Source organism: Thermobia domestica, chromosome 14 (assembly GCF_964235325.1).
Source record: "Thermobia domestica chromosome 14, izTheDome1.hap1.1, whole genome shotgun sequence".
Taxonomy (NCBI): Eukaryota; Metazoa; Arthropoda; class Insecta; order Zygentoma; family Lepismatidae; genus Thermobia; species Thermobia domestica.
This window is the reverse complement of record NC_137467.1, coordinates 20,810,771-20,882,859: the sequence shown is the minus strand read 5'-3', so window position 1 is coordinate 20,882,859 and position 72,089 is coordinate 20,810,771. Positions and strand designations below refer to the sequence as shown.

Genomic DNA, 72,089 nt, shown 5'->3' with positions numbered 1-72,089 from the left:
GTTTCCGAATCTTGGTGCGGCTATAGGTAATCTTCACCTTATAAATAAAAGTCCAGCTTAGAAGAATTTTGGAAACGCAACCAATCCGAAAAAGGAAAAAAAATCCACCAAGGTAAGTGAAAGTTCTGTATGACATAGTAACCACTTTGAGGGTATCTGGAAATTCTTTTGAACATTTTGATTGGCTAATTGTTTGTTTATATAGGCATTCTTCACTGGCCTTGCAAATCTTGATTTATAAATCGTTTGGCTTTAGTCGTACAACTTCAATTTGCTTTATAAGAGTCGAGAGATGAACGCCTAAATTTTTAATGGTTAACCAGCCGAGTCCGCAACGTTAATTCTGAATTCAACATATCCTATGAGAAGTTACACTCTCAATTGTCATCTATCCAAATTCTCTGTTACACTGGATAAGTAGTAAATGCAGTGAACTTTACGTCTCGTCTCATCCATCAGTCTACAGAGACAAGTCGTTTCCACATTCACAAGAGGGAAGCCATCTACATCATCAACAGCAAATTAACGAGAAAGAAATATGTTCCTTGCATACACAAATTCACTACACTACATTAAACATTCTACAGTTCCTAAATATTCAATGAAAGACTATTAAACTCAGACATAAAACACCTACTTGATGCGCCTAATACCAAAACTCGCCAAATCCATTTTTAAACCGAAATTGAGTATATATTGCCTGTTATATGTTTGATCTAATGGAATTCCATGGAAACAGAATTTTGTTTAAAAGCTTAATATTTCAGACTAACAAAACTAGTTCAAATGTGAGACTTTGTACCTGTGTATATGGAACTTCACTGCACGTTTTGCGGGATTACTCGAAACTAAGCGAAACGCATGTGGCGCATTTTGATACTAGGTGTCTCATTTCTGTAGTTAATTTCTAGAAAAGACCGATACAATATTGGTAAAGTACTTGTGTCTTTATGGCACTGGATATTGTAGTATTTACGCTGAACTTTCATGCCTACAACAGTGCAATTAAGGCATGTCGTCAGTATTTAATTTTATTCGCTCCCTAGCAAACAGTTACATGATGTTGAGAATAATAGTAATAAATAACTCACCAATGAGTCCAATAGCTTGGGCGCTGGCAACAAAAGCCAGAACAGCGAAGAGAACGATCTGCAAAGGAGAAAATAAAGTTTTGTAAACCATAATTTCATTATTTGTTTCAAGTTGCATAAATATCTTTAATATTAACAAATTAAAGATCTCAAAGAAATAATTCAACGGATAGCACTTCCAAAAAGACCCATTAATCTGGACTCAGTCTAGTGTATTATATACTCAGTCTCTTTTAATTAGCACTCGATTCCTGGTAGAAGCTCACCAGCCTCACAGATAGTATGCACAACACTGGATATCATAAGCTACCTGGCTACCAATGTGGCTTAGCATAACAATTATGTGTTCGACCGTTTCCCAACCAACTCTACTGTAAAAATAACACTTACGAATGAAGTAGACTAAAAAAATTATGATTGCGAATGCGAGATCAAACTATTGAATAAGTAACGAGTTGGTCCACATACACCACATTGACGACGATGGGCCAGCGCACATTCTACAACTTTGCTTTTGTTACAAATATCATTTCCCGACTTTTAGTTTACTGTGCGCCAAACAAGTGAATTATTACGGAATGTGGTTTGGATCGCATGCTACGCTGTACTTACAAATCTCACTAACCTGGAAACTATAAAAGAATCACAAAACAACTAATATTAGACCTATTAAATGTAAACTGTTGTTTCTTGTTGGACCTATTCACATGGCATCAAAGAGCGAGTTTTAGGTCGCAGGTTGGAAACTGGAGAATGGGGAAAGGTATATTTGCGGACAAAAATACGGAAGTTGCACCTAAGTCCTTGAGTAATACGAATAACTGATGTTTAACGAATCTTTTGAACTTCAAGACAATATGGGACTACAATTTGCAACTTATCGTAATCCGTACCACATGAACTTGCTTCGGAAACTGAACCAACGCTTTATAAATTAATAGAAATGAACTATTTCAGCTTAACGTCCTACAATTAAGCCCTTTAGGCTAAGGGAGACCATGAATTAAGGTAAGTGAATGATGTTACAAGAATTGGTAGAATGAGAAAGTGGAAGGAAACGGGAGTACACCAAGAAAACCCAGGGACAGAATGTTATCCACTACAAATGTACTTCGTCTGGGAACGAACTAGGGACTCACGCAGCACAGGTAAGCGCTCTACAACTGAGCCCCCGTGCCCTCTTGCATCTCCAATCAAATATTAGTACAAGAACACTGGATTTACATTAAACCAATGAGTTTAGTTACTCTATTCTAATATTCATAAAACATTAGAAAAAATAGTAAATACAATACGAAATCTTGTTAAAATTATTCAGTTTTACTTACGGATTTTTGGAAAGCCATTTTGGTTTGTAGTCCAGTAAGAATTACTAACTGATACAAAAGCTACTCTGAAACGTCTTTATATATGCAAAGATTTCCCTCAATATCCTTCCGATATTTTATTAAAACAACATAGGAATGAGCAAAAACTGAACTTTCCTTTCCCAGTTTAATTACACTGTTTTCCCGGAAGGGTGAAATTTCTTTAAATCATTAATTTAAAAGAGTAGATGACATATACTTGTGAAATTTTACAAAGGCAATAAGACTTCCTGGATTTATTGTACGTATTTGTTATATTCAATTAAGTTATGATTCATTAATTGGTATATTCCATTATAGTTTATAAGTAATTGGTTAAAAACCAGTGTTACAGGTGGAAAGTAACGTAGATTATGGGTGTTCTGACCTTTGGTTCCTATGTCATTGGACTCAAATTTACATATGATTTGACTTTAACGTCCAGTTCAGCAGCGAGGCTATATGAGTACATATGGACTTATTGAAAGAATATTATCATAAAGTCTAACAGAATACATGTAACAATGGTTGGGAGATGACTCTACACATGAAAACGAAGACAAAAGTCTATATCACACATAGTGAAATTCAGCACCATGACAGAATTACAAGTTGTTCCAAATAACTCGTAATATCACATTGGGGATAAACAAAGTGTGTGCTAAGAAGTGATCCTAAACCCCTTTGAGAAAGTAATACCTGAGTGACTTAATGCTGTCAAGAGCAAAGATGGGTGGACACGGAGTAAAAAACCTCATAAAAGTAGGACACGGGTCTGAAGTTTGTGTGCCCTGATGTGTACAGACTGACATTACGAGAATTGGACAGAGAAAAGTCAATAAACGCGAATCATGCATGTGGAACACATAACGAAAATACGTGATGAGTGATGCTACTACGGAAGGCAAAAAACATTCCATGTCAATGCCATTTCCAATGAAAAATTATGTGTCTTAGAAATATCATCTCATGAACGCAATCTTCGCCATAAGCCAGGCTGTGTATCTCCGCCTTGTATAATCGTTGAAATTCTAGACTTTGACGCGACCTGTGCCAGGTTCCATTCCCGGTAGAGGCAATCGGCCGAAATTGTGACAGCTTTCTAAGCGCTGTTGTTCTGAGTGAGGTTCTCCCTGGGATTTTCTCATTCACACGAGATAAATGTCGGGATTGTATCTAACATAGAGGTCCCGTGCCGTTCTTTCTTCCTTCCTTCCTCATTGAGCGTGCTTGCGTGGGACGTCATTTCTCATACGTGGCGGGGTTAAGGCTGCAGATGTGGAAAGTCCACAAATATCTGTAAAAAAAAAAATAAATAAATAAACTACCTTTAGTTTCTGAGTTATTGTCTATCTAATTTGGATTCTTGTGTCTGTAAAGTCAAGAAATTCATAAAACTAATTTGATCTTGACAAAATCGACATAATTCTAGACATTTACTTGCTCAGTAAGTATGTACAACCTTAACTTTTAGAGGACGGAAAGTTATTTTAAAAAAATCTTAGACCTTTACGTTCGCAGCCCTAGTAGCTATGCTAATTGCACATGGACATGAATAATTCCTCGTTAGAAAGCTCATGAAACACATATTCCAATGAAGTAACTTTTGTGTCCTTATTTCAAACCCATAGAAGAAGATGAAGAAAATGAAAAAAAATGGAAAAAGTTTTTCTATTTTTATTTTTTGCTTTTCTGGGACTCTAGCAACCCTGTTCGCCCTCGGACACCGGTAAAAAAAATCTTCCATATATATCCCAGACATTGGGTGCAATCATATAAAAAAGGAAAGGGCATAGATCCAATAGCAAGGGAGAAAAAAATTAGGAACCTAGTTCCTCCTTTAGTCACCTTGTATACTTTTTGTTATTGCACTGCGGTCTAACCTCATGTTGGCAACCCTAGCGACGCCCCTAATTGTCACAGAGATATAAGTCATACCTCGTCGGAAATCTTATGGGACACAGATTTCAACGGGTTGACTTTTGTGCCCCCTGTGCCCAAGTCGTGTCCAACCCATGAAAGAAGATTCTTCCAAGTTTGGGGTCTATGGCAGCACTGTTACTTATGGTACGCAAGAATAAAAGTTCTCACATATACCCCAGACATTTGTGACCATTGTACAAAAGAATGAAGAACGTATAATAACGAAGCAAAAAATCGGAACATCGTACCTACGTGAACCTTTACGTATATTTTTCTATGGACTGTAGTCTACCTTGATGTTGGCACACCTGCAACGTCCCTAATTCTCACACAGATATGAGTCGTACCTCATTGGGAAGCACAAGGGACACAGATTCCAAGAAGGTTGCTTTTGTGTTCTCCTTGTGTAAGACAAATAACAGTGTTGCCATAGTCTCAGAAAGTTGGAAAATAATGTCTTCCCTTAAACTTCGAAAAAGTGTATTTTCCCGACTTTTTAAATTTTCTTCTTCTTGTTTATGGGGTTGGGCACGAGTGGTACAAAATTTGTGTCCCGTAAGCTTCCCAACGAGTTATGGCTTATATCTCTGTGAGAATTAGGGACAAGTTTCCACCCTAACCTGACGGGTAGGGGGAATTAGAAACATCCAAATTTTCCCCCATATCCTTCCGCTGTGAAACTCGCGATGTAGACAAAATGCAAAAATCGTTGAAAAATCTCATCCTTTCTGAACAGATTTATACCTAAATCATCTGTCTAGGTTAATTCGGAACTGAGCCACAGAGGTTTAAACTGCTGTCTCTATATAACAAAGCCGTCCTCTATCGAAAACCATTTAATGAATCAGGATATATGACATAAACAATGTAGGGAGACGATCTAAACGATAAAAAGGCTTATTGAACTAAAATGAACTTCCAATTTCTTATGGAGCTTGTCCACAAAACTACATCTGCAGCTAGAAAATAGTAGACTTTTACATGTATAGAAACTGCGTTATTTATGAGTCTTCTCTTGAAATGTTCGTTTAATATAGTTCTACGATAATACTCAATGACGTAATGCATTACTTTGTACTAATTTTTGTCACCATTAAGATTTCTTTTAATGAAAGCACAACACTTGCGGTACTGCGATATTTGCGGTATTTCCAGTATCGGCATTTGTGATACTGAGACGCTTGCCGTACGATTCTCCAAGTTAAAAGATGATATTTTTGTGTGTTCAGTTAGGGGATAAGCACGCAGTATCAACTGCTATACAAAGACCAAATTTTATAATATTGGTGTAGCCAGTAAGTTGTGCTAAGGGAGAATAAAATTCAGGGGACGTGGGGCTCCTTTACATAATAAAGCAGACTAAAATCTCCTTACAGAATATAAAAACGTTATTAACCCATCGTACATACGTACGTACACTCATGTCCAAAATGATTGCCGCATATCTATAACTGTCTTCTTGTAAGAATATAATTTGATAATGATTTTGCAGGGTACTTTTAATATTGATACTTTGTGTATAATCTGGAAATGTATATTTGTAGTAAATTTCATAGGAAAAGAATTATAAATACGAAAATTAGAATGAGTGAAACAAAATGTTGCTAAATGGACAAGAAAGTATTATTTGCGTTTTATTGTTCTTATTTAGTGTTCGCCACATACATGTCTTTGCCGATTGTACACATACTAACATTATAAGAAATACCGGGCGAATTCGTTATCAAATTATATTCCTACAACATGTTTATAGACATGCGACAATAATTTTGGACATGAGTGTACATACAAACTTCCTCAGAACGCCAAGAACATGTAAACTCAAATATAAGGATCAATTATACAGAAAAGTAAAAAAAAAAACATTTAATAGAATCTAGAATACATGGTAGACATATCCGAAAGATGTAAACAAATGTTTGTTGTTTGGCCAAAATTGAAAAAATATAAACAAATCCTTATATTTTATTTTTCAAATGCCTCTTCATGATATTTAAAGAGAACTTCTAGAAACATTTATATTTTTTTGTTTTCTTTTATACATTTCATTAACAGTTTCCCAATAACTATTTTCCAGTTGTTACTCAGAGTTGAAATATAATATTCTTTCTTTGTTTTCAACATATTGAGATATTTCTAATTACGAGAAAGTATTACGGAATTATTCAAAGAGCAACTCACTTAATGTACTGAACCTGTTTGATGCTTGATTTATAATTTCATGTTCGCATCGTATATGGAGTAAAAGGAAAAAAGTCTTAAAATGGGCACCCTCGAACGGCGGGAAGATGCTCCCTGCCCTCCCCCCCGAAAGTTACGGTTTAACAGTGTATATAGTATATGTTTGATTAAAGCGTGTCTGTGGGACACTAAGGCTTTGTTGTTGTTTCCAAGTGAATATATACACTTAAGTAAAATAGTGGCGTCGGTTGGATGGGGATATTGTACCTTCCTATAGATCTTGTTCCTTTTTAACCTAGTTTGTGAGCGTAGGGTCAAGAGGTTCTTGTCCCGTAACACGGAAACTCCAGAAGCTGTCAGATCCATGACCCACCATGATCACCAGATAGACTCATAACGCGAAGTGACCCGGACAGACCCATGAGCTGGAGTGACCTGATAAGACCTAGAGACGACACGTGGAGGAATATGACTCAAACTACTAAAACAATTCTAAGAAACATGATCCTTTCCTCTCTGGTTGCCTTTTAACTAAATGTGAGTTTCTTCTTCGGATATTGTTTGCGTTTGTGCTCGTCTCAAATATTGTACTGATAGATAACTACAAGTTTTATTAGAGTACAAACGCTTCAGAGTCACAGAACTCAAGCTACATGTTTCTCTCACGAGGGATTGTCAAAGTTTTATCGACCTGTAAAAGTTCTCGTTTAGAATATAAGTCTGATGAGCCGAAATAGTGTTTTGTTAATTCTTCTATTGTACAGGCTATGTTCGAAAACAACGTATCATTAGACGAATAAACACGAGATTGTATTTATGAAAACACGAAATATTCAAAATACGGTATCTTGATTGAGAAAAGTGACATCGAGAATGAAACAAATAAATGTTCGAGCTCAAGCACGGAATATCATTAATCAATGACACAATTCTGTAGTAATAACAACAGGTTCAGCGTTGAAATATCGATGCTGTGAGACAGTCTATTTTGCAGTCCCGACAACGTTCTGCAAGAAAGCAGCTATTGGGCTTTCTTGGAAAAGTTTAAGAACAAAAGAAAGCAGTTTCTAACTGTTTTCTATAGAATTTCATATTTTTTTAAATAAACAACTTTCTACCTGCTATACTTTTTGTTTATTCACCTTTCAAATGTGCAAGGTTGTTTTGGGTCATCCTGTAATATTATTATTAGTATTATTAACATTAATCAAACAAATGTGTCGTAATGTCGTAGATGTTCAGTAAAGTTTGGCGTTAATCTGAAAACGTTGGGAATCAATGGGTTATGCAAACATAGAATTACTTTGGAAACCGAGCATAATCTTAGAATACCATCCACAGAGGAAATTACTCACGTTCGGACGATCTCACCCGTGTTACTGAATCAAGATGTAAAATTCAAAGCTCTTGTATTCAAATTACTCACATATTTCACATAAAATAAAATAGATGGAACAGTAATATTTCAAGAATTTTATTATGGAGAGATCAAGAAGAGTACAGAAATTTACATTTTCAGTTTAAACTATGAATAGGCATGATAAATGTGACTTTTTAACCCAAATATCCATATCCAAGTCCGTATCCACCGAGTCCATAACCTCCAAGACCATATCCGCCAAGACCATAACCTCCAAGACCGTATCCGCCAAGACCATAACCACCGTATCCAAGACCATAACCAAGGACTGGGTAATGGACGTTGGTACGTTGAACTTGGCTCACTCCAGTGGTACCTCCTAAATTTAAATTTGTTAAAAGAAATAGTGTTAGCAATTTATAGTTTCCTTTTATACATTATAAGTAAACATAAGAATGTAATAACTAGAAACGAAAAGACTGTCATCAGTACGGTTTGAAGACGACTAGGTACTCAGCTCAGATTTTAATTTCCATATAGAAATCTGTTGCAAATACAGCTGCACCGAAAGTAATATGGTCTCTTGTACTGAATTCATTAATTTGTTTTTATTAAATAAAATCAAATTCATGACGTTCCTTTCATCGAACCTGAAAACGACCAAACAATGTTTAAAAGGTGCAGTTTTACTATTCGGATCTACAGATTGTAAAATTAACAGGAAAATTTCGAGGAATATTTAATTTGCTCATTTTATTTCGAGAGCAAAACCCAACAAACCCCAGCGCGACTTCTAACCCGTTCCTACTACTACTGCTACTTATACTATGGTTCCTTATACTAAACTTCACGGTTTAAAATAATCCACTGGGATACAGCAATGTCGATATCTATACAACTTTTGAAGGACCTGTTTACGTATATGTGTTTAATAATCATATAGATATCCAGATCCAAGAGACCCGAACTAACTCCCGTAGGGACCTAAGGTCTGAAGTGTAGGAGCACAAGAGCAAGTGAATGCAGATGATTTGTGTAGTTTGTTAAGGCGCCGTGAATCACCTGCCGTGAATCTGAATATCTTGGGCGATTTTTAAAAAAGATTTCTGACATAAAACACACGTACTTTAACGCTCCCTATTCCCATTTAAAAGTTCTACAGAATTGTCAATACTTCACGAGGGTTTTCGTATTCTTGGTTATTACCACCGTAAACTAAAGTTGGACATTTTAAAATAATAGAAAATATTGTACCGATACAATAAAACTAACTAACTAACATATGGCCCATGGAACCCGAAGGTTCAATACGAGATTCACAAAAGCTCTCCCTTGACTTCTGTCTTTAGCCAACTGGATCTACTTTTACTTTGTATTCCTATTTCTATCTATCTTCTTAATATTATTCTCTCTTCTGCGCCTAGGTCCGCCTTTCTTCAATTCTGGCTACATGACCGGCAAACCTAAGCCTCCTAGGCTTGACGACCGTAACAATATTTGGTAAATTGTATAAATTTGCAGTCCCTTGTTATGAAGTTTCTGCTATTTCCCATTCCCGTTCCTTTTCGGTCCGCATTTTCGTCTTACGATTCTGTTCTCAAATACTTCCAGTCATTCCCTCAAAGTAAGCGACCATGTTTCGCAAATCAACCAAAACAACGGGCATTATTATTGTTTTATATATTTTAAGCTTCAAATTCCTCGACAGCAAAAGATTCTGAACTGAAATAATGGCACATTCCCTGCTTGCAGTTGACATTTAATTTCTTCTGGCTTTTGTCTGTTAATATTTATCCTACATATTTGAAATTATCTACTTTGTCAAAAGCATTATTTGTTGTACAACAAGCTTGTGCTAAGTCATTGCCACTTAAAAGCAAATTAAACTACCAATAGGCTAACAGGCATAGTCATAGCAATGTTTATGCTCTCTATACTTTATCTATACTTAGTAAAATGAATGATAACTAAAAGACTACTAGTTTCTAAAATATCAGCGACTTTTATTTTTAGACAAGTTTGTATTGGCCTTACTTAATTTCACCTGTACCGGAACCAAAAGAATTTAATGTAATGCTGTCCAGTGAAAATCTTTAGCAAAAGGATATAGAGATAATTAATGAAAGAATTTTAACCTTTTTAAAATCATTTGTAATGGATTCAACCTCTAGCTTTAGAAATAATCTAAGTTTGCATTTAATTTTCTGATTTCAAACATTATTATAACTTTTAGTTCTGTTCCAGCAAGAATTTACTTTCTTCTGATACCTACTACTCAACTTTATCAGTAATATTTCCAAACATTGGAGCTCCTAGGCTTAATCTTCACCTTATAAATAAAAGCCTAACTTTGAAGAAATTTGGAAACCCAACCAATGCGAAAGGAGAAGAAACAAACCAGAGTAAACGGAACTTCTGTACGACATAGGAGCCATGCTAAGGGTATCTGGGAATTCTTTCAGACATCTTGGGTGGCTAATTGTCTGTTTCGGAACTCTTAATTGGTCATCCAAATCTCGATTACTAAATGGGTTGCCATTTAATCGTGTCATACTGAGCGCCAATAGTAATACAGTAATTGATAAAGCCATAGTACGGCGACTGTAGTTAATATTAACCTTATTATTTCTTAACATAACAAATGGGAAGTGTGGATATCTTCGGACAGATCCTAGTTTGTAGTCGTAATATATGATAATATTATTTATGTTTGTATAACTAGTAACTTTCGTGAAAAACTTAATAAAATTAGAGTACTCATCTTGTAGTCTGCATTTGATAGTCATACAATTTCAATTTAATTTGAAAGAGTCCTGCTATTAGTGCCCTACTGTTTACCTGCTTGCTTTTTTTTTTTATCTCTGATCATAATAATTAATTCACAAACCTTCGTAGCAAACTATTTAATACAGTTCCAAGTAGAGTATTTCCTGTAATTTTATTCACTCTCGAGCAAACAGTAATATATATATAGTCAAATTGTTCAGAGTAATAATAATAACTCACCAATGAGTCCAATAGCTTGGGCGCTGGCAACAAAAGCCAGAACAGCGAACAGAAAAATCTGGAAAGTACAAAATACAACTTTTGTGAACCATAATTTCATTTTTTTAAATTTAACCTCTATAAATATCTTACATATTAACAAATAAAACATCTGCAGGAAATTAGTTATGATTAATATTACTTCAGAAATATTCATGAAACGTGGTAAACGTAACACATGATTGTACTTCATATTAGTGTTAATCGTGTCGTACTGAGCGCCAATAGTGATATAGTCATTGATAAAGCCATAGTGCGGCGACCGTAGTTAGTATTATTCCCTTTATTTCTTAATATAACAGATGGGAATTGTGGATGATATCAGACAGATCCTACTTTGTAGTCGTAATATATGGTAATAGTATTTGTTTATATAAATAGTAACTTTTGTGGAAAAACATATTGGAATTAGAGTACTCATCTTGTAGTCTCTATTTGATAATGATTTTTGAAAGTGCAGTAGTGCACAAATCGGATAACGTTTAGATGTATTTAAGCCTAACGTCTATAGAAAGTCACTAGTTTAGGACCTACAGCAGTAAACTAATTTTTTTCCTCTTCGTCTGTATGAAAAGGAGTAAAGACGGTAGTATTTTGGTACTTCGCAGGAGGCTGTGGTGAAGAATGCTCAGGTTGTTTTGAAGATGTCAAAACATGGTTTCTAGCAAGTGCTCCAAAGCTGGCAGATAGATACATACAGCTGTACCTACGCGATGGCAAGTGGGGCAGTTGTCCCGGGCGCCGCTAGCAAGAGAATACCGAAAGAGAAAGAAGAAAGGAAAAGTGTTTGAAAAGAGTAAACGTCGCTTTGCCCCGTAAAAGTATTGGTGCCCTATTAAATCAATATTCTTGTCGGTTTGCAAAGAAATAGATACAGTAAAATACATTTTCGGGGGGGCGGCTATTTGCCATACCAAAAATGACATATTTATTACGTTTGACTTATTTTACATTACATTGTGTATTTCGTTGCTGTTTTTATGTTAGATCTATATGATTATAAATTAAACTTATTTCAAATAAAATTTGTAACTAACAAATAAGTAACGTCTGCACATGAAATATTTTTCAATGAAACTTTTGAAGCCTAAAACATAAATTGAATTACTTTCGCGTATGCTACAAGTAACACATTCGTCTATATGCTACGTATCTCTCGCTCTCTCCCTCTCTCTCTCTCTCCCTCTATATATATATATATAGTCAGAGAGAGAATTTACGAGGAGCTGCTGAAAATATCGTAGTGAAGGAGTGTAGGTACTAGGTAGAAAAATGAAACCGTAGTTTAGAAAAAACATATCTCTGTATGTACAAATATAAATTTTCATATTAATAATGAAATTATTATTTTTTCTCAGGCCTCTGAAGTGATTATGTGTGCCCAAACAGATAATTTCACAAACATCCAGATCCTTACTGTTATAACATTTTTGTTCCACCAAGGAAAGTCACCGAAGTAAAGTAATTAGGAAATCAGTGAAACACCACGGGACTCTCCTCCGTTATATATGGTGGTGAAGAAGTAAGTGGCTTAGTATAAACGTAACAATTTCTCAACAAATTATGCTTTACATCCAGGATGATTAAAAGCAATGACTCTTCCTGGAATCATGGATGCAATTTGTGACATTATTCTTGAAAATTGCAGCATTTCAGCCAGTGGTGGATATAGCCCGGGGCCGGAGGGCCTAGGCCACCCCAGTTTTTGTGTGACAAAAATAATTCAAGTTATTTATATTTATTATAGTCTGAGGTCTGCACCCCGCTTTCTCAGTTTTTACCTTCTCAGCGAAACTTGTGTCAGAGATTCTGGGCATTTCTTTGGAACTCGTCGGTAGCATAATTCAGAATGGCTTGGGTATGCGCAAGTTCTCAGCATAATGGGTTCCCAAAATATATGTCAGGAGAATAAAAGGGTAACGGCATTAAGAAAAGTCTTCTTCCAATTCGACCGTAATGCTGATCAATTTCGCTGACGAATAGTAACCATAGATGAAATATGGTTGTACCACTATGATCCTGAATCGGAACAACAGTCAATGGAGTAGCAGCACTCATTTCTCCATCGCCTCAAGAAGTTCAAGACACAGAAGTACGTTGAGAAACTGTTTGGAACATTCTTCTGGTATAAGTATAGAGTGGTAGACTACATCTTCAATGGTCAGATATTTAATCCAGAATCTCTACATTACTTACAAAACTGAAAGAAAAATTCAAAGTTCAAAGCTGCGGAAAAGGAAAAGAAAGGAATTCTGTTCCTTCAGGAGAATACACCTGTCCATCAAGCCCCTGCGAACATAACTGACATTGCATAATCTAGGGTTTTAAATGTCTAGATCATCATTCTTATTCCGCAGATTTAGCTCCGTCTAACTATTACGTGTACTTATTTCCCAAACTTAAATAACACTTGAAAGACGCCATTTTAGACCTGATAGGGGTAGTGCTACGAACAGTGGTGCGAGGAAATCTAGATTTTTTTTTTTTTAACTTTTCTGCAAAAGCTGGAGCACTGTACAAGGTAGTATATTGACTCTCGGGGGAAGAGAAGAAGAAGTAAAACTTCACCAATCCACGTGCACTCCTTCTGGGTTGGGCTACGAATTTTTCAGCAATTCCTAGTCAATATGGTAGACGTCACGTCAGTACTTTGAAACAAAATAAGTAAAGGAGCACTAGTATAAACCAATTACTAACTAAAGATCAGCACTCTGACAATACATTTTATTGGGAATCAATTTCATTCCATAATTTTATTATTATCATTTGCAGGAAGGGAAAATACAACTCTTTTTATCTTCTTCAAAAAATTAAGCTCTGGTAGTTGTAAACTAAGCTGTTATAAGCACATCCTCTGAATATTGGAAGCCGAGAATAATGTTTCAGAAAAAAGAAGTTTTAAATAAAACAAAATATGAAACTGAAAACTTCAAACCTGGATAAATACAAACAAGTTACGTAACTGGTTTTACCTTTCTTTTGTTTCCAATCGAAGTTGATCCAATGAGAAGAAAACAAGTCGACCAAATCTACTATTGTTCGCTAGGCACAATTATTAAAAATCATAAGAAAGAAGTATAACTAAAATTTACCTCAAGAGGGGCTAAATTAGAAAACAGAAATATGCGTGCATACCCAGACGTTCAAAGAAGAAAGCTTGAGGATTAATCTGCCCCATAGTAAATTCATGGAAAGTAGACTACAATTTGTCAATGAGATTGGTTATGATACTGATATAAAATACTACATGAAGAATGTTTAAAGATTGTACGAGTCTGGGGGGGCAGAAGTAGTTACTAGGGGGCGCTCGACCCCTTGCCCCCCTCTGGCGTCGTCACTGTATTGTTATATTTACTTTTTGAACTTAAGCACTTTCTGTACTTTTTGGTGGCATCTTTTACTTTACCTTTCTGTATATATGTACCTGTAAGGCGCACACAAATGATAGAAAAAAATTATTCGAACAAAGCACATCTCTTTACAATGAATTAAGTAGAAAGTTCATTAAATATGAGAGAAACTAGTTAAATATGAGAGAAAAAATCAATAAATAGATCAAGATATTTAGAACATTTAATGTATAATAAATATACATTATACACGATTAATGTAAAATAATAATTGAAATTAACAATAAAGCATAATTTAAAAAAAGCATAATTAAACAAGAAATAAAGCATAATGTGGGTTGCTCTAACAATTAAGTTGTATGAAGACGAGAAGAAAACCAAAGCTGATTCCTTAACGAATTTCGTTGATCTTCTTTGTGTCTACAAAAACGCATTCCTAGAAACCTACAAGCTAGGTATCATCTCTGTGATTATATCAGTTTCTAGTGCTACATGTGAAAGGCCATTCTCTTCTTTGAAAAGATTAAAGACTTGTATACGCAATTCAATGACTCATGATAGGTTGAAAAACTTAGTGTTACTTTATTTTGAGAAGAAAATTGCTAAATCGTTAGATCTTTAACAAGTTGTGGATATGTTTGCTGCTGCCCACACGAATAGAAAGATCCTCTTCAAGTAGAGGCATGAACCTATAAGTTATTTTCTTTATCTGTAAAAGTGTATTTGCTTCCACTTAAGTCAACCAGCTACACATATTTTAAACGCCATGATTAAATAACTATTTACTTATATTAGAAATCAATTGCATTAATGAATCCTAGTTGTTTGAGGTACTAAATTCTTATATTTTCACTGTTTTCCAAAGAGTAAAATCATGAACAACAAAGATGGAAACATTCACCTTGAATGGTGTCTTCCCGTTGTGCCTACTTCCCGTTATGCCTACAGGCCCTCCAGCACTTTGTAGAAAATATTTTTAATGATCTTATCTGTAGGCAGAACGGTAATTCCCGTTGTGCCTACTTCCCGTTCTGCCTACTCTTTCGAGACGGGGAATTCTGTGCAGGGAGGGATCTTTTCTAGGGATTTTTCTTTAGTAATTCTAATAGATTCTGTAAGAAGAATAACTATTCCTTTAAATTTCATCATATATTTTAAATGTTATCTTACTTGCTCTTCTCAGAAAAAATGACTAGGTACAGTTTTGTTATTAGCAGCGTTATTCACGTCTCCTTTAGTAGAGATGTGTTTTTTTAATACTTACAGAGAAATGGAAAATTAATTGATTCAGTTACAAGAAAATAAACTTATTTCGGTCAAATATCAAGTCATTTCACAACAAAATTTTATTCAGTTTTCCAGTAGTTCATCTCCAACATTCTAAGGCTCGCAGTACGTAATAGGTGCTACAGTTCACATCCTCAAAATATATTTGGCCATATATTAAACAAACAATGCAAGAAGATGCATAATTCGGTCTCTTTTCTTTTTCTAAAAAAAGCCTTTGTCTTCTACATCACAGATCTTTTTCCGGCATCACCTCTATATATGATCAGGTGCTTTGTCCTCTATACATGATTCTGTATTACACGCAATATGTCGTACTTATATTGTAAAAAAAGAAAAAAATGGGACCGCAATGGCTCAGGGGTAGAGCGTTCACCTCTGGTGCATGGGGTCCATGGTTCGATCCCAGCTCGAGCCAGGTGAGCTTTGTGGTGGACAAACACCGTATGCGTTGGTTTTCTCGGTGTTCTACCGTTTTCTCCTACTTTCCACTATTTCATTCATTTCTCATCATCACCGTCTCCTTTAGCCTAGCCAGCATTACCGTAGGACGTAAAACTTAAAAATTTCATTTCATTTCATTTATACTGTCAATGTAAATACTAAATACCACATATCGTCAATATACCCAATGTAATTTAAATAAAGATCTCATAATCGTTGTTCAAAATGTAAACAGTATGCAAGCACATCTATGTAAGCCATCAAGCCTATTACACGTGGTTCCAGCCTTCCTAATAATCGTAAATATCTGTGATTTTATTCTGTATGTGACCACACAAATAGCATTTTAATTTCGATTATTTTACGGTAAAAATATTCTGTGAAATGTAATGGAAATTCAGAAGGAGCCTTCTTTGCGAATTTCTCAGAGTTTTCATTCTCACCGTCGTGAGTAATCCGATTGGGTAGAGAAGCGTGATTATCTAAGCAAACTCATCATCAACAAAACGCCGAACACGTATTTCATACTTTGACCGTTTCTGATTTTGAAAACACTCCTGTGTAGACTATAAGTCATTACTAGGCACCTTGCTTATCACACTGACACTAACAAATCATATATAATAACTTTTTAACGTAATAAGTAAAAGCTTGTTGTGATTCTTATTGAAACGTTTATGTTGCGAGCGGAGCAAGCAAGAAAATTTTTATCATATCTATTTCTTTGCAAACTAACAATATTGATTTAATCGGACGCCAATACGTTTTCAGGGCGACGCGTCGTTTACTGACTTCCCATATTTTTTCTTTCTTCTTGCTTGTTCGGCGACCCCTACTATTAGCGCTCAGGGCAACAGCCCCGCTCGTTCCCCTCTAGCTACGCATCTGATTACTATAACAGTCTTATGTGTTTCGTTGGGTTTTCAGTATTTAGAAAATGTTATTTCAATAAAGTGAAGAATTATATATAACATTTTAGATGCATGGCCGCTGAAAAAAAAAATCTCTTTATTAAACTGCAACTATGATTCTGTTCCTTGAATTTTGTCAGTTTTATCAGAAATTTTCCATGGGTTTTGTCTTGCATTCGCAATAATCTGTTTCGTAATTCTAAGAAAGGCTCTTTTTTTTCAAAAGGGCCGCCTTATGCATCCTCTTGCATTGTTTGTTTAATGTATGGCCGAACATGTCTTGAGGATGTGAATTGTGGCACTTTTTAGTACTGCAAGCCTTAGTATGCTGGAGATAAACTACTGGAAAACCGATTAAAATTCGGTTGTGAAATGAATTGATATTAGCCCGAAGTAAGTCTGTTTCGTGTTCGTTTCAGATACAATGTCAAACGGGTTACTGGCAACTGAATCAATCAATTCGAGGAAAGAGATATGATGGAGACAAACACTCTTTTTAAAGGCCGCCTTATGCATCCTCTTGCGTTGTTTGTTTAATAGTTGGCCAGACATGTCTTGGGGATGTGAACTGTGGCATTTTTTAGTACTGCAAGTCTTAGCATGCTGGAGGTAAACTACTGGAAACCCAAATAAAATTTTGTTCTGAAATTGCTTGATATTAGATCTTTTTTTTTTTTTTTAATGTTTGTTTCACATACAATGTCTAACATTCTTGCAACTGAGTCAACCAATTTTCCATGTATGATGAAACTTGTAGAGGTGGTGGTTGTTTTTACAGAAGCTTTTAGAAATACTAAAGAAATATTCCCTACAAAAATTCCTCCCTGCACATAATTCCCCGTCTCGAAAGAGTAGGCACAACGGGAAGTAGGCACAACGGGAATTACCGTTCTGCCTAGAGATAAGATAATTAAAAATATTTTCTTTAAAGTGCTGGAGGGTCTGTAGGCAGAACGGGAAGTAGGCACAACGGGAATGAACCCCTTGAATACACACACACACACACACACACATATATATATATATATATATATATATATATATATATATATACAGGGTTTGTATGATAAGTAATGAGACCAGGTCTGGAAACATTGTTTTATTGATCTGATCTGTACAGGGACTTAAAAGCTTTCGAAGTACTCTCCTCTTGCGTCGATGCACTTCTGCAATCGATGTTTCCACGCTGCAAACGCCCCCTGGAAGTCAGCAGCCGGCATGTCCTTTAGAAATGTGGTCACGGCTGCTTGGATGGCTGTGACGTCTGCAAAACGGGTTCCTTTCAAGCGTGGCTTCAGCTTCGGGAAGAGGAAGAAGTCGGCCGGGCTCACATCTGGGCTGTAGGGTGGTTGTGGAAGGACTTCCACCCCAATCCGGGTCAAAAAGGAGGTCACTAAGAAGGCGGTGTGGGCAGGGGCATTGTCGTGATGCAACTTCCACCGGCTAGCGATCGCCGGTCTTTTCCGCTTGACGCTCCTGTGCAGTCTCTCAAGGACTTGTTTGTAGAAGGCGGCGTTGACGGCTTGTCCTTGGGGTACAAACTCCTTGTGGACCACCCCCACATTGTCAAAAAAAACAATCAACATTGTTTTCACCTTTGACTTCGACATTCTGGCCTTCTTGGGGCGCGGGGACGCAGGAGTGTGCCACTCCGCGCTTTGACGTTTCGTTTCAGGGTCGTACTGGAACACCCACGACTCGTCACCTGTTATGACGTCATCTTCAAAGTTAGGGTCACTGTTCATGAGGTTCAACAGTTCCTGACAACAATCAACACGTCGTTGCTTTTGTTCGTCAGTCAACACTCGCGGCACCAGTTTCGCACAGATTTTTCTCATTCCCAATTGTTCCGTCACAATCTTGTGCACTGTTGTGTGGTTCATATCGAGTTCATCAGCAATCAATCTCAACGATAATCGACGGTCTGAGTTCAGGAGATCCCTCACTTTTGCCACAGTTTCGTCCGTAGTCACTGTTGTCGGGCGTCCAGCCCTCTCCAGATCCTCAACGCTTTCCCGGCCGTTCCGGAACGCACTGTGCCAACGAAACACCTGGGCTTTGGATAGGGCTTCCTCTTTGTAGGCCTCCGTGATGAGAGAAAGCGTCTGAGTAGCCGTTTTCCCCAGGCGAACGCAAAATTTGATCGCATAACGCTGTTCGATGGAACCCTCCATGTTTGTTGATTTTCCGCCGTGACAAGAATGTTCACATGGGCTTTGTCCAAGGCTTGTCCGCGCTCCACTAAGGCTCGGAGCCAACTGACGCGCGGTGCGTTGCTTTGCTCGGACCCCCCCCTACATCCTCCATCACCGACAAACCCGCTCCAGCGACACGCGCGCCGCGGCGCGGCGAGTCTCATTACTTATCATACAGACCTTGTATATATATATATATATATATTGGAGATGTCCCCCTCAAAATCCTCTTGGGCCCTTCATTGGCCCCCTCTGAAAAAAACTAGCTACGCTACTGGACACTATGCACCAGAGATGAATTCTCTACCACTGAGCCACCGCGGCCCTGCTTGGGCTTGGTCGTCCATATCCAATATCTCTTTCGGTGTTGCTTAAACAACTTCTAGTTTTGTTCTAAATCCAGACTCCATATTGGCGCAGATATTAATATTACAGTCGATTGGTAAAATCAATCTTCCACATTTAAAAATTAAAGTACACACAAGTAGAAAAATAAGCATTTATCATAAAAACACTAGCTGCAAGTGTTCAAAATAGATTTATGGTTTCTATAAAATCAATTGAAAATTGCTATTTTTAATTAGGCAGCTAGTGAAAAACAGCAGCTTTCGACTCCAGCCGAGTTTAAACTCAACCTAAACTCAGTTGACCAAAGTGAACTGACCCGACAACCCGACCCGATAACCCGACCCGACCTGACCCGAGTGACCCGACCTGACCCGATTGACCCGACTCGACAACCCGACCCGAGCTGACCCGATTGACCCGACTCGACAACCCGACCCGACTGACCCGACCCGACAACCCGACCCGAGTAGCCTGCCCCGACAACCCGACCCGTTTGAGAGCACTAATGTATGGGGTATGAAGTTCTACTTCACATCGGAAGCCGAAATTTCTAGTTACGGTTCTGCAGATATATTGGGCAAAGTGAATTAAATTCAATAGAGACTACTTTCAAAGAGACGACTCTAATCTGGACTCAGGCTCATGCATTCCGTGAATAGAAACAAAATTCTTTTTTGATTAGCCCTCGATTCCTAGTAGAAGCTTATTGGCAGCATGGACAGTACATAATAATAATAAGATATCTGACTACCAATGTTCGCCTTACATGACATTTGTCTGTTCGACCGTTTCGCCACCAACTGCATTGCCAACATAACGCTTAAGAAAGAAGTAGACTAAAAGAATAGTGATTGTGAATGCGTTATCAAAACTGTTGAATAAATAACAAGTTGGCCAATATACACCTTACCGACATTGAGCCAACACATTTTTCAAATTTATTTTTGTTTCAATTACCATTTGCAGATGTTTACTCTACGTAACATCAAACCTGTGTTACTAGGAAATGTGGTTAGGATCGCCTGTCACTCTGTAGGTGAAAGTCTAATAATCGAGCGAACTGCAAAGATACTTCAACTCCAAATTAGCAATAATGCACCTACTAAATGTAACCTGTTTGTTGGAGTGTAACATGGTTCGCACTAGCGGGTTGTAGGCCACAGGTTCACTCATGTGAAAATAGTGCAGTCTAACAGAAACCAGTAAATTAGGGGAAGTAAGATACGTTTGGGGGCGAAAATAATGTATTGCGGGATTGTACCTAAGTCCTTGAAAGGTGGGTACCCCATGGTGTTTAACGACTCTTTTCAACCTCAAGACAGTATGAGATAACAATCTACAACTTAGCGAAAGCCGTAGTAAATGGACTTGCATCGGAAATTGAACCCGCATTTCTATAATCAAACACGATTACATGAACACTGGAGTTACATGAAACCAATTAGTTTAGTTATTCTTTTCGAATATTCATAAAACATTAAAAAAGATAGTAAATAAAATATGAATTTTTGTTAAAAGTATCCAGCTTTACTTACTGATTTTTGGAAAGCCATTGTAGTCCAGAAAGAATTACTAACTGATAGAGAAGCTACTCTGAATCGTCTTTATATACACAAAGATTTCGCTAAATATACTTCCGATATTTTATTGAAACAACATAGGAATGAGTGAAAATTGAACTTTCCTTTAACAGTTTAATTAGACTGTGTCATCGGAATGATGTTTCTATTTGTAATCATTAATTTAAAAGAGTAGCTGATATGTACTTGTGAAACTTTACAAAGGTGATATGATTTCTCGCATTTCTTGGACGTATTTATTACATTCAATTAAACTAATGTAAAAATAATGATCTAATACTTCATTGATTGGAAGGTTCTATTATAGTTTATAAGTAATTGATACCAAAAGCTTCTGCTGCAGGTCGAAAGTAACATAACTTATGGGTGTCCTGACCTTTGGTTCCTATGTTATTGAACTCAAATTTACATATGGAATTATTGAAAGGATATTATAATAATTAACAGAATACGTGTTACAATGGTTGGGAGAATATTGTACACATGAAAACAAAGACAAAAGTCCATGTCACACATAGTGAAATTCGACCTCATGCCCGAATTACAAGTTGTCTCAAGTGTTGGGAAATGACGTGTTACGTTGTATTGCGGATAAACGAAATATATGACAACAAGTGGTCCTAAACATCTTTAAGGAAGAACTATCCGAATAACTTAATATTTTCAGAACGAGAGCGATAGGGACGCGGCGAAAGACATTTCATAAAGCTAGGACACGGTTCCAAAGTTCGTGTAGCCTGTCGTGCACAGAATGACATGCAAAAAATGGACAGAGAAAAGCCGATAAATGACGAGTCATGCATGTAAAGCACCTAACGATCATATGTGATCAGTGGTGCTTCTACAGAAGGCAATAAGCATTTCATGTCAATGCCATCTTCAATGAAAAATTATGTCTCTTCAAAAAAATTTCATCTCATGTGCGTAATCTTCGCCACAAGCATGCCAGTGTGGCTCCGCCAACTATAGTTGCTAACACCTTCGCCTTTGATGCGAGAGGTACTAAGTGCGATTCCCGATGAAGACACTCAGCTGAAAAATATGACATTTTTCTCAGCCCTGCTATTCTGACTGACGTTTTCCCTGGGATTTTCTAATTCACACCAGGCAAATGTCTCGTTGTACCTAACATACAGATCCCTGGGCCAGGGACGGACTGGCAACCCTAGGGCCCACCCTGCTAAACTGAAATGAGGGCCCATTGTATAAAGATGTAAAAAATGTACTTGGCATTCTTCATATGTATTACATATAAAAGTCCATCTTCGAACCCATAAATAGTATCCCATATATTCATAGAAAAGCAAACATTAATTACAAAAAATCTGAAGTAGGAACATTTTAATAGTGTGTAATTGGCATTATCATTTTTTATTGTAAACACACACAATACCGAATTGGTGCTTTCAGTTATTTATATAGTGCTATTGTTTTTTATGTAATGAATTTAAACTATTTATTTAAACAAATGAGTGTCATGTTTTAGAAAACCCAAAATATATACATGTGCAATAAGTAAAAACTAATCTCAAGTCAACTTTGAAACACTAAATAATTAAAGCACTGACAGAAATAATGTAAGTTTCTTTCCTCATAAATCAGTTCTAATATCAAATTGGTTGAAATTTTCTACCGAATTGCATACTGTAATCTAATATAATGTAATATTAATATGAATGCCAGAAATGTATCCTAATATTAATATCTTCATTATGCCCAGTTACACTTACAATTTCAAATATCTACCTAATTCTTTGGAGCTAGATACAAGATCGTCAATCACTTTGTCGTAATCAAACGTATATGATTTTTCTATGTATAAAAGAATAAAGTCTTCCAACAAATCTTGTCCAAGCGATGAACGCAACCGATTTTTGATCACTTGCATAATCGAGAAAATTCTTTCACATGATACTTGGGTACACGATAGAGTTAGAACATACATATACGCTTTATACAACGATGGATATAATGGACCATAAAAATTTAATTCGTGAAGCAGGTGCAGTGCACAAACTAGACATACTTTACACTGTCTTGCAGGTTTGCATTTCCATTCATCTTCCTCCTCACTGAGTTTCATTATCTTCCTCTTCTTTATTTTCTTCTTTTTCAGTACTATGAGCATATTGCTCGCTGCCATGCTCATTTCTTAAAATATCCTGCTTTTTACATATTGGTGGATTATAGTCCCTATAATGATGAGCAAATTGGAGCAGTTCCTCTTGAATTTGTTCTCTTTCCACTTTGTAATAATGTGGTATAGTATTGAGAGCTGAAACAGGTAGTTCTTCTAAAGTACTTATCTCATGGAAACGGGTAGGATCCAGCCATGCAATGTCCTTCATGAGACTGTCATTGCAGATAAACCGAGAATGTAATTGCTCAATTGCTGTATAGAAAATAACATTGAAAACGTTTATCTGAAACACTTTTGATGGAGAATCTAAAATTCTTGCCTCATCATGGGAAAGCTCGTCTGCTTGAAGAGTTGCTACTGGTATTCTCTTTGCAAGGAGAGAAGTTTCAACTGCAACATCGTATCCTGCATCCTTCAATTGTCTTTTCAAGTCCTTTGCAAACTCCATAGCTTTAGTTTCAATAGAACAAAACACGTTCCGTTTTTGCTTTAAGTCTGATTGTAACGTACAAATCATTTTTGTAGCCGTTAGATAATCCAAACCAGATTTTTGCAAATACTGCGAAGTAGGTGTACATTGGTGAAAAAGTTGGCTGAAAACAAAAACCACAAGAATGTTTTCAAATTTACACCAGTTCTGAACCAAACACTTGGCTTTAAATGTGACTTCTGCTTGAAAATCACTCATACTTGCAATAGTGAGTAGACATTGAAGCAGCGTCATGAACCTCTTCCGATCTTGCAAAGGTGTCGAAAAATCATCAAAGATGCTCTTTAGAGCTCGATCTTTACTCCACCACCTTGTCAGATTTATTTTTTGTAATCGGCGAAATAGCTGTCTACCACTTGAGTTTTCTTCATTGTACTTAATCCACACTTGCATTCTTTTATATGAATCGCAGATAAAAGTAACTGTCATTTGAAGTAACCCAAGAAAGTCTTTTGCGATTTTGCAACATTCTGTTGCATTTATCATTACCAAATTTAGAACATGCGCGAGACAATGCACATACCGAAGCCTGATCCGATTTCTTTCTTCGAAGCTTGGTCTGAGGACAATGCAGTTCAAAAGCGTTCCGGCTCCACCTCCACTTTCCACAATAACAATATCTACGAAACTATTGTTTCTTTAAAACATCGCCACTCGCCGACTTGTAAAAGGACCGGAGTAGGCAATGGTATTCAAATCTAATAACAGCCTGAAATCTACTGTTTCTTATAGGTATTTAAAAAAGTAGTAGTTAACGTGCTCGTTTTTAACAGCTGCTGTATCACAAACCCCGCAATGTTTTAGGCCCTGATTGTCTCATAGACGGAACCTTTTCAAGTCGATAAACGTGAAGAAGAATAAGGTCTGTTCATGAAAGTTTAACTTTACGTCTTTTTTATGCAATACACAAGTTTGCGGGAGTTACCCTGCCATATTTTTGATGCTGGCAGGTTTAATTGAGCACATCTTTTTAAAATTGGTGGAGGGGGCCCACCTGTATGGGGGGCCCACCCTGCATTTGCAGGGTAGCAGGGTGGGCCAGTCCGCCCCTGCCCTGGGCGTTTCCTTCCTTCTTTATTCTTTCCATCCTTTTCCCTTCCTTGGAGAGTATGCTTTCGAGGGACGACATTTCTCATACACATATGTGACGGGCTTAAAGCCGTAGATGCCGGTAATAGCAGAAATATCTATAAAAGAAAAAAAAAAACAAATGAATTAAACAGTCTGTTGGCATCCTATTATGATGTGTAAGCCTTTGGTTTCCGAGTTAGTGATAATCAAATTTGGTCTTTTGACTGTAAAATCAAGACATCCATAAAACTAATTCGATCTTGACCAAACTCAACATAATTGTAGACCTTTACCTGCTCAGTACATATGTGCAATCTTACAGTAATTATTGACATCCATCCAATAAATCAGGATATATATATATATATATATATATATATATATATATATATATATATATATATATATATATATATATATATATATATATATATATATATATATATATATATTAAATAAACAATTACAGAATAATATATGGATGAGAAGGAATATTGAACTAAAAGTAACTTCTAATTCCTGGTAGAGATTGTCCAACAAACTGCATCTCCAGTTAGGAAATAATAGACATTTACATGTATGAAAACTGCTGTTGTATTTTGCGTTCAATATAGTTTTACGATGACATAATGCATTACTTTGCATTAATTTCTGTCACTGTTACGATTTCTTTTAATATGTCAATGGCGCTAAAAGTTAGAAGAAGAAAAGACAGTCAATTAACTGAATAGAAAAAGAAAAAAAGAGTTGATGTTACAATAAAAACTGTCAGAGAAAGGAGAATAAGAAGGAAAAGAACTCCCCTAAGTGTTAATTATGCTTCCACCTTCCACGAACACATTGTATTGATCCCCAAATGTATTTTAGTCTGTGGAACTTAAACACAGAATTTCTGTATATATGTATAATCAATGCGTACTTCTTTGACATTGAGGCTTTGTTGTATGAAACCAATGTTTATGCTCAAGTAAAATAATGGCGTCGGCCTGAATGGTATATTGTGCCCTCTTATAAATCCTGTCCTTTCTTAACCTAGTTTGTGACCATTATGCAAGAGTGATGGAGTGGGTCAAGAACTTCCTGACTCGTGACTCGGAAAATCCAGGAGCAGCCAGATCCATGACCCACAAGGCCCACAAGATAGACCATGATGTGAAGTAAGCTGGTGACCCGGAGTGAACCGGTAAGATCTGGAGACAAAACATTTTCAGACACTTGGGGGGAGGGTTAAGTGATACTTGTTATGCAATTCTAACCAACATGATTTTCTTCTCTCTCATTGCGTTTTTACTATATATAATTTTCCTTTTCGCATATTGTTGCGTCTGTGAACGTGTCAAATATTGCACTGAAAAATAACTACAAGATATCTCAGAGTACAAACTCGTCAGAATGACAGAACTGATAAACTACATGTTTCTCTCATGAAAAATCATCAAAGTTTAATCAAACTGCAAAACTTGTCGTTTAGAATATAAAATGAAGTGCTGAGGCCAAACAGTATTTTGTTCATTCTTTTTTATAAGCTTTGTTCAAAAACCACGCAGAAACACGAACAAAAATGAATATATGAAGACGAATAAACGTGAAATTACAGTATCTTGATTAAGAAATGACACTCTGAGATTCAAACAAATGAATGTTCTAGTCAAACAGTTAACATCATTAATCAACTATACAATTCTACAGTACCCCTGACAGATGGTATTCTGGTTGTTTCTGAGTCTCCGCATCAGATCGGGTCTTAGAAGCGAGACCCAGATCTAGAAGAATCAGAAAAATGTCTTTATCTAATCCGGTGATTTTTGATCTACTCCATCGCTAATACATAAATGCGAATGAACGATTTTATGAGTAAGTAGCTAGACTTAGAATCAGTGGTGCACTCAGAGAGAGGTTTGGACTCCCGAACTCCATTCTGCGAAAGAAAATTCGTAATTATTTTTAAATAAAATATTTATGTTTTTTCCTGGACGAGGAGCTCGCTTACAGACGGCCCACTCTGAACAGACTTTCTAATTTGGACTTCCTCCCTGCAACAACTTTTAGTGTGCGCGCCTCCTTACAATTCATTTGTCCATATGAGCGCATCTAACGTGAATAGTAAAGTACCGTAAATCAAGTGGTTTTACAAGGAACATTTTGGTAGGTATACGCTCGATCATTTTAAAAAATATAGCGTGTACCCACCTTTATACCTTCCTTTACATTCTTTATTTTAAAATAAGAATAAACTGAATTATAGAAGTATTAGGTGGGTATACACTCTGTATACCAGTATTCGTTTCATTATATTCCTGCATAAAACGGGGTGAGGAGGCTCAGTGGTAGAGCGCTCACCTGTAGTGTGTAGGATCCCTGGTTCGATCCTTGGTCAGGGGAGTTTGTGGTGGACAACATCGTGTCCGTAGATTTTGGATACACTCGCTCCTCCCGCTTTCCTATTCCACCAATTCTTTCATTATCATTATCATTTGCCATAATTATTGTCTCCATTAGCGTGAAAGTCATAATCATTGGGCATTTAACTGAAATATTTAATTTCATTTTCTTTGTTTTGTTTCTCGTTTCATATTTTAATTTGTTTCATTCATTTACTGTTTTGTTCATTATTTTGTTTTACCAGAGCACAATTTTCCTTTTTTGTAGTTAATTTTTGAGTATCACACATTCCACAAACCACTGCCACAAGTAGCATTAACTGTCGTCGTGATAAAATAAAAGTTAGAATTAACACTAATTTCACTCTCTTAAATCACTGATTCTATCTATTTTTCGTTCCTAGAGAATGTTGTTGGTGTAAAATTTAGGTATACAAATAGTCCCATGTAAATTGGCAATTTCGGCTAAAATTCTCTTTATCTTCTTCAAGAAAATGTTAAAAAATATCACTAAAAATGGCATTCTTTGGTAGACAGAATTACACACACACACACACACAAAAAAAAAAAAGAGTGAAAAATTTGCTCCTTGTCGTCCGTGCCACCAGGAACAAAGTATAATGCATTGTTGTAGCCAGTGGCGTATTTAGAATTTTGTTTCAGAGGTACTATGCATAAGATGTGAATAAGCAATTATGTTTTTTTTCTTTTGTGTGTCGACAAATTTTAATAAAGTTATACATATAAGAAATTGATTTCGGGACGGTTTTTGCCCGATAGGCCACTGGTTGTAGCATTTAATTCACCAAAGCAATCTGCGAAAAACAACGCAGATATCTGTAAAATTGAACAACCAATTTGTTGGTGTTAGTCATTAAAACATTTAGTCAAAATTGTAATATGCTACATGGAATTCTCATTGCAATATTCATTACGAAAGAACTAACCATCATGTTATTAGCAGAAATTGCGCACGTTTTTAAAAATTCTAATTACGATTTAGTTTCTATATTAATTTGAATATGCCGAATCCAATGAAACTATTTTCAAACATTTCTGTCCAATGAGTCGTGGGAAAAATTAACTCAAACTTGGGATGTTTATTTATTAATGCATCCAACATTTGAGATCACCTTTCTAGGAATCTAATATTTATCCTATGTTTAAAAACAGTTTCTTGAAATCAGCAACATTACTTTTCTAGGAATCCGATGTTTAAAAATAGTTTCATGAAATCAGCCAGATCACTTCTCTAGGAGTCCCACGTTTGAGACAGTTTCATGATATCACCCTGATCACTTTTCTAGGAACCCGATGTTAAAAAATAGTTTCATGAAATCAGTGAGATCATTTTCCTAGGAATCCTTTGTTTAAAAATAGTTTCATGAAATCAGTCAGATCACTTTTCTAGGAATCCGATGTTTAAAAATAGTTTCATGAAACCCACATCCTTAAATAAGAACAAAAATGAGAATTAAATTTGTTTTTACTAGTGGCCTAATCGTTAGCTCCATTATATGATTTTAGACAGAGAGACATTCAGGGCGCTCCCACCATTTGTATATGCGTTCTTGTTGGGCAGAAATATGTGGAATGCCATCCACGTAAAAAAATAACCTCTCGGAAACAACTTCCTCCTTTAAGGCTAACTCACACATAAGTCCATGCCGTTCCTCTGCCATGCTCCGTCCGTGCCACGGCCGTGACCATTCACACATACCATGGCGTGTTGTTACGTGTCGCTACTGCTGTTTACACCATTTCCCAAGAGGGATCGGAAGAAGAAAACTTCGCATCGCTTCGTGTGCTCCGAAGAAAGCCTAACCGAGCCTTCATATTCAGCCACTGCAGTGGCACAACTCTGTGGCGCAACTGCTTATGAAGCATTGCTTTAAATTGCTGCGTTCGTACGAGGTAACTGCAGTTGCTTCCACTAAAACGATTGCCGCCACCGACCGCTCTCGCGCAACTGTCTCGAGCAACGCTCAGTGTCTGTCACTCGAGGAAAAGCATTGCTTTAAATTGTAGCCTTCGTATGGGGACACTGCAGTGACGGTCACCGCACAAGGTTGCCAGTGTATCCTGATGCAAATGTATGTATATGTTGTAAAAAAAGAAAAAAAGGTGATGATCAGGCGAAACATGCACACTTGATCTTTCCGTGCCTGCCCTAGTCGCGGGTTTACTACCCCTCCCCGATGGAAATTTTTAACACAATAGAAAATAATAATGAATAACTTATTTTATGCATACCTTTATTTCGTTTTAGTATAAATTTTAATGAACTTTCATTTTACATATGTTGTGAAGAAAGACTTTAATTACTATAAATTCACGATCTTTTCTTGTTTGAAATAGTTACAGATAATGATGAGTTTTACAATATGCGTTTACAATGAAATAAATTCGTTTTGAATTTTCGCCCGTAATAGTTTGAATATTAAAACACTAAGAATTTTATTAAAGGGAAGAAAATAATCGGATTGTTGAACTTTATCTAGATTCATATTGTGACAAGGTGTTGAGAAGCACATGCACAGAGAGTAGCGAGGGAAGTGCAGTACACCATAATTACCCGCCTCTTCGCTACTGTCTACTGCAAGTAGAACATTAAAATTCTATTTAGCTTCGACGACCAATGATTAACGCCAATAGACTTGCTAAATCAATTATGTTTTGGAGAATGTTTGACTTCTGTTATTATTATTATTATTATTATTATTATTATTATTATTATTATTATTATTATTATTATTATTATTATTATTATTATTATTATTATTATTATTATTATTAATCATTAAGGAAAGAAGTAAAGGACGGAAATATGTTGTTGACAAAACCAAATATATATTGATGGGATTCTTTGTGGCTAAGTGCTTAGAACTTTGCTGCGCTTGCAGGAGTCGGGTTCGATTTGCGGTGGCAGGTACTGTGGTTTGTAGATCTACGTCCCATGTAGCCTAGTGGCGTAGGTGTTGAAATGGAGTTGAACTTTAAGTAATAAAAATGAAAAATGAATTGAAATCTTTATGTAATACGTCCCACGGTTATGCCGGTTAAGCTCAAGGAGACGGTGATGATGAGAAATGAATGAAATGGTGGAATGAAGAAAATGGGAGGAAACGGGAGAACCCAGAGAAAACCCACGAGCACGGTGTTTGTCCACCATAAAGTCCACACGGCGCGAGCTGGGATCGAACTAGGGACCACAAGCACCGGAGTAAGTAATCTATATATATAAAAGAGAACGTACAAAATCCTTTGTCCGCTCATCACGCTAATACGGCTGAACCAATTTCTTTCATTTTTGGGGGGTTATTAGGATTTGGACCCTAGATGGTTTTTATCATATCACTTTAATTTTTAATTACCAGTGTCTTGAGATAATTGACCATTCAAGTGTCCATAACGTACAAATCCTTTGTTATTAGTTCATCATAGGTAAAAATAAACGTATTTATATGCAACCCGCATGACCGTGTCACTCGGCGGGTTAACATAAATGACAGGCGATATACAGCGGAAAATAGCTTGAATCTTCTGTTTAAAATTTTTTAATTGATTTGCTTATTTTTATAGACACTTTTACAATATGCCAGCACCGGGATGACCGCAGCGAAGCGGGGCGGGTTAACATAAATGACAGGCGATATAATGTTAAGATTTACTGCAATCTTCTATGGTTTTTATCATATCACTTGAAAGCGAAAAAGTAAAAATTATCTAAGTAACAAAGTTTATTGCGTTCCGGGGTGACCGCAGCGAAGCGGGGTGAACGCTGCTAGTAAAAATATATAAACAAAAATATTGGTAAGTGGAAGAGTATTACTTGCGTCTAGCAAAAGAATATAAATTGAGAAATTAACGATACAGGCCAGTTTGCAATCTCGTTGATAGCATAGGATGCACGGGCATTCGATTTTTTTTTCATCTCCGTTTCTTCTTTTTGAGCAGCAAAATAAGAAGTGTTTGCTTACTATTAACAGCCATTTCTCAAATTGGAATAACTTGAGACGGTGCAAATGCTTCTACGAACTATATGAACCGGATAGTCGCCGAATGGACACTGACGGCTGTATGTGTGTTTCTGCGTGTTCCATGTATTTCTGTGTGTCCTGGCAACACCACTCATAACTTGGGCAATAAGAGGAGGGGAGGACAGAAAATAACAAGAAGCCTTGGTATCTGCTCTTGGTTACTTGTCTTTTCACAAGCAGTGACGCAGCTCAGTGTCACCACTCAGTGGCCGCGAACGAAGGGGACCTAAGAATCGCGGGGGCAAGCTACGACTCGGCTGATTTCTCTTCGAATCAGCCTGTCGGTGCAAGACACGTCATTCCAAAGACAAAGAGAAAATCCAATGAATTTTCAACGACAAAGTCTGAAAAGAAACTTGAAGGACAACGACAAGGACCAGACTTGGCATGGGAACGGCATATTATGTGTGAATTAACCTTTATTGTGTTGAATAGCTGCGAAAATTTTTAGTCTTATTCCATTGATGTTATGGAGAATTATAAGCACTAAAATTTTTATGGTTTGATTTTGCAATTAATATGGACTTGTGGACATTATCTGTTAACCGTTCATTTATAGATTAAACTAGTAGTTCCCAACCGGAGTTTTGCGACTTATTGGTATGTCGTACAGTCTCATGGGCGTGTCGCGAGTTTAAGAAGTTAGAGAGATGAAGGAGTGCAACCTTGAACAACTCCGGAAAATGTGATATGTACTGACTAAAACCATGAGGTGGTAAGTAGTTAGTTCAAAATCAGTTTTGAGACAATCTACCAGCTAACATCTCCATCGGCAGCATTAATACACAGAACTTCATACAGTGACTACTATATACAAACTACTATTAATTTAAGTTATATTATTATTTTAAAAAAATGAGACTGGTGTGTCACCATGTCGTAAAGTAAAGCCTGGCACAGTCTAGAAAGGTTGGGAATCAATAAGTTAAACTACAGGTAACGTTAATAAAGAATTCGTTTGGAAGCAGAGCGTAATATTAGAATACAATCCACAGAAAAAAGTACCATCCACATTCGGACAGTATCAGCCCTCGTGTTAATGAATCAAGATGTAAAATTCAAAACTCTTGTATTCAAATTGCCCTTACATTTCACTGAAAAGAAATGAAATAGAACAGTAATATTTCAAGAATTTTATTATGGCCAGAGAGAGAAACTTACAGAAGCTTACATTTGAAGTTTAAACTCTGAATAGTCACAATAAATTTTACTTTTTAACCCAAATATCCATATCCAAGTCCGTATCCGCCAAGTCCATAACCACCAAGGCCGTATCCAGCAAGTCCATAACCTCCAAGACCGTATCCGCCAAGACCATAACCACCGTATCCAAGACCATAACCAAGGACTGGGTAATGGACGTTGGTACGTTGAACTTGGCTCACTCCAGTGGTACCTCCTAAATTTAAATTAGATAAAATAAATAATGTTAGTAGCGTATAGTATTATTTTATACATTATAAGTAAACAAAAGAATGGAATTACTAGAAATAAAACACTGTCCTCTGTACAGATTAAATACAACTGGGTACTCATTCAGATTGTACCTACTATTTAGAAATATGCTCCAAATACTACGGCACTGAAAGTAGTAAGATATGTTGTACTGAATCTAATAGTTCGCTTTTATTAAATAAAATCAAGTTTTGTCATGAAATCTGAAAATGACCAAACAATGTTTAAAATATTTCACTGGTATGCAGCACCGTCGACTTGTATGAAACTTTCGAGGAACCCGTTTAGATGTGTATTTTTCATCGTCACATACGCAGATCCAAGGAACCTAAAGTGTCCGTGTCAGGGATTGTAAGAGCAAAATACGTCGTATGAGAACTAAGGGAACGTACTTCATTTTCGTAGGATTACAAGCGAGAAAACAAAAATATTATTTTCTTAGAAAGATGTGTTTTTTTTATAAGATGGTAATTGAGCTACACTACAACTAATGATCGAGAAGGAGAACAGATGGCGTTACGTTCCATTTACACCAAGTGAAGCTTTCAAAATTATGTCTAAACATTAAAAAACCGAAAACCGCATTCTTGTTGTTACGACCCTCTGGTTCTCATGCAACGAATAGTGAGTGAATGCAGATGAGTAGTGCGGTTAGTTAGGGCACCGAGAATCTTTTGCCACTGGATTTGGATACCTTTGTTAGAATCTATGTTTAGATATTTAACATGAAACAAACGTACTATAAGGCTCTCCCCTCTTCACAGTTAAATATAAATAAATTGGCGTCTCTTTCACGAGTGTTGCTCATATTCTTGGTTGTTCCCACCGTAAAGTAAAGGTGGACTTTTTAAAATAACTGGAAATATTGCACCGATACAAGAAAACTAACTAGCTAACTAACTTCTGGTTTAAGTAAGACAAAGGTTCAATGCCGCGTTCACAAAATTTACAAAAGCTCTCCATTGACTACTGTCCTTAGTCAATAAACGGTGCAAATTGTGTTGTTTCTTGTTATGAAGTTTCTACCATTCCCCATTCACGTTCCTCCTAGGTCCGAATATTTGTCTAAGGATCTTGTTCTCAAAAACTTCCAGTCTATGTTTTTTCCCCAGAGTAAATGACCATGTTACGGAGTCATACAAAAAAACAGCCATGTTTATTTTTACTCTATGTTTTATGCTTTAAATTCCTCGACATAATTTGTGACGACAAAAGATTTTGAACCGAATAATAACACGAATTCCCTGCTTTCAGTCGACACTCAATTTCTTCGTGACTAGGTTTTAAACTGTTATTATTCGTCATAGATACTTGAAAGTATCAACTTTGCCGAACGCAGTATTTGTAGTACAACAAACTTTTGCTAAGCCGTTCCTTCTTGAGAGAAAAGAAAACTACCAATAGGTCAACAGGCATTGTCATAGCAATGTTTATGTTCTTCAGACTTTATCTATACTCAGTAAAATGAGTGATCACTAATAGAAAAACTTGTGGCGGTCTCACTCAATTTCAACTGTGCCGAAATCAAACGGATGTAATTTAATGCTGTCCGGTGAAAATCTTTGGCTATAGAATATAGAGATAATAAATGAAAGAATTTTAACGTTTTAAAATCATTTGTGATAGAGCTCTCAACTCAACCTATCCTATGAGAAGTAACACTCTCAATTGTCATCTATCCTAATTCTCTGTTACACTGGAAAAGTAGTAAATCCAGTGAACTTTACGTCTCGTCTCATCCATCAATATACAAAGATGAGTCGTTTCCACATTCACAAGAAGGAAGGCATCTACACCATCAACAACATGTTAATGAGAAAGAAATATGGTCCTTGCATACACAAATTCAGTAAACTACATGAAACACTCTACAGTTCCTAAATACTCAATGAAAGACAATAAAACTCAGATATAAAACATACTTCTGTATCAAGTAGTTCATTTCTGAGAAAAGATAAAGATTACCAATACGACATTGGTAAAGTATTTCTGTCTTTATGGCACTGAATATTGTAGTATTTATGCTGTACTTTCACCCCTATAACAGCGCAATTAAGGCATTCCTGAGTATTTAATTTTATTTGCTCCCGAGCAAACAGTAACACACCGTTGAGAATAATAGTAATAAATAACTTACCAATGAGTCCAATAGCTTGGGCGCTGGCAACAAAAGCCAGAACAGCAAAGAGAACGATCTGGAAAGGAGAAAAGGAACTTTTGTAAATAATAATTTCATTATTTGATCTAAGTTGCATAAATATATTTAATATTAACAAATAAAAGATCTACAACAAACAATTCAACGGAAATCACTTCTAAAAAGACCAATCAATCTGGATCCAGTCTAGTGTATTCCATGCTTGAAAAAGAAATTCTCCGTCTCTTTTCATTAGCCCTCGATTCCTGGTAGAAGCTCACCAGCAGGACAGGTGGTATGCCCAACACTGGATAATCATAACCTATCTGACTACCAATGTGTCTTTGCATAACAATTATGTGTTCGACCGTTTCGCAACCAACTCTACTGTAAACATAACATTTACGAATGAAGCAGACCAAAAAAGTTGTGATTGCGAATGCGAGATCAAACTATTGAATAAATAACGGTTTGGTCAACATATACCAACATATACATATTCTACAACTTTACTTTTGTTACAATTACCATTGCGACTTTTAGTTTACATTGCGCCAAACAAGTGTATTATTAGGGAATGTAGTTTGGATCGAATGTTATGCTCCAGCTACAAGTCTCACTAACCTGGAAACTATTTTTTAAAAATCACAAAACAACCAATATTATACCTAATAAATGTAACCTGTTTTTTGTTGGACTTATTAATATGGCCCCAAAGAGCGAGATTTAGGTCGCAGGTTTCAAACTAGAGAGTGAGAAAAGGTGTATTTGCAGACAAAAGTACGGGAGTTGCGCCCAAGTCCTTGGGGAATACGCATCCTTGACGTTTAAAATATCTGTTCAACTTCAAGACAATATGTTACTAGAATTTGCAACTTAATGTAATCCGTTCCACATGAACTTGCTTTGGAAACTCAACCAACGCTTTCTAAATTAAAAGAAATAAACTATTAAAGCTTAACGTCCTACGATTATGCAAATAAGGCTTAAAAAGACGATGAATAAAGCTAAGTGAATGATGATAGAAGAATTGGTGAATTGAAAAAGTGGAAGGAAACGGGAGTACCCCAAGAAAACCCAGGGACACAATGTTGTCCAGCACAAACATACTTCTCCGGGGATCGAAGTAAGGACTCACGCACCAGAGGTAAGCATTCTACCACTGAGCCCTCGTGCCCTCCTGCTATCTCAAATCAAACATTAGACTAGTACATGAAAACTGGAGTTACATGAATCTAATGAGTTTAGTTACTCAGTTCTAATATTCATAAAACATTATTAGAAAGGATAGTGAATACAATATGAAATCTTGTTAAAAGTATTCAGTTTTACTTACGGATTTTTGGAAAGCCATTTTGTTTGTAGTCCAGTAAGAATTACTAACTGATACAGAAGCTACTCTAAATCGTGTTTATATATCCAAAGTTTTCCCTAAATATCCTTCCGATATTTTATTAAAACAACATAGGAATGAGTGAAAATTAAACTTTCCTTTCCCAGTTTAATTACACTGTTTCGTCGGAAGAATTTAATTTCTCTAATTCATTAATTGAAAAGTGTAGCTGACATGTATTTGTGAAACCTTACAAAGAGTATATGATTTCCCGGATTCCTTGTATGTATTTATTATATTCAATTAAGTTGGTACGAAAATATAGATCTAATATTTTATTGATTGGAATATTCCATTATAGTTTATAAGTAATTTATTAAAACTTATTCCTACAGATCGAAATTAACACAACTTACGGTGTTCTTACCTTTGGTTCCTTTGTTATTGGACTCACATTTACATATGGACTTATTGAAAGGATATTATTATAGGGTTTAACAGAATACGTGTTACAATGGTTGGGAAAATATTCTACACGTGGAAAAAAAGACAAAAGTCAATATCACACATAGTGAAATTCGACCTCGTGCCCGAATTATAGTTGTCACAAGTGTTCAAAATTATGTGTTCATTGCTTAGCGGATAAACAAACTGTATGACGAGAAGTGGTCCTAAACATCTTTAAGGAAGTAATGCCTGAATGACTTTTTGTTGTCAGAACGAGAACGGAAGGGATGAGGCGCAAGGAATTTCATAAAGATAGGACACGGATCCAGAATTCGTGTAGCATGTCGTGTACAAAGTGACAAGCAAAAAGTGGACAGAGAAAAGCCGATAAATGGCGAGTCATGCATGTTGACCACTTAAAGACCATACGTGAACAGTAGAGCTTCTGTAGAAGGCAATTAGCATTCAATGTCAATGTCATTTTCAATGAAAAATTATGTCTCTTCCAAAATAAATAAATAAATAAATAAATAAATAAATAAATCATCTCAGAAGTGAAATCTTCGCCATAGGCACACCTGTGTGGCCCTGCCAAGCAGCGTTGCCAGATCTAGCATAATGATGCAAGATCTAGCATAATTTGCATTTTTTGTTTAGCATCTAGCACCTTGCTTTTAGCATCCTGCCCAAATCTAGCATAATTTCAGCAAGTTTATTAAAACGTCATAAAACCTGGAGATGAGAAAGAAGTTGGTCGTGGGAAGAAAGAAAACGGCAGAAATGTATCCTCTTCCATTGGTTCATACAGTCGGTAAACCATACAGGCAGTCTTATTTTCCGAAGTAAGTTAGACACGGATTTGGGCTTTATTTATTTATTTATTTATTTATTTTTTAATTCCACCCAGGGTTTTCTAATCCTTTAACTGCGAGGCATGGGCGGAGATATGGGGGCCATTCTTTCCCCAATTTTTTGACACCTTCACCATCTTTATTTCTGACTTCATGATCATCTTTATTCCTAAAATGAAATGTCCGAGACCGACCAAAAATCTGCTCTCCCAGCAGACAATTCCCAACTCCGCTTATGCTGCGAGGTAATTTTCTTTCAAAATATGTAAACAAACACTTTGCATTCATTTATACGATATATATGCCACTGAGTCTGGCAACGACTACACTAGTTTAGTTGAGTTAAAGCTTTGGTGTGTGAAGTATTGAGTTCTATCCACGCATTCTTGCGCTCTGCGTATTTTAAGTCACTTTATCGTATCTCAACTTCGTTTCTTTTTCTTTCTTTCAAAACTCCTGATTTAGTAATTATGAGGATCTAGCATAATTTGACCGAATCCTTCGCTAACTGCGATAAGGGTTTGGAATAATTCCGAGCTGTGAGTCTGGAAACGCTGCTGCCAAGTAAAGTTGCTAACGCCTTCGCCGTTGATGCAAGCGGTATCAAGTTCTTTCCCGATGAGGATACTCAGCGGAAAAGTATGACAGATTTCTCAGCTCTGCTATTCTGACTGCAGGAAAATGTCGGAATTATACCTATCATACAGATCCTATGGCGTGTTTTACATTCTTCTTTCTTTTCATCCTTCTCCCTTCCTTGGAGAGTGTGCTTGCGAGTGACGTCATCTCTCATATGTGATGCTGTGCTGCTGCAGATGCCGGTAAGTCCAGAAATATCTACAAATAAATAAATTATCTTTCGTTTCCGAGTTATTGCCCTTCAAATTTGGATTTTTAACTCTGTAAAATCAAGAAATTCGTAAAATTAATACGATCATGACCAAACGCGATATAATTGTAGATATCTACCTGCTCAGTAAATATGTGCAATCTTGATTATTGGTGAATAAATCGGGATATTGAACATAAACAATGCATAGAGACAATCTAAGCGATGAGAATGCATATTGAATTAAAATGAACTTCCAATTCGTTGTGGAGATTGTCCGTCCACCAAACTGCATCCACACTTAGGAAATAGGATCTAGTAGGCATTTACATGTATGGAAACTCGTATGTTTCGTCTTCTGTTGTATTGTGTGTTCAATAGAATTTTACGATGACAAAATACATTACTTTGTATTAATGTCTGTCAATGTTACGATTTCTTTTAATGTGTCAATTGTGCTATAAGTTAGAAGAAGAAGTGAAAAAGATATACGCTTGATCATTTTAAAAAATATAGACTGCATCCACTTTTATACCTTCCTTTACATTCTTTATTTTAAAATAAGAATAAACTGAATTATAGAAATATGAGTTGGGTATTCACTCTGTATACCAGTATTCGTTTCTTTATATCCCTGCATAAAACGAGGTGAGGAGGCACAGTGGTAGAGCGCTCACCTGTAGTGTGTGATATCCCTGGTTCGATCCTTTGTCAAGGAAGTTTGTGGTGGACAACATCGTGTCCGTAGATTTTCTTGTATACACTCGTTCCTCCCGCTTTCCTGTTCCACCAATCCTTTCATTATCATTATCATTTGCCTTAATCATTGTCTCCTTTAGCCTAAAAGGCATAATCATGGGGCGTTTAACTGAAATATTTAATTTCATTTTCCTTTCTTTCGATTCTAGTTTGATATTTTAGTTTGTTTCATCCATTTGTAGTGGCGAAAGTACAATGAGGCTTTGAGGTCGGACCTACCCTGTTTTCTGCCGTATATTTTCCTTATCTTTGGTTTCTTATAAAATAGTCAATACTTCAACATTTCGGTTTTTTCGGTAATAAAAAGTCGGTTGGAAACACTTGGAGACCCTTCCATCTGAGCCTCACCTCACCAGTTCACTAAATAGACTTACGGGCTATGCTGCTCAAGGAGCGAAGGTATTACGGCTGGGGATTGCACGCATTCTTAGGTAGTTGCGAAGGCTCGCCTCTGGGAGTATAGTTTTAGCGTTGAAGGCATCTTTCAATGATTATACGTTATTAAATGATTTTCATTAACATAGAGTAACAAGTTTCTGTGTAGAATTATGTATTTCTATTAGTGATAACTTTTAGGTATATACTCTCACGAGTTATTCGGAGTGGTTCCTTTCTTACATGGAGCCTGGTCTATAATAGCATGTAAAATGTAAGTCTGATATATTAAACATATGTATAAATTTACCAAACACTATCGTACAAGATAAAATAATAATATTTCTGTGTAATTTTAGTTGAGTTTTCAATATCGTAGCATCAGTGGTGTATTTACGATTGTATTTCGAGGAGCTTCCCTTGTTTCGGGAGGGGCTTTGCTAACTTTATTCCTGGAAATGTGAAAATTCAGCTCTATATATAAAACAATAAAAAAAAATTGCGATAAAAATTCGATGAATGGTTAAGTGCTGAAGTCACCCTCTTAAATATGGCACTGCATAGAATACAATATTAAATGTTTTGCGTTGATTCAAATGAAGCCCCTTTTGAGCATTGACAATTCTAGTGAAGTCATTATCACGTAATGCATTAATTAAATACAGTATTGTACTTACTTTAAAGTAGGAGATGTAAGTAACAAACGTTATCCAAGAAAATTGACAGCTAATAGTGAGAATGTACTTTCTTTCCTGTCTCTTCACTTTCAAATGTGCAGGAAATGAAAACAGCAAGTGAGGAGGAAATTCCCCTCAACCCCCTGCAAATTCAGAGAGAAGAAAATATGAACTGCACGTCAAAATATTTGTAGTAAAGCTTACTGGAAATATTAGTTTATTGGGCCTATCCTACTTGTGACTTTACGCTTCGCCACTTTCCATTTGTTTGTTTGATCATTATTTTATTTTACCAGAGAAAGACTTTCCTTTTCGGTGGTTAATTTTTGACAATCACACATTCCAGAAACCACTGCCACAGTAGCATTAACTTTCGTTGTGATAAAATAAAAGTTAAAATTAACACTAATTTCACTCTCTTAGATCACCGATTCTATCTATTTTTCGTCCCTAGAGAATGTTGTTGATGTAGAATTTAGGTATACAAAAAGTCCCATATAAGTTGGCAATTTCGGCTACAATTCTCTTTATCTTCTTCAAGAATATGTCAAAAAAAATCTCTAAAAATAGTATTCTTCGGTAGACAGAATTACACAAAGACAAAAAGAGAGAAAACAAATTTGCTCGTTGTAATCCGAGGAACCAGAAACGAAGTATAATGCATTACTGTAGGCAGTGGCGTATTTAGGATTTTGTTTCGGGGGTAATCCATAATCCGTGAATAGGCACTTACGTTTTTCCTTTTGTGTGTCGACAAATTTTAATAAATTTGTACATATAAAAAGTTGATTTCAGGAGAGCTTTAGCCCGATAGCCACCCCATAAATACGCTAGTAGTTATAGCATTTAATTCACTAAAGTATTCTACAAAAATAACGGAAATATCTGAAAAATTGAACAACCAATTTGTTGAGGTTATTCATTAAAACATTTAGTCAAAATTGTAAAATGCTACATGGAATTCCCCTTGAAATGCTCATGACGAAAGAACTAACCATCATGCTACTAGTAGAAATTACCCACGCTTGGAAAATTCTAATTACGCTTTAGGTTTTATATAAATTTGAAAATGCCGAATCTAATGAAACTATTTTTAAACATTTCTGTCCACTGACTCACTTGAAAAATTAACTCAAAGTTGAGATGCTTATTTATTAATGTATCCAACATTTGAGATCACTTTTCTAGGAATCTGATATTTAAAAATAGTTTCGTGAAAACAACATCCTTAAATAAGTACAAAAATGATAATCAGATTTTTCTTACTAGTGGCATAATCGTTCGGTTCATTATGTGGTTTTAGACAGGGAGAGATTCAGAGCGATTCCACCGTTTGAATATGCGTTCTTGTTGGGAAGGAGTTAATGAAATCCCACTCACGTAAGAAAAATAACCTCTCGGAAACCACTTTCTCCTTTAAGGCTACACACATAAACTCATGCCGTCCCCTGCCATGATCCAATGTGCCACGGCCGCGACCACTTACATATACCATGCCGTGTCGTTGCTTTCTGCACCATTTAACAAGGTGGATTGCAAGGAAGAAAACTTCGTGTCGCTCCTGTTCTCCGAAGAAAGCCGAATCATCGCGAGGGACGAGCTATGACTGGGCGGTAGAGACCTGCATGGGCCGGGCTTGGGCGGGCCGACTCTCTTATTTCTTTAGGCCGGGCCGGGCTTGGGCGGGCCGATACTGTTATTTCTTTGGGCCGGGCCGGGCTTGGGCTGGCCGACACTGATTTCTCTTGAGGTCGGGCCGGGGTGGGGCCGATCAATTGCAACTCTTTAATAATTATTGACTTTCGTTAAACGATAATTGGAATAAAGCCAAACGTGAAAAATGTTACAAAGAATGCAATAGCTATTTACACTTAATGCTTGCTTAGCGGTTCCACTTTCACTATTGAGGATTGCAGGCATTATGCGGTAAATTGAGCTATGGCCTTGATCTTCACTGAACTCAAAATATAGAAAGAAGGGGTGGGAATGTTTTGCCTGTCGCTAAACAATATTGCCATCTTCACTTTATGCTAAAAATCAATAAGGTTAGATTTTTGTTACAGGGAATGGAGTTTTCGTTCTCTCGATGACAGGCAAAGTTCTAGGAGGCAATGGTACCATTAGGAAGGCAAGCGTCAGGTTGTGATCCAAAGTTTGGAAAATGTTTCTGAGGGTTAGGTCAAATTTAGTGCTAAATATTGAGAAAGATTGGGGCTCGAGCTAATTTGTTTAAAAAATTTATCGGGCCGGGGTAGGGCCAAAAACTTTTAAAATTTATCGGGCCCGGGCCGGGCTTGGGCCAAGAATTTTGAAAAACTTATCGGGCCGGGCCGGGCTCGGGCCGAAAATCTCCAAAACATTTCGGGCCCGGGCTGGGCCGGGCCTAGGTGCGTTCGGGCTGGATTGGGCTCGGGCCGAAAAATTCGGCCCGTGCAGGTCTCTACTGGGCGGGTTTCTCTTCAAAGCAGCCTGTCGGTGCATGGCACGTCATGTCGAAAAGAGACAAACCAACGCATTTTCAACGTCGAAGTTAAAAATGAAACTTCATGGACAACGGCACGGACCGGGCACGACGTGGGAACTGCACATCAAGTGCGAATTAACCTTTATTGTGTTGAATAGCTGAACCAATTTTTAGACTTATTCCATTGATGTTATGGAGAATTATAAGGATTGGAAATTTTATGGTTTGATTTTGCCATTAATGTGGACTTATGGACTTTATCTGTTAACCGTTCATTTATGGATTAAGCTAGTAGTCCCCAACAGGTGTTTTGCGACGTATTGGTGTGTCGTAGTACAGTCCCATGGGCGTATCGCGAATTTAAGAAGTTACAGAGAAGAAAAAGTGCAACCTTGAAGAACTCCGGAAAATGTTATATGTACTGATTAAACCCATGGGGCGGTAAGTTGTTAGTTCAAAATCAGTTTTGAGACAATCTACCAGCTAACATCTCCATCGGCAGCAATAATGCACAACTACATAAGTGACTACTATATACAAACTACTATTAATTTAAGTTATATTATTATTAACAAAAATCAGACTGGTGTGTCACCATGTCGTAAAGTAAAGCCTGGCTCAGTCTAGAAAGGTTGGGAATCAGTAAGTTAAACTACAGGTAACGTTAATAAAGAATTCGTTTGGAAGCAGAGCGTATTAGAATACAATCCACAGAGAAAAGTACCATCCATGTTCGGACAGTATCAGCCCTCGTGTTACTGACTCAAGATGTAAAATTCAAAACTCTTGTATTCAAATTACCCTTATATTTCACTGAAAAGAAATGAAATAGAACAGTAATATTTCAAGAATTTTATTATGTCCAGACCGAGAAACTTACAGAAATTTACATTTTAAGTTTATATTACGAATAGTCACAATAAATTTTACATTTTAACCCAAATATCCAAGTCCGTATCCACCAAGTCCATAACCACCAAGGCCGTATCCAGCAAGTCCATAACCTCCAAGACCGTATCCGCCAAGACCATAACCACCATATCCAAGACCATAACCAAGGACTGGGTAATGGACGTTGGTACGTTGAACTTGGCTCACTCCAGTGGTACCTCCTAAATTTAAATTAGATAAAATAAATAATGTTAGTAGCGTATAGTATTATTTTATACATTATAAGTAAACAAAAGAAAGGAATTACTAGAAATAAAACACTGTTCTCTGTAGAGATTAAATACAACTGGGTACTCACTCAGATTTTACTTTCTATTTAGAAATATGCTACAAATACTACGGCACTGAAAATTGTAAGATATGTTGTACTGAATGTAATAGTTCGCTTTTATTAAATAAAATTAAGTTTTGTCATGAAATCTAAAAATGACCAAACAATGTTTTAAATATTCCACTGTTATGCAGCACCGTCGCCTTGTATGAAACGTTCGAGGAACCCGTTTAGATGTGTATTTTTCATCGTCACATACGCAGATCCAAGTAACCTAAGGTGTCCGTGTCAGAGATTGTAAGAGCAAAATACGTCGTATGAGAACCAAGAGAACGTACTTCATTTTCGTAGGATTAGAAGCGAGAAAACAAAAATATTATTTTCTTAGAGAGATGTGAGTTTTTTTTTTTTTAAAGATAATAATTGAGCTACACTACAACTAATGATCGAGGAGAACAGATTGCGTTACGTTCTATTTACACTAAGTGAAGCTTTCAAAATTATGTCCAAACATGAAAAAAGCGAAAACTGCATTTTTGTTGTTACGACCCTCTGGCTCTCATGGAACCAATAGTGAGTGAATGCAGATGAGTAGTGCGGTTAGTTAGGGCACCGAGAATCTCTTGCCACTGGATTTGGATACCTTTGTCGGAATCTGTGTTTAGATATCTAACATGAAACAAACGTACTATAAGGCTCTCCCCCTCTTCACAGTTAAATATAAATAAATTAGTGTCTCTTTCACGAGTGTTGCTCGTATTCTTGGTTGTTCCCACCGTAAAGTAAAGGTGGACTTTTTAAAATAACTGGAAAAATTGCACCGATACAAGAAAACTAACTAGCTAACTAACTTCTGGTTTATGTAAGCCGAAGGTCCAATGCCGCGTTCACAAAATTTACAAAAGCTCTCCATTGACTACTGTCTTTAGTCAATAAACGGTGCAAATTGTGTTGTTTCTTGTTATGAAGTTTCTACCATTCCCCACTCACGTTCCTCCTAGGTCCGAATATTTTTCTAAGGATCTTGTTCTCAAAAACTTCCAGTCTATGTTTTTCCCCAGAGTAAATGACAATGTTTCGCAGTCATACAAAAAAAAAGCAAAAAAAAAACAGCCATGTTTATTTTTACCCTATGTTTTATGCTTTAAATTCCTCGACATAATTTGTTACGACAAAAGATTTTAAACCGAATAATAACACGAATTCCTTGCTTTCAGTCGACACTCAATTTCTTCGTGAATAGGTTTTAAACTGTTATTATTCGTCATAGATACTTGAAAGTATCAACTTTGTCGAACGCAGTATTTGTAGTACAACAAACTTTTGCTAAGTCGTTCCTTCTTGAGAGAAAATAAAACTACCAATAGGTCAACAGGCATAGTCGTAGCAATGTTTATGTTCTCTAGACTTCATCTATACTCAGTAAAACGAATGATCGCTAATAGAAAAACTTGTGGCGGTCTCACTCAATTTCAACTGTGCCGAAATCAAATGCTGTAATTTAATGATGTCCGGTGAAAATCTTTGGCTATAGAATATAGAGAGTTTTAAAATCATTTGTGATAGAACTCTCAACTCAACCTATCCTATGGGAAGTAACACTCTAAATTGTCATCTATCCTAACTCTCTGTTACACTGGAAAAGTAGTAAATCCAGTGAACTTTACGTCTCGTCTCATCCATCAATCTATAAAGATGAGTTGTTTCCACATTCACAAGAAGGAAGCCATCTATACCATCAACAACATATTAATGAGAAAGAAATATGGTCCTTGCATACACAAATTCACTAAACTACATTAAACACTCTACAGTTCCTAAATACTCAATGAAAGACTATAAAACTCAGATATAAACCATACTTCTGTATCAAGCAAGCAGTTCATTTCTGAGAAAAGATTAAGATTACCAATACGACATTGAAAAAGTATTTCTGTCTTTATGCCACTGAATATTGTAGTACTTACGCTGTACTTTCACCCCTATAACAGTGTCATTAAGGCATGTCTCAGTATTTAATTTTATTCGCTCCCGAGCAAAGAGCAACACACTGTTGAGAATAATAGTAATACTAACTTACCAATAAGTCCAATAGCTTGGGCGCTGGCAACAAAAGCCAGAACAACAAAGAGAACGATCTGGAAAGGAGAAAAGGAAGTTTTCTAAATAATAATTTCATTGTTTGTTTTAAGTTGCATAAATATCTTTAATATTAACAAATAAAATATCTACAACAAACAATTCAACGGAAACCACTTCTGAAAAGACCAATCAATCTGGACAAAGTCTAGTGTGTATTCCGTGCTTGGAAAAAAAATTCTCTGTGTCTTTTCATTAGCCCTCGATTCCTGGTAGAAGCTCACCAGCAGCACAGATGGTATGCCCAACACTGGATAATCATAAGCTATCTGGTTACCAATGTGGCTTTGCATAACAACTGTGTTCGACCGTTTCCGAACAAACTCCACTGTGAACCTAACCCCTACGAATGAAGTAGACTAAAAAATGTGATTGTGAATGCGTGATCAAACTATTGAATAAATAACGGTTTGGTCAATATATACCTTACCGTTGACGATTCTACAACTTTACTTTTGTTACAATTACCATTTCCCGACTTTTAGTTTACACTAGCAGCGTTCACCCCGCTTCGCTGGGGTCACCCCGGAACGCAATAAACTTTGTTACTTAGATAATTTTTACTTTTTCGCTTTCAAGTGATATGATAAAAACCATAGAAGAATGGAGTAAATGTTAACATTATATCGCCTGTCATTTATGTTAACCCGCCGAGTGACACGGTCATGTGGGTTGCATATAAATACGGTTAGATTTAGCTATAATGAGCTAACAAAGGATTTGTACGTTATGGACACTTGAATGGTCAATTATCTCAAGACACTGGTAATTGAAAATTAAAGTGATATGATAAAAACCATCTAGGGTCCAAATATTAATAACCCCCCAAAGATGAAAGAAATTGGTTCAGCCGTATTAGCGTGATGAGCTAACAAAGGATTTGTACGTTCTCTTTTATATATATAGATTGCGCCAAACAAGTGTATTATTAGGGAATGTAGCTCGGATCGCATTCTACGCTGTAGTTACAACTCTCACTACCCTGGAAACTAAAAAATTGAAGAACCAAAAAAACAACCGATATTAAACCTATTAAATGTAACATGTTTTTTGTTGGACCTATTGACATGGCCCCAAAGAGCGAGTTTCAGGCCGCAGGTTGCAAACTGGAGAATGGGGAAAGGTATATTTGCGGACAAAAGTACGGGAGTTGCACCCAAGTTCTTGGGGGAATAGGCATAACTGAAGTTTAACGAATCTTTTCAACTTCAAGACAATATGTTACTAGAATTTACAACTTACCGTAACCCGTACGACATGAACTTGCGTTGGAAACTGAATCAATTCTTCCTAAATTAAAAGAAATGAACTATTAAAGCTTAACGTCATACGATTATGGAAATTAGGCTTAAAGAGACGGTGAATAAAGGTAAGTGAATGATGATAGAAGAATTGGTGGATTGAAAAAGTGGAAGGAAACGGGAGTACCCCAAGAAAACCCAGGGACACAATGTTGTCCAGCACAAACATACTTCTCCGGGGATCGAAGTAAGGACTCACGCACCAGAGGTAAGCACTCTACCACTGAGCCCTCGTGCCCTCCTGCTATCTCAAATCAAACATTAGACTAGTACATGAAAACTGGAGTTACATGAATCTAATGAGTTTAGTTACTCAGTTGTAATATTCATAAAACATTATTAGAAAGGATAGTGAATACACTATGAAATCTTGTTAAAAGTATTTAGTTTTACTTACGGATTTTTGGAAAGCCATTTTCTTTGTAGTCCAGTAAGAATTACTAACTGATACAGAAGCTAGTCTGAATCGTGTTTATATATCCAAAGTTTTCCCTAAATATCCTTCCGATATTTTATTAAAACAACATAGGAATGAGTGAAAATTAAACTTTCCTTTCCCAGTTTAATTACACTGTTTCGTCGGAAGAACTTAATTTCTCTAATTCATTAATTGAAAAGAGTAGCTGACATGTATTTGTGAAACCTTACAAAGGCTATATGATATCCTGGATTTCTTGTATGTATTTATTATATTCAATTAAGTTGGTACGAAAATAAAGATCTAATATTTCATTGATTGGAATATTCCATTATAGTTTATAAGTAATTTATTAAAACTTATTCCTACAGATCGAAATTAACACAACTTACGGTGTTCTTACCTTTGGTTCCTTTGTTATTGGACTCACATTTACATATGGACTTATTGAAAGGATATTATTATAGGGTTTAACAGAATACGTGTTACAATGGTTGGGAAAATATTCTACACGTGGAAACAAAGACAAAAGTCAATATCACACATAGTGAAATTCGACCTCGTGCCCGAATTATAGTTGCCACAAGTGTTCAAAATTATGTGTTCATTGCTTTGCGGATAAACAAACTGTATGACGAGAAGTGGTCCTAAACATCTTTAAGGAAGTAATGCCTGAATGACTTAATGTTGTCAGAACGAGAACGGAAGGGACGAGGCGCAAGGAATTTCATAAAGGTAGGACACGGATCCAGAATTCGTGTAGCATGTCGTGGACAAAGTGACAAGCAAAAAGTGGACAGAGAAAAGCCGATAAATGGCGAGTTATGCATGTGGAGCACTTAAAGACCATACGTGAACAGTAGAGCTTCTGTAGAAGGCAACTAGCATTCAATGTCAATGTCATTTTCAATGGAAAATTATGTCTCTTCCAAAATAAATAAATAAATAAATAAATCATCTCAGAAGTGAAATCTTCGCCATAGGCACACCTGTGTGGCCCTGCCAAGCAGCGTTGCCAGATCTAGCATAATGATGCAAGATCTGGCATAATTTGCATTTTTTTTAGCATCTAGCACCTTGCTTTTAGCATCCTGCCCAAATCTAGCATAATTTCAGCAAGTTTATTAAAAAGTCATAAAACCTGGAGATGAGAAAGAAGTTGGTCGTGGGAAGAAAGAGAACGGCAGAAATATATCTTCTTCCATTGATTCATACAGTCGGTAAACCATACAGGCAGTCTTATTTTCCGAAGTAAGTTAAACACGGATTTAGGCTTTATTTATTTTATTATTATTATTATTATTATTTTATTTTATTTATTTTTTTTATAATTCCACCCAGGGTTTTCTAATCCTTTAACTGCGAGGCATGGGCGGAGATATGGGGGCCATTCTTTCCCCAATCTTTTGACACCTTCACCATCTTTATTTCTGACTTCATGATCATCTTTATTCCTAAAATGAAATGTCCGAGACCGACCAAAAATCTGCTCTCCCAGCAGACAATTCCCAACTCCGCTTACGTCTTTCAAAATATGTAAACAAACACTTTGCATTCATTTATACGATATAACTGTTATACGTCACTGAGTCTGGCAACGACTACACTAGTTTAGTTGAGTTATAGCTTTGGTGCGTGAAGTATTGAGTTCTATCCACGCATTCTTGCGCTCTGCGTATTTTAAGTCACGTTATCGTATCTCAACTTTGTTTCTTTTTCTTTCTTTTAAAACTCCTGAATTAGTAATTATGAGGATCTAGCATAATTTGACAGAATCCTTCGCTAACTTCGATTAGGGTTTGGAATAATTCCGAGCTGTGAGTCTAGAAGCGCTGCTGCCAAGTATAGTTGCTAACGCTTTCGTCGTTGATGCAAGCGGTATCAAGTTCTTTCCCGATGAGAATAATCGGCGGAAAAGTATGACAGATTTCTCAGCCCTGATATTCTGACTGCAGGAAAATGTCGGAATTGTACCTATCATACAGATCCTTCATTCTTCTTTCTTTTCATCCTTCTCCCTTCCTTGGAGAGTGTGCTTGCGAGTGACGTCATCTCTCATATGTGATGCTGTGCTGCTGCAGATGCCGGTAAGTTCAGAAATATCTACAAATAAATAAATTACCTTTTGTTTCCGAGTTATTGCCCTTCAAATTTGGATTTTTAACTCTGTAAAATCAAGAAATTCGTAAAATTAATACGATCATGACCAAACACGATATAATTGTAGATTTCTACCTGCTCAGTAAATATGTGCAATCTTGATTATTGGTCAATAAATCGGGATATAGAACATAAACAATGCATAGAGGCAATCTAAGCGATGAGAATGCATATTCAACTAAAATGAACTTCCAATTCGTTGTGGAGATTGTCCACCAAACTGCATCCACACTTAGGAAATAGGGTCTAGTAGACAGGAAACTCGTATGTTTCGTCTTCTGTTGTATTGTGTCTTCAATAGAATTTTACGATGACATAATACATTACTTTGTATTAATGTCTGTCAATGTTACGATTTCTTTTAATATGTTAATTGTGCTTGAAGTTAGAAGAAGAAGAAGAAGAAGCGAAAAAGATATACGCTTGATCATTTTAAAAAATATAGACTGCATCCACTTTTATACCTTCCTTTACATTCTTTATTATATAATAAGGATAAACTGAATTATAGAAATATGAGTTGGGTATTCACTCTGTATACCAGTATTCGTTTCTTTATATCCCTGCATAAAACGAGGTGAGGAGGCACAGTGGTAGAGCGCTCACCTGTAGTGTGTGATATCCCTGGTTCGATCCTTTGTCAAGGAAGTTTGTGGTGGACAACATCGTGTCCGTAGATTTTCTTGTATACACTCGTTCCTCCCGCTTTCCTGTTCCACCAATCCTTTCATTATCATTATCATTTGCCTTAATCATTGTCTCCTTTAGCCTAAAAGGCATAATCATGGGGCGTTTAACTGAAATATTTAATTTCGTTTTCCTTTCTTTCGATTCTAGTTTGATATTTTAGTTTGTTTCATCCATTTGCAATGGCGAAAACAATGAGGGTCTGAGGTCGGGCCTACCCTGTTCTCTGCCGTATATTTTCCTTATCTTTGGTTTCTTATAAAATAGTCAATACTTCAACATTTTGGTTTTTCGGTAATAAAATGTCGGTTGGAAACACTTGGAGACCCTTCCGTCTGAGCCTCACCAGCTAACTAGATAGGCTTACGGGCTATGCTGCTCAATGAGCGAAGGTATTACGGCTGGGGATTGCACGCATTCTTAGGTAGTTGCGAAGGCTCGTCTCTGGGAGTATAGTTTTAGCGTTGAAGGCATCTTTCAATGATAATACGTTATCAAATGATTTTCATTAACATAGAGTAACAAGTTTCTGTGTAGAATTATGTATTTCTATTAGTGATAACTTTTAGGTATATACTCTCACGAGTTATTCGGAGTGGTTCCTTTCTTACATGGAGCCTGGTCTATAATAGCATGTAAAATGTAAGTCTGATATATTAAACATATGTATAAATTTACCAAACACTATCGTACAAGATAAAATAATAATATTTCTGTGTAATTTTAGTTGAGTTTTCAATATCGTAGCATCAGTGGTGTATTTACGATTGTATTTCGAGGGGCTTCCCTTGTTTAGGGAGGGGCTTTGCTAACTTTATTCCTGGAAATGTGAAAATTCAGCTCTAAATATAAAACAATAAAAAATTGCGATAAAAATTCGATGAATTCTTAAGTGCTGAAGTCACCCTCTTAAATATGGCACTGCATAGAATACAATATTAAATGTTTTGCGTTGATTCAAATGAAGCCCCTTCTGAGCATTGACAATTCTAGTGAAGTCATTATCACGTAATGCATTAATTAAATACAGTATTGTACTTACTTTAAAGTTGGAGATGTAAGTAACAAACGTTATCAAGAAATTTGACAGCTAACAGTGAGAATGTACTTTCTTTCCTGTCCCTTCATTTTCAAATGTGCAGGAAATAAAAACAGCAAGTGAGGAGGAAATTCCCCTCAACCCCCTGCAAATTCAGAGAGAAGAAAATATGAACTGCACTTCAAAATATTTGTAGCACAGCTTAATGCAAATATTACTTTATTGGGCCTATCCTACTTTTGAGTTTACGCTTCGCCACTGTCCATTTGTTCGTATGTTAATTATTTTATTTTACCAGAGCAAAATTTTGCTTTTCGGTGGTTAATTTTTGACAATCACACATTCCAGAAACCAGTGCCACAGTAGCATTAACTTTCGTTGTGATAAAATAAAAGTTAGAATTAACACTAATTTCACTCACTTAGATCACTGATTCTATCTATTTTTCGTCCCTAGAGAATGTTGTTGGTGTAGTATTTAGGTATACAAAAAATCCCATGTAAGTTGGCAATTTCGGCTACAACTCTCTTTATCTTCTTCAAGAATATGTAAAAAAAAAATCTCTAAAAATAGTAATCCTTGGTAGACAGAATTACACAAAGACAAAAACAGAGAAAACAAATTTGCTCGTTGTAATCCGTGGAACCAGAAACGAAGTATAATGCATTACTGTAGGCAGTGGCGTATTTAGGATTTTGTTTCGGGGGTAATCCATAATCCGTGAATAGGCACTTACGTTTTTCCTTTTGTGTGTCGACAAATTTTAATAAATTTGTACATATAAAAAGTTGATTTCAGGAGAGCTTGAGCCCGATAGGCACCCCCTAAATACGCTACTAGTTATAGCATTTAATTCACCAAAGTATTCTACAAAAATAACGGAAATATCTGAAAAATTGAACAACCAATTTGTTGAGGTTAGTCATTAAAACATTTAGTCAAAATTGTAAAATGCTACATGGAATTCCCCTTGAAATGCTCATAACGAAAGAACTGACCATCATGCTACTAGTAGAAATTACCCACGCTTGGAAAATTCTAATTACGCTTTAGGTTTTATATAAATTTGAAAATGCCGAATCTAATGAAACTATTTTTAAACATTTCTGTCCACTGACTCACTTGAAAAATTAACTCAAAGTTGAGATTCTTATTTTTAATGTATCCAACATTTAAGATCACTTTTCTAGGAATGCGATGTTTAAAAATACTTTCATTAAATCAGCCAGATGACTTTAATATGAATCCGAAGTTTGAAAATAGTTTCATGTAATCAGCCAGATCACTTTTCTAGGAATCTGATGTTTAGAAATAGTTTCGCGAAATCAGCCAGATCACTTTTCTAGAAATCCGATGTTTAAAAATAGTTTCGTGAAAACAACATCCTTAAATAAGTACAAAAATGATAATCAGATTTTTCTTACTAGTGGCATAATCGTTCGGTCCATTATATGGTTTTAGACAGGGAGAGATTCACAGCGATTCCACCGTTTCAATATGCGTTCTTGTTGGGAAGAAGTTAATGAAATCCCACTCACGTAAGAAAAATAACCTCTCGGGGCCGCGACCACTTACATATACCATGCCGTGTCGTTCCTTTCTGCTACTGCTTTCTGCACCATTTCCCAAGGTGGATTGCAAGGAAGAAAACTTCGTGTCGCTCCTGTTCTCCGAAGAAAGCCGAATCATCGCGAGGGACGAGCTATGACTGGGCGGGTTTCTCTTCAAAGCAGCCTGTCGGTGCATGGCACGTCATGTCAAAAAGAGACAAACCAACGCATTTTCAACGTCGAAGTTAAAAATGAAACTTCATGGACAACGGCACGGACCGGGCACGACATGGAAACTGCACATCAAGTGCGAATTAACCTTTATTGTGTTGAATAGCGGAACCAATTTTTAGTCGTATTCCATTGATGTTATGGAGAATTATAAGGATTGGAAATTTTATGGTTTGATTTTGCCATTAATGTGGACTTATGGACTTTATCTGTTAACCGTTCATTTACGGATTAAGCTAGTAGTCCCCAACAGGTGTTTTGCGACGTATTGGTGTGTCGTAGAAGAGTCCCATGGGCGTATCGCGAATTTAAGAAGTTAGAGAGAAGAAGAAGTGCAACCTTGAAGAACTCCGGGAAATGTGATATGTACTGATTAAACCCATGGGGCGGTAAGTTGTTAGTTCAAAATCAGTTTTGAGACAATCTACCAGCTAACATCTCCATCGGCAGCAATAATGCACAACTACATAAGTGGCTACTATATACAAACTACTATTAATTTAAGTTACATTATTATTAACAAAAATCAGACTGGTGTGTCACCATGTCGTAAAGTAAAGCCTGGCTCAGTCTAGAAAGGTTGGGAATCAGTAAGTTAAACTACAGGTAACGTTAATAAAGAATTCGTTTGGAAGCAGAGCGTAATATTAGAATACAATCCACAGAGAAAAGTACCATCCACGTTCGGACAGTATCAGCCTCGTGTTAATGACTCAAGATGTAAAATTCAAAACTCTTGTATTCAAATTAAGCTTATATTTCACTGAAAAGAAATGAAATAGAACAGTAATATTTCAAGAATTTTATTATGGCCAGACCGAGAAACTTACAGAAGCTTACATTTTAAGTTTATACTATGAATAGTCACAATAAATTTTACATTTTAACCCAAATATCCATATCCAAGTCAGTATCCACCAAGTCCATAACCACCAAGGCCGTATCCAGCAAGTCCATAACCTCCAAGACCGTATCCGCCAAGACCATAACCTCCAAGACCGTATCCGCCAAGACCATAACCACCGTATCCAAGACCATAACCAAGGACTGGGTAATGGACGTTGGTACGTTGAACTTGGCTCACTCCGGTGGTACCTCCTAAATTTAAATTAGATAAAATAAATAATGTTAGTAGCGTATAGTATTATTTTATACATTATAAGTAAACAAAAGAAAGGAATTACTAGAAATAAAACACTGTTCTCTGTAGAGATTAAATACAACTGGGTACTCACTCAGATTTTACTTTCTATTTAGAAATATGCTACAAATACTACGGCACTGAAAGTAGTAAGATATGTTGTACTGAATGTAATAGTTCGCTTTTATTAAATAAAATCAAGTTTTGTCATGAAATCTGAAAATGACCAAACAATGTTTTAAATATTCCACTGTTATGCAGCACCGTCGCCTTGTATGAAACGTTCGAGGAACCCGTTTAGATGTGTATTTTTCATCGTCACATAGGCAGATCCAAGGAACCTAAGGTGTCCGTGTCAGAGATTATAAGAGCAAAATACGTCGTATGAGAACCAAGGGAACGTACTTCATTTTCGTAGGATTACAAGCGAAACAACAAAAATATTATTTTCTTAGAAAGATGTGTGTTTTTTTATAAGATGGTAATTGAGCTACACTACAACTAATGATTGAGAAGGAGAACAGATGGCGTTACGTTCCATTTACACCAAGTGAAGCTTTCAAAGTTATGTCCAAACATAAAAAAACCGAAAACCGCATTTTTATTGTTACGACCCTCTGGTTCTCATGCAACGAATAGTGAGTGAATGCAGATGACTAGTGCGGTTAATTACGGCACCGAGAATCTCTTGCCACTGGATTTGGATACCTTTGTTAGAACCTATGTTTAGATATTTAACATGAAACAAACGTACTATAAGGCTTCCCCCTCTTCACAGTTAAATGTAATAAATTGGCGTCTCTTTCACGAGTGTTGCTCATATTCTTGGTTGTTCCCACCGTAAAGTAAAGGTGGACTTTTTAAAATAACTGGAAATATTGCACCGATACAAGAAAACTAACTAGCTAACTAACTTCTGGTTTAAGTAAGGCGAAGGTTCAATGAAGCGTTCAGAAAAGTTACAAAAGCTCTCCATTGACTACTGTCCTTAGTCAATAAACGGTGCAAATTGTGTTGTTTCTTGTTATGAAGTTTCTACCATTCCCCAATCACGTTCCTCCTAGGTCCGAATATTTGTCTAAGGATCTTGTTCTCAAAAACTTCCAGTCTATGTTTTTTCCCCAGAGTAAATAACCATGTTATGCAGTCATACAAAAAAACAGCCATGTTTTGTGCTTTAAATTCCTCGACATAATTTGTGACGACAAAAGATTTTGAACCGAATAATAACACGAATTCCCTGCTTTCAGTCGACACTCAATTTCTTCGTGAATAGGTTTTAAACTGTTATTATTCGTCATAGATACTTGAAAGTATCAACTTTGTCGAACGCAGTATTTGTAGTACAACAAACTTTTGCTAAGTCGTTCCTTCTTGAAAGAAAAGAAAACTACCAATAGGTCAACAGGCATAGTCGTAGCAATGTTTATTATGTTCTCTAGACTTCATCTATACTCAGTAAAATGAATGATCGCTAATATAAAAACTTGTGGCGGTCTCACTCAATTTTAACTGTGCCGAAATCAAATGCTGTAATTTAATGCTGTCCGGTGAAAATCTTTGGCTATAGAATATAGAGATAATAAATGAAAGAATTTTAACGTTTTAAAATCATTTGTGATAGAGCTCTCAACTCAACCTATCCTATGAGAAGTAACACTCTCAATTGTCATCTATCCTAATTCTCTGTTACACTGGAAAAGTAGTAAATCCAGTGAACTTTACGTCTCGTCTCATCCATCAATATACAAAGATGAGTCGTTTCCACATTCACAAGAAGGAAGCCATCTACACCATCAACAACATGTTAATGAGAAAGAAATATGGTCCTTGCATACACAAATTCACTAAACTACATTAAACACTCTACAGTTCCTAAATACTCAATGAAAGACTATAAAACTCAGATATAAAACATACTTCTGTATCAAGCAGTTCATTTCTGAGAAAGGATTAAGATTACCAATACGACATTGGTAAAGTATTTCTGTCTTTATGACACTGAATATTGTAGTACTTACGCTGTACTTTCACCCCTATAACAGTTTCATTAAGGCATGTCTCACTATTTTATTTTATTTGCTCTCGAGCAAACAGTAACACACTGTTGAGAATAATAGTAATACTAACTTACCAATGAGTCCAATAGCTTGGGCGCTGGCAACAAAAGCCAGAACAGCAAAGAGAACGATCTGGAAAGGAGAAAAGGAAGTTTTGTAAATAATAATTTCATTATTTGTTTTAAGTTGCATAAATATCTTTAATATAAATAAATAAAAGATCTACAACAAACAATTCAACGGATATCACTTCTAAAAAGACCAATCAATCTGGATCCATTCTAGTGTCTTCCATGCTTGAAACAGAAATTCTCAGTCTCTTTTCATTAGCCCTTGATTCCTGGTAGAAGCTCACCAGCAGCCCAGATGGTATGCCCAACACTGGATAATCATAAGCTATCTGGTTATCAATGTGGTTTTGCATAACAATTATGTGTTCGACCGTTTCGCAACGAACTCCACTGTAAACATAACACTTACGAATGAAGTAAACTAAAAAAAATGTGATTGCTAATGCGAGATCAAACTATTGAATAAATAACGGTTTGGCCAACATATACCTTATCGATGACGATTCTACAACTGTACTTTTGTTACAATTACCATTTCCCGACTTTTAGTTTACATTGCGCCAAACAAGTGTATTATTAGGGAATGTAGCTTGGATCACATGCTACGCTGTAGTTACCACTCTCACTACCCTGGAAACTAAAAAATTTAAGAACAAAAAAAAGAAAAAAAAAAGAACCAATATTAAACCTATTAAATGTAACTTGTTTTTTGTTGGACGTATTGACATGGTCCCAAAGAGCGAGTTTCAGGCCGCAGGTTGCAAACTGGAGAATGGGGAAAGGTATATTTGCGGATAAAATTACGGGAGTTGAACCGAAGTCCTTGGGAAATACGCATCCCTGTCGTTTAACGTATCTGTTCAACTTCAAGACAATATGTTACTATAATTTACAATTTAACGTAATCCGTGCCACATGAACTTGCTTCGGAAACTGAACCAATTCTTTCTAAATTAAAAGAAATAAACTATTTCATGTTAACGTTTTACGATTATGCTCTTTAGGCTAAGGGAGACGGTGAATCAAGGTAAGTGAATGATGATATAAGAATTGGTAGAATGAGAAAGTGGAAGGAAACGGGAGTATCCCACGAAACCCTAGGGACACAATGTTGTCCACTACAAATATACTTGGCCGGGGATCGAAGTAAGAACTCACGTACCAGAGGTAAGCGCTCGACCACTGAGCCCTCGTGCCCTCCTTCATCTCAAATCAAACACGAGTACATGAATACTGGAGTTACATGAACCAATGAGTTTAGTTACTCAATTCTAATACTCATAAAACATTAGAAAAGATAGTAAACACAGTATGAAATCTTGTTAAAAGTATTTATTTTTACTTACGGATTTTTGGAAAGCCATTTTAGTTTGTAGTCCAGTAAGAATTACTAACTGATACATAAGCTACTCTGAATCGTGTTTATATATCCAAAGATTTCGCTCAATATCCTTCCGATATTTTATCGAAACAACATAAGAATGAGTGAAAACTCAACTTTCCTTCCCAGCTTAATTACATTATTTCCTCGGAAGGATGAAATTTCTTTAATTCATTAATTGAAAAGAGTAGCTGCTATGTACTTGTGAAACCTTACAAAGGCTACATGATTTCCTGGATTTCTTGTATGTATTTATTATATTCAATTAAGTTGGTGCAAAAATAAAGATATAATATTTCATTGATTGGAATGTTCCATTATAGTTTATAACTAATTAATTAAACACCATTGCTATAGATGGAAAGTAACATAACTTATGGTGTCCTGACCTTTGGTTCTTATGTTATTGGGCTCAAATTTACAAATGGAATTATTGGAAGGATATTATTATCAGGGGCGGATCCAGGACGGATTTCTGGGGGGCGGTGGGTTGTATTACTTAGAGCTACTTTTAAGAGCTCCAAACTCTGGGATTGGTTTTATTTATATATAGAACAAAGAAAAGTTTCCCCTTCTGGGGGAGGGCATCTCCTGGATCCGCCACTGATTATTATAGAGTTTAACAGAATGCATGTTACAATGGTTGGGAGAAGATTGTATACATGAAAACAAAGACAAAAGTCCATTTCATACATAGTGAAATTCGACCTCATGCCGAATTACAAGTTGTCGCAAGTGTTGGAAAATGACGTGTGACATTGGATTGCGGAGAAACGAAATGTATGACAAGAAGTGGTCCTAAACATCTTTGAGGAAGTAATACCTGGATGACTTAATGTTATCAGAAGCAGATTGCTAGGGACACGGCACAATAATTTTCATAAAGGGAGGACACATGGCCGGTGTTTTGTGTGCTCTCACGTGGACAGAATGGCTTGGAAGAACTGGACAGAGAGAAAAAAGTAGATAGATGGCGAGTCATGCATGTGGACCACATAATGACCATACGTGATCGGTGGAGCTATTACGGAAGGCAAGTAGCATTCCATAAAATAGCGTTTTCAATGGAAAATTAGGTCCATTCAGAAAAAAGTCACCTTATGAGTGCCATGTTCGTCATAAAGCCGGCTGTGAAGCTCCGCCAAGGATAGTCGGTTACGCTTTTGCCTTCGATGCGAGCGGTGCCAGGTTTGATTCCCAGTAGGGATTCTCGGTCGAAACGGTGTGACAGCTTTCTTAGCCCTGTAATTCTGAGTGAGGTTTCCCCTCGAATTTTCTCATTCAGACCAGACAAATGTCCAGATTGTACCTAACATTGGGGTCTCAGGCCGATTCCTTATTTCTTCTTTCCTTCCGCGTGCTGTCGAGGGAAGTCATTTCTCACACGTGACGGGTTTAACGCTGCAGATGCTGGTAAGACCAAAAATTTCTAAATAAATAAATAAATTACCTTTGCTTTCTGAGTTATTGCCAATCAAATTTGGACTTTTGACGAAATTCATAAAACTAATTCGATCTTAACCAAACTCAACATAATTGTAGATTTCTATGTGCTCAATAAATAACTACGATCTTAAATTATTAAAAGCTAATCAATAAATCAGGATATAATACGATCTAACCGATGAGAAGCCATATTGAACTAAAATGAACTTTCAGTCCCTTGTAGAGATTGTCCACCAAACTGCAAGAAATAGTAGACTTTTATGGAAACATGTATGAAAACTTCGTGTATTTATGACTCTTCTGTTATATTGTTTGTTGAATATAACTTTACGATAATAATTATTATAATCAATGACATAATGCATTACTTTGTATTAATTTGTGTCACTGCTACGATTTCTTTTAACATGTCAATTGTGCTAAAAGATGGAAGAAAAAAGTAGAAGAAAATATGTGGCCAATTAACAGAACAGAAAACGTTTTTAAAAAGTATGTTGAATAAACGAAAACTGTCAGAAAGAAAAAAGAGATGGAACTAGCCTAAGTGTTAATAACGACCCTACCTTCCACGAAATAGAGGTCTGCACGAGCCGGAACTTTTTGCTATGGCCCGGCCCGGCCTGTGAGTTTATAATGTGAGGCCCGACCCGGGTCCGAAATATGTTTTAGCATTTAAGTCCGAGCCCAGACGAGCTCGTGTGATAATCAAATGAGCCCGAAATAAGCCCGAATTACAGAAACTTAATAATTAATGCAAAATTGTATTTTTATTTACAGCAATAAGTGGTTTAATTTTGTAGTTGTGCTTTAAAATTTCTTGAGAAAAAATGATCGTTGTATAGTATTTACAAAATTAGGCCCAAAAAGACCCGAGAAATATGGTTGTACAAGGTGTACAACTTTGCTTCTGCCGTTTTCCCCCCAAAATATGACGCTTTAATGAAACAAATTGCTTACCCAGGCATTATTCAAAGTATTGTCCATCGCTGGCCACTACTCTCTCCTATCTTTCGGGCAGCGTACGAATGCCGCGTTGAAAAAATGTTTCATCTTTGGAGTCGATCCACGAATCGATCCACTTTTTGACTTCTTCACAAGATCGGAAGTGTTGGTCAGCCGGGTCATGCGCCATTGATCGAAACAGGTGATAATCAGAAGAAGGAGCGATGTCTGGAGAGTATGGTTTCCCATCTTAACGTTTGCAAGTACGTTTTGACCACTTTTGCAATGTGGGGTAGAGCGTTGTCGTGCTGCACAATCACTTTGTCGTGCCTCTCGCTGTATTGCGGCCGTTTGTCCTTTAATGCTCGGCTCAAACGCATTAATTGCGTTCGATAACGATCACCTGTGATTGTTTCACTTGGTTTTAACAGCTCATAGTACACGACGCCGAGCTGGTCCCACCAAATGCAGAGCATGATCTTGGAGCCACGAATATTCGGTTTGGCCGTCAACGTGGAAGCATGGCCGGGATATCTCCATGATTTTTTGCGTTTAGGGTTATCGTAATAAACCCATTTTTCGTCCCCGGTCACAATGCAATGCAGAAATCCCTTCCGTTTTTGCCTCTGAAGCAACTGTTCACAAATACACAAACGCCGTTCAACGTCTCTTGGTTTCAACTCATCCGGGACCCAAGTTCCTTCTTTCTGAATCATACCCATGGCTTTGAGCCGTTTTGAAATGACTTGCTCTGTCACTCCCAATGATCGTGCCAATTCTTCTTGAGTTTGACGCGAGTCTTCACTCAGCAATGTCTCCAATTCTGCATCTTCGAGAACTTTCTGTCTTCCACCACTATGCCGGTCTTCGACGTTAAAGTCACTGTTCTCTCACTAATAGCATCCTCACCATAAGTGCTTGAGAGCATTCGATGATACTCAGCCGGAGTTTTCTTCATATTAAAACAAAAAAGTAGAACCTCCCGCAAAAGGCGAGAATTTGGCTCGTAAACTGACGTTTTCAATCGAGAACAACTTTACGATGCACACACACAGAAATCGACTAATGCTTGAATGGGGTTATGTTGTTATGTCTGCGATCTGTTTATTTCGACCGCTACTTACCGTTGTAGCCACCTATCGGAAAACGGCGGGAGGAAAGTTGTACACCTTGTATATTTAAAAATTTACGGCCCGGGCCCGAAGTGATATATACTTTGTCGGCCCGAGTTTGACCCCCTGGCTTCTGTCGGGGTTAAGTCTGTGGGCTAGACCTGAGCCCGTGCAGACCTCTACCACGAAAACATTATATAGATTTCCAAATGTATCGTAATCAGTAAAAATGTAACGCATATTTCTGTGACATTGAGGGTTTATTGTATTCGAGTTAATATTTATGCTCAAGTAAAATAGTGAAGTCGTGCAGAGAGGCATACTGGGTGCTGCTATAGATCCTTAACATAGTTTGAGAGCATATACGTTGTGAACCCCTACTACTGGGACATAAAAAAATTATGTAGATGTTCCAACACTGGAAGCCAAAATTTTATGTAAAGACCTTAGGGAGTGAAGTGCAACATTAATGTAGTTTTAACGAATAAGGTAATTTGAATTTTATTATTACAATTAAGCTAATAAAAACGAGATGGTAAATAACAGGAAGAATGGACTAAGGGAGCACAAGAGAGATTAACAATGCCTTTTAAAAAAATTAAAGAAATGAAAACTTATCTCCTATAATGGTTACTCTGGAGTTGCAGTGTAATTTTAAAATTCTATGGTTTAATTATCTCAATTAACTTGTTTCATTCCTAGCATAATGACAGGGTCGTGGCTACAGTACCGTGCCGTGGGGGGAAGCGAGCGGGGCGAAGGTCCCGGCAGCCGAAGTAAGGGGGCGGAACACTCTAACGGAAAAAGAAAATATTAGCTCAAGTGGTAGAGCGTTGGCTTTACATTCAAGAGTTCGCGGGTTCGATTCCTACTGCCGACATCCCGACTGTTGTTTTCCAGGGTTTTTCTCAGTCCTACCAGGCAAATGCCGGGATGATACCTATAAAACAGGCCCTGGACGATACCTTTTCAGATCTTTTCCATTGTTGTGGTTGTTGTTAGATATCTAGTATAAAATGACCTCTGAGCTGTATCTAGTGATTGTTAAATAAAAAAAATGGAATTAAAAAGTAATAAAAAGTTTTCAAAATCAAGGTAAAGCAGGGTTAATTTTTGAAACTTTTCTTACTCTTTGCGCAAACCATAGTGGCGCTTCACCAGTGGTCTGTCGACCTTACTCATATATACAGGGGAGTGCCGTCGCATACTCTCCCACGGCGCTGATTTTCCACGGCACGGCACTGCGTGGCTATCACTTGGAGGGGACTATTTCTTGTCCCTTACCACTTGGAAAGACTAGTGGTAGGGAGTGGTTTATGTCATGGCGAGTCAGCAAAAATTTTTTGAGATATCAAAGGTCAGTGATCTAGAAAGTAGCTTAGGTCAATGACCTACTGGTACTTAGGGCCACTCCCTCTATATTTTAGAAGAGGTCCTTGGCCCACCCCCTAAATTTTGGCATGGGCACCTACGGCCACCTTCTTAAAGTTTGGAAATTGCCAAGACCCGGGTATGTATCTCTGCAAGTTTTTGACGTTCATCTCGTTCCCTTTCATGGGTAAAAAATTACCAAAAATGTAAATTTCGGAGTTTGTGACCTAACTTATCCTCTTTGATAAGATCTTACATAGGTGTGTACAAGGTTCTATTTCCTTTCATAAGGCAAGGGTACATTGGTGCATCCCTCTTAAAATTTATGAGGGGTACTTAGGATCACACTTAAATTTGAGAATTGTCAAAAAAAAAAAAAAAAAAAAAAGAATTGGTAAGTATTCTCTAGAACCTTAATATATACCATTGTAAATTTGGGTTTCCCATCTTATTTCCTTTTATGGGTATAAAAATTTAAAATGTGGATATTTTTGACCTAATCTACCTGCTTTGATGAGGGCTTAGTATAATGTTGTTCATTTCCTTTCGTAAAAATAAAATGAAATGAAATCTTTAAGTTTTACGTCCCACGGTTATATCGGATAGGCCAAAGGAGACGGTGATTGTGAGAAATGAATAAAATGGTGGAATGAAGAAAGTGGAAGGATACGGGAGAACCCTGAGGAAACCCATGCACACGGTGTTTGTCCTCCAGAAGGTTCACTTGGTGCAAACTGGGATCGAACCAAGGACCCCGTACAACAGAGGTGAACGCTCTACCACTGAGCCACCGCAGTCCCCTTTCGTAGAACTTGGGTATATTTGTGCACGTTTCCTAAATTTTGGGAAGGGTACATTGGCCTACCCTTTAAGTTTAAAAATTGCCCAAAAATTGGTAAACGTTCTCTTTCTGTAAATTTAGTTAGTCCTACTTAACACTTCTTTTATGGTTAAAAAAATGCCAAATATTAGTATTGCCACGTGTTCAGTTATTAACCTAATTTATCTTCCTTCCGGGGGCTTTAACATGTTATATGATTATATGTTTGACTAGTGGGTTCTATTTTATTTTTATTTTCTTATCACGTAAAACATGTATACTTTGATGCAACCTTTTTCAAATTTATTAGGTGTACATGGGACTACTCATTAAATTTGGGAATTACAAGTTACAAATTTGGTAAACATTCTCTAGACTTCACTGTAAATTTGGATGGTTCTGCTTATTCCCTTCTATGGGTAAATTCAAAAGTGGAGGTTATTGGGTTAATTTATCTCCTTAGACGAGATTTTACTACAACATATGGTTATATAGTTAAGTACATGGTCAATTATTTTTTCATATTACTTCGGTACTTTGAAGCATTCCTCTTAAATTTTGGGATACCCTTAAATTTGACCCAGCTCCCGCCAAATGAACTTTGTGGTGGACAAACACCGTGTGCGTGGGTTTTCTCGGGGTTCTCCCGTTTCCTCCCACTATCTTCATTCCACCATTTCATTCATTTCTCATCTTCACCGTCTCCTTTAGCCTAACCGGCATAACCGTGGGACGTACAACTCAAAGATTTCATTTCCTTAAATTTGAGAATTGTGATAAAATTTGGTAAATGTTCTCTAGGACCCGAATATATATATTTGTAAATTTAATTGGTACTTCTCATTCCCTTTAATGGGTTAAAAAATGGAGGTTTTTGATCTTTTATATCCTCTTTGATGAATGTTTAGTGAACTATATCGCATACCTGTTGAAAGAGTGTTACAACTATAAATATGGCAACTTTGAGTTACCATCGCCATTCGAAGCGAGCTCTACATGGTGGTAATTTCCCACAAACGTAACAAAAAAATCTTAACCCATAGATGGCAGAAATACCGGTATTCGAGGGAGCGATTTTGATATAGTAACAAACTTTAAAATTAATTTTCCCACAAATGTGTATTATTGACTTGTAACTGTCTTCCACCGGATGTGAGATATTTTTAATAGATGAGTACAGGGATAAGTCTCTTTTTATGGTATATAGGTACAATAATACATTAATTTTAAATTGGGCAAGGAACCTCTTAAATTTTGGAATTGTTAAAATATATATGTATACATAGGTAAATGTTTCTCTAAGACTTCGTTAAAGTTGGTTGGTTCTGTATATATCCCACTTTATTGGTACAATATTCTCGAAACTATATCATCAAAAATAACACTTTATATTTGGCGGGAAAAATGAATTAGCATGAGATGATAAGTTTAAATGTTATGCCTAACGGTCACCAAGATTGATCCCAACATAACCATATATATTGCCTTTCATTGAATATGATTGCCTCGAAATGAAGAGAAAGTCATTTAATCCACTTAAATTTTGGAATGGTCAAATAAAAATTCGCATTTATTCATTAGGACTCTCGTAAATTTGGATTATGTAACTTGTGTTCTTGCATGTATAAAACACTAAAATTGAAATTTAAACATGTTGAAACTTAAGCTAGGCTGCCATGCCGCAAGAATCTTGTAAATGTCATTTAAAAAATCTTGGAACTTCATCTTCCTATTTACTATTTACACAGAACTTTCTGAAAGCAAAAAACGTGTATTTTCGTGCACCTCTGCTTCCCGTCCAAAAGAATCTGTCGTTTCAGAAGAGGCGAAAACTTGTTTTTGCTTTATACTAGTGGAAGGTCCTTAATAGGTAGCAAACAAGACGAAACATAAAGTTGCATATGGTTTTACTCCTTGCACGATTAAAAAAAAATGTAGAATGTCTTTTTCAAGACTATTACATGGCGAAATATTGTAGGATTGCAAGATATTTTAAATGAGAGCTACAAGGTTTTTTCAGCATGGCAACCTAGTTTTAGACACAATTCATAGCCGAAGGTTATTGGTGTCAAAGTTCTAAAACTTGGATCCTGATAGGTAATCATTGTTGAAATATGATATTATTTCTTTTTCTAAGCTTCTAATTTGGGGATGTTTGCGAGAGGTACAGCAATAAAATCTCATAAATCATAAAATTTACATACAGTGACCAGTATATACAAACTACTATTAATTTGTATTATTATTATCAAAAATCAAACAGATATGTTGCTATGTAATGGACTTTCAGTAAAGCCTGGAGTCAGTCGAAAACGTTTGGGAATCAATGGGTTAAACTACAGGTAACGCAAACGGCATAATTCGTATAAAAACGAAGTATAATGTAAGTATAAAATCCACAAGGGAAAGTTTCACTCACGTTCGGACAATGTCACCCCTCTTACTGAAACAAGGTGTAAGATTCAAAACTCTTGTATTCAATTTTTTCTTATATTTCACTGGAAAGAAATGAAATGGAACAGTAATATTTCAAGAATTTTATTATGGCCAGATCGAGAAGGTTACAAAAATTCACATTTAAGTTTAAAATATGAATAGGCAAAATAAATTTGACTTTTTAACCCAAATATCCATATCCAAGTCCGTATCCACCAAGGCCGTATCCGCCAAGTCCATAACCTCCAAGACCGTATCCACGAAGACCATAACCTCCAAGACCGTATCCACCAAGACCATAACCACCGTATCCAATACCAAGGACTGGAGGATAATGGATATTGGTACGTTGAACTTGGCTCACTCCAGTGGTACCTACATTTAAATTAAAAAGGAAATAGTGTTAGTTCTTTATCGGTTCATTTTACAAATTATAAGTAAACAAAAGAAAGAGACTACTAGAAACGAAACATTATCATATCCGAGGATTGAAAACGACTGGTCGCTGAGCTCAGATTTTAATTTCCATCTAGAAATTTATGGGAAAAAAATGAACCTACACCACCGGAAATGCATTACATTATATTGTTAACTATAAACACTTTAGTTACCATATATTTCCGCAGATACGACGACCTGCAGATAAGGTGTGGTAAAAATTTTGTAAAATTTTATAGTTTTAGCTTAAATCGTTCTATCAGGCGAACCTCAAACGTTCAACGGACTATAAGTTTAATTTAGATGAGCGATCATCATTTGGATAATAATGCTGTATAGCGTACGTAATTTTTCGAATTTTATTTTCCTGCATGTTGCAGATTGTTGCAAATATTCGTGCATTCGATAAGTTGTAGTAAGTTTAACTAAATTGGTGAGTTTTTTGTTTCATGTTTTAATTAAATAAATTTCAATTATTGTTATTTGTATATCCCATATTACGACCCCAGATTTTGAAATTCTTTTTTTATATATATAATTTAGCTATAGTTTTATCTGCAAAAATATACGGTAATTTGTCTTTATTAAATTGAGCTAAATTTACGAAGTTGTAGTATATCATGAAACCTGGTGACAAGCAAGGAATGTTTAAAATATTTCTCTGGGTAATATAGGAACAGAAGAGATTTGCCTCAGTTAACAGCCCAATATGATAGAGCGCTGAAACTAGAACTGTTGGAAGTCTTAGTTGTTGCAGCCGTAAAATATATATAACGTCATTTATGTGAGTAATTAGCTCATGTTTAGTCACTTAACACTTCTTTCCTTCATTACCAATCCTAGTCAATCTCCTGAGCAATGTAGATATATTACTTGAAATACTTTGCTGAAGTCAGTGTAGTTGTAACAATGTTTCAGGATTCTCGACTTTACTTATAGTTAATAAACAGAAATATTGTTAATAGTGTAAAGTCATGAATTAAAGAAAGACTAACTTTATAGACATCCATGTGGTGACTTCGCCCAATTTCCTGTGTACCAAATAGATGTAATTTCATATCATCAACTGCAAATCTTTGGCAACAAGCTACAGAGATCGTGAAAGAATGTTCACGGTTTAACAATACTTGTAATGGATTCTTCCTATTACCCTGGGAAATGTTACATTAATTTATTTAATATTTGTAATATTGATGTATCTATTACCAGTTCCCGCCAAGATTTATTTATTAAGATTTCACGCCAATTATTCAAAATTTCCAAATTGTAGTGCAGTTAAACTTCACCTCGGCTTTATAAATAAATTTCTATCTAGGAAGAAGCCTAGAAATCCAACCAGAAGAGAAGCAGACCAGAGTAAACTGAAGTTCTATACAAGTAACGACACAACAGTCATTTTGAGAATATCTGGGGATTGTTACGGTTATCTTAATTGGTTAATCATCTGTATCAGAATTCTTCATTGGCTATTCCATTCTTAATTGCACAATATGCTGGCATTACTAACGTAGTAGAACTTCAACTACTTTGAAAGAAGCGAGATGTGGTGTACAAACACCATTATGCGCGACTTTTCTTGGGATTCTCTCTCTTCTTCCAACTTTCTTCATTTCAGTATTTTACTCATTTTTATTGTCACCGTCTCCCTTACTCTAAAGGACACAACTGTGGAAAGGAGAACTGAATAATTTCATTTCATTTTTGAACGAAATCGAGAGACTGGCGCCCTCTACTTAGTTACTATAGTTCTTTTCTTTCTTTCTTGGCAATTATATTTAAGATTGTATTTATACACCTTCGTACTCAGCTACAGTGTTTAAAATGTATGTCAGTAGACTATTTAGTTTTATTTGATTCTGAGCAAACGTTATATATACTTGTTTGCATCGTGTAAGAGCAATAATAATAATAATAATAATAATAATAATAATAATAATAATAATAATAATAATAATAATAATAATAATAATAATAATAATAAACTCACCAATGAGTCCAATAGCTTGGGCGCTGGCAACAAAAGCCAGAACGGCGAACAAAACAATCTGGAAAGGACAAAAACAACTTTTGTAAACCGTAATTTATATTATATTTTGAGTTAAGGTGCATGCATGCATGCTTCAAATACATATTAACTAATGAGAGGACTCTAACATATATATTGACTACTTATAATCAATATTGCTTCAGAAATATTCATGGTAAAAGTAACATATGATTGCTTAATCGTGTCATGGTGAACTATCTTGACGTGTGTCGGTTATATAACAGTCAATTTGTGTTACCGCCCATAATACAGGAGAGCGCAAAATATTAAGTAGAGAATACATAAAGGTACAACCAGGCCCGTATTTATATATTGTGCGCCCCTGTGCTCTAAATAATTTCCTCCCCCCCCCAAAAAAAATATCAATATTATAGTTGAATTCACAGCTTTTGGAGTTGCTGAGATGAATAGTGACAGTTTTAATTCAATTCAACTTCAGGGTCATACTCCACTCCCCAGGTAGTGGACGAGATTTTAAAAGTAATCAAAAACGACAGATATTAAGTGTCGAATTCATAGTTTTCGAGATTAACAGTATGAGTTTTCATAATGTTCAAGTTCATATTCACCCCTTGGTGGTGGTGGGGGGGAGGATTACTTTTTAAACATAATCAGATAAGCATACTAATTAGCAACTCCTGTAATTAGGGCAAATTAAACACATTAACATATTTTCTCGCACGTGTACGGGACTCTGCAGGTTGCTAGTTTTAAATATGAAATCCAAAATTTTCCCGTCCTCTGAATTCTACCGCCCTGTGCTAGAGCACAGAATAGCGCTTACTTAAATACGGGGCTGGGTACAACATGTTCCGTTTTAGCCTGAACACGACTTCGTATTAGGTCCCAATTCTGACTTTTTTTCGAACTCAAGTCGGGGCGCGGAAATGTCTTACTTTTTATTGTTATTTTATTTACACAGCTATTGTTATTTTTCTCTTATAAACCTTGAAGGACTCATTGCTAACGCCTACAGTTTAATCGATAAATTGTCAATTGGAAAAGATTTTTGAACTCACGAGAAAATGAGAATATTTCTTCATTTTTGTAAAATCCTACCCGAACTTTTCTTTCTTTGCTATAAAAAAAGGACATGCCCAGGTAAAACAGTTTTTTTTTTTTTTTTTTTTTTGTTATCCTAAGGAAAGTTTTGATAAACATAATCTTTTCTAAGATAAATCCACTTCCTTCTCTTCCTGATACACACACACTGGCCATTGATGGATTTCATTATCAGATAATACAATTCTCAAAGAAATCAAACATATTGCACGATAATTAGAAAGTTTCTGAAACGATTTCAATCGCAAAGAATAGGACTATTTAAAAGACTTAAAGAAAGTATTTATTGTGTTCTACTAAAATCAGGTAATTTTAAAGAATGTTATCGTGGAACAAAATAAATAAACAAATATATAAATACATAAAAGTACAAATGCACTTTTGAGTCGATTGATTTACTGAATCAAATCGATCGTAGAACGATCCAATTTTGCATTCGGTTATTCAGTACATACACTAAACAACCCCTTTTATGTTTAGTTCAACATATCTAAAGTGTCCATGATCATTGGTGTAGTAAGGGGGGAGGGTCCGGGGTTAAGACTCCGAAGGAATGTTATTTACTATTTTAAAGGAAATGCAATATCTTGCAGAATTTTCACATTTCCACGAATAAAGTTAGAAAAGCCCCTGCCTCCCGCCGAAACAAAGTCGTAAATACGCCATTATCCATCATATATTGAATCGTGGATAATTGTATATGTAATTAGTGGTAATCGATTACATTATGATTTTCACGAGAGAATGAAATAGAAAACGTGGTGCAATAGCTCTGTTTTACAGTGTAAAACTTACAAATTGAATACCTGTCAACACTGGATCTTACCCGCCTACCAGCTTACCAACACAATGTTCCACACGGATGATTTCTGATTTCTCCCGGGTGGGAATTTCAATACACTAACAGTGAAGAAGTAATACTGCGAAATTACTTAGAATTCATATTAGGAACAATATTATATCTCGTTCCATAGGAATTTATTAGCTTCGGAGATAAATTTCCCCCGGGCCAAGTCCTGAAATCACTGGTGTCCTCTGACGGGATAACTTGATGACTACAGTTGTTACAGTAGATCGATGAGTGAAATAATTTCTGTCACTTCCGCTGTTAGTAAAATAAGATCCCAACAACTTGACTGCTATGAAAAGAAAGCACAGATCACCATGCATTTCAACACAGTGGATATATGAGACGAGACATCTAAAAAGAAGAGTGTCCGAACAAGTACTTGTTTTAAATAATCCCACCGCGAATCGTACCCGAGACCTCATGCGTACAAACCAACCACGTTATCCACTGGACTACAAAGGTTCTCTCAGGCAATTAAGGTAGAAATTTTACTCCAGAAATTACAACTAGTCATGGCCAGTTTCTCGAAATTTTACAAGTCATATATATTATAATACAGGACATTAAAATAATAGTAAGATATTTGATAAACACTAGTCGGGGTTTTACCTGCAATTTGTCGTATTCGTTTATAATTATATGATACATTCAGCTATAAATGGATTTCCATCATATCCGAGCTAGCACTATAAGAGTAGTAACTTTTGTAAAATAAGACCCAGAAAACGCATGTTCAACTTTATACAAATATGTACTTTTCTCTATTATTTAAGCTAATAACTTTTAACGTAGTATTACCTGTAATAATAGTAATAAACAGTGAGAGACTGTAAAAAGGATCATGCACTAGGTGTTTCGATTTTGTTCGATAGATGGCAACAGCTGGAGGATGTTTGCTACCATCTAGTAGCGATATGTATAATTTCTACAACTTTAGTTTCAACAGCTGAAAATATAGTGAGATATAGATTACAACCGTTAGTCACCGTTAGCCGTTAAGATGTTAACGGATTGACTCCATTAACGGCTGTACCTATCTATACCAGAAAAAAATTGATAAATTAGCTTTGGTTCAACCGTTATCGTGCGAATTAACGGACGTATCGTACTGGCAATACAATATTGTATCCTATACTAATTTTCAACATGATATAGAGCTCCCTCCTTCCTATATGATTAACATACTAGCGTTTACCGTGGGAAACCGTCTTCGATTACACGATGCAAGCACAGACAACAAGTCCCAACAGTGACCCACAAATTGAATGGTAGGCTATCAACTGTTAAACTCTGGTTGTATGTTCCAATTAGCTGCTCTGCCGAGCGTTTGGCAACTAACTCAATCAATGTCTCTTATTAAAAAAAAAAAAAAAAAAAAGGAAAATTGCGTTTGAGAATGCAAAGTCGAAAAGGTTGGATGAATCACGGAAAATTGTTGGTTGAGTACATAAACTTTAAAACTACGTTGGGCCAATGAATTTTTGTACTTGATTATTCTCAACCATGTCGACCATTAGCTTACTGTTGGATAAATGAGGCCATATTGTTGGTTGCAGAACATACAATTCACACTATATTGCGCCAATGAATTTTTGTAGTTGACTATTCCCAACTATGTCAACCATTAGCCTACGATTGGATAAATGAGGGCATAC

At 36.3% G+C, this 72,089-nt stretch overlaps 1 protein-coding gene and 2 long non-coding RNA genes across 3 annotated transcripts in view; all 3 read right to left on the bottom strand.

The window, feature by feature from the left end:
- Nucleotides 1-43,376: 43,376 nt before the first annotated feature.
- LOC145670577 (uncharacterized) lies at nucleotides 43,377-53,078 on the bottom strand. The gene is made up of 3 exons (XR_014128343.1): nucleotides 52,901-53,078; nucleotides 45,813-45,870; nucleotides 43,377-43,622 (listed from the first exon to the last, which is right to left on the bottom strand). It is a non-coding gene; the product is annotated as an uncharacterized LOC145670577 (long non-coding RNA).
- A 996-nt stretch (nucleotides 53,079-54,074) lies between these two features.
- Nucleotides 54,075-57,962, bottom strand: LOC145670576 (uncharacterized). Its single transcript, XM_081739378.1, has 3 exons — nucleotides 57,876-57,962; nucleotides 56,533-56,590; nucleotides 54,075-54,355 (listed from the first exon to the last, which is right to left on the bottom strand). Exons 1-3 carry the CDS (start codon nucleotides 57,930-57,932, stop codon nucleotides 54,165-54,167), a joined length of 306 nt encoding a protein of 101 aa, XP_081595504.1. The 5' UTR covers nucleotides 57,933-57,962; the 3' UTR covers nucleotides 54,075-54,164.
- Nucleotides 57,963-66,152: 8,190 nt separating this feature from the next.
- Nucleotides 66,153-72,089, bottom strand: part of LOC145670575 (uncharacterized) — a 6,634-nt gene continuing 697 nt past the window's right edge. Inside the window, exons 2-3 of the long non-coding RNA XR_014128342.1 lie at nucleotides 68,463-68,520; nucleotides 66,153-66,412 (exon numbers count right to left, since the gene is read on the bottom strand). This is a non-coding gene — a long non-coding RNA (uncharacterized LOC145670575). The remainder of the gene's footprint in view (nucleotides 66,413-68,462; nucleotides 68,521-72,089) is intronic.

Coding starts and splice junctions, on each gene's coding strand:
- LOC145670576 (XM_081739378.1), bottom strand. CDS start 57,932: ATGTATCAGTTAGTAATTCTTACTGGACTACAAACTAAAATGGCTTTC. Junction 56,591..57,875: donor AAATGGCTTTCCAAAAATCC/GTAAGTAAAAAT, acceptor TCTCCTTTCCAG/ATCGTTCTCTTTGCTGTTCT. Junction 54,356..56,532: donor CCAAGCTATTGGACTCATTG/GTAAGTTAGTAT, acceptor ATTTAAATTTAG/GAGGTACCACCGGAGTGAGC.